The sequence below is a fragment of the Thermobia domestica genome, chromosome 12 (genome assembly GCF_964235325.1).
Source record: "Thermobia domestica chromosome 12, izTheDome1.hap1.1, whole genome shotgun sequence".
NCBI classification, from domain to species: Eukaryota; Metazoa; Arthropoda; class Insecta; order Zygentoma; family Lepismatidae; genus Thermobia; species Thermobia domestica.
In genome coordinates this window covers 48,381,506-48,453,594 of record NC_137465.1, presented here as the reverse complement: position 1 = coordinate 48,453,594, position 72,089 = coordinate 48,381,506, and the positions used below count along the sequence as shown (strand labels likewise).

The 72,089-nt window shown below is 35.1% G+C and overlaps 2 protein-coding genes across 2 annotated transcripts; both read right to left on the bottom strand.

Annotated features, from left to right (window-relative positions):
- Positions 1 to 38,508: 38,508 nt before the first annotated feature.
- On the bottom strand, positions 38,509 to 40,116 carry LOC145665950 (uncharacterized). The gene has a single exon (XM_081733055.1). The coding sequence runs from the start codon at positions 40,114 to 40,116 to the stop codon at positions 38,509 to 38,511; it is 1,608 nt and encodes a 535-aa protein (XP_081589181.1).
- Positions 40,117 to 40,753: 637 nt separating this feature from the next.
- Positions 40,754 to 61,968, bottom strand: LOC145666448 (uncharacterized). The gene is made up of 6 exons (XM_081733680.1): positions 61,246 to 61,968; positions 53,910 to 54,042; positions 51,289 to 51,507; positions 46,075 to 46,704; positions 43,999 to 44,155; positions 40,754 to 41,242 (listed from the first exon to the last, which is right to left on the bottom strand). Exons 3-6 carry the CDS (start codon positions 51,385 to 51,387, stop codon positions 40,764 to 40,766), a joined length of 1,365 nt encoding a protein of 454 aa, XP_081589806.1. The 5' UTR covers positions 51,388 to 51,507; positions 53,910 to 54,042; positions 61,246 to 61,968; the 3' UTR covers positions 40,754 to 40,763.
- Between the last annotated feature and the right edge of the window lie 10,121 nt (positions 61,969 to 72,089).

Below are 72,089 nucleotides of genomic sequence, written 5' to 3'. Positions count from 1 at the left end.
TATTATTATTATTATTATTATTATTATTATTATTATTATTATTATTATTATTATTATTAAACAAATATTTACTTCGAGAAAAACACGCAATGTGTATTAATGTAATATTCCCATTCAGTTCTACTACAAATATTTTGAATCGCAGTTCATATTTTCTTCTGTCTGAGATTTGCAGGGGGTTGAGGGGGAATTTCATCCTCACTTGCTGTTTTCATTTCCTGCATATTTGAAATTGGGGAGGGAGAAAAAGTAAGTGCATTGTTACATTTCTGGATAAGCGTTTGTTACTTGCATCTCCCACTTTAAATTAAGTACAATATTACATTTAATTAATTCATTACCTGATAATGACTTCACTAGAAATGTTAATGATCAGAAGGAACTTCATTTGAATCAACGCAAGATATTTAAATATTGTATTCTATGCAGTAACATATTTATACGCATACAGTAACACTTTATAACAGTAACAGTAGTATACTTAAGGGGGTGATTTCGAGCTTAAGCACTCACCAAAATTTTATTGCAAATTTTTATTGTTTTATATATATTGCAAAAATTTCATATTTCCAGAAATAAAATTAGCAAAGCCTCTTCCAAAACAAGGAAAGTCCCACTAAACAAGATTGTAAATATCCCACTGATTCTATGAAAGGGAAAACTCAAATAAAATTACACAGAAATATTATTATTTTATCCTGTACTGTGGCGTTTGGTAAATCTATATATATGTTTAATGTATCAGACACATTCTACAAGCTATTATGGTCCAGGCTCCATGTAGGAGGAAAAAAAAAAACAGCTACTCTGAATAACTCCTGAATTAAACCAATTATCATTAATAGAAACATATAGTTGTGCACAGAAACTTCTTACTCTGTGTTAAGGAAATAATTTTGTAACATTTTAGCATTGAAATATGACTTCAACGCTGAAAATAAACTCCCAGAGGCGAGCCTTCGCAACTTCTCAACGATGCGTGCAATCCCCAGCGATAAAGCTTCTCTTCCTGAGTAGCATAGCCCATAGGCCTGTCTAGCAGGCTGCTAAGGCTCAGACGGAAGAACCTCCAAGTGTTTCCAACCTACTATTTTGTTACCGAAAAACCCGAAATGTTGAAGTATTGACTTTATCTTATAAGAAACCAAAGATAAAGAAAATATACGCTAGAAAACAGGGTAGGCCCGGCCTCAGAGCCTCATAGAACTCTTTGCCACTGTTGTCGAGACGAGACAACACCAACACTTATTTCGTAGGCAAGGATGTTAACGTAGGATCCTCAATTAGTAGTTGCATGAGTTTTATCAATGAATCGATCCTCAGCCTGCTATGCCCAAGACGCAAACACTAACAATGTAGCTATAAAGAAACTTTTCTTAAAGCTTGTGTATATAAGCAAAGCCATTCACAAAAAGAAATGAGAACGGAACCTCTATCCCCTTTTGAAATTAATAGGAGTTTCAGAAGTAACGTTAGAAGTAGCACACATATCAGGAGTTTGTCTTGCTAAGCTTTCATGTAAAGCGATGTAAATTTAACCAATTAATGGTGCTGTTATGCACTGAAGGACTGTAATGAGGAACGAAAAATAATATTGAGTTGAAACCAATATGACAATTATTCGGACACAGAAAGCGAGGAACCAAGTGACAGTCAGTGTCTGTGAAAGCGACAAAACGCCTCAGCGGAAAATTCGATCTCATTATTCGGCCAATCCTTCAAGATGAAAGTGTCAAGAAAAATATTGCTGTTCTTCCTTTTCCTTTTCTATTCCCTTCTCTCTTTCTCTCTAATCCTTCACTTTTTTTTTTTTTGAAAATGAAGACTGAAACTGTTTTTCTAAGAGCAAACAGATAAAACCTTTCTCGTTTGTTTCTCTCTCTCTCTCTCTCTTCCTGTCAGGCAGAAGGAAGTAAAGATAGGATACAAATTCTAATTTGTTTGAGTGTTTTCTGGAAATAAGATGTTTTATACGCAAATTTCACTTTTATTTCATTTACTTTCAATGTTTCGTTTTATAATATATATATATACCACTTTCACTTCTCTTGATGTTTTCGTTAACTGTCTCTGTCAGCTGTGATACGTAGCTGACATTGTAGGAACAGTGATGCCAGTTCATTTAGGCAAAATCTTCGTTATAAGTGGGTAAACATTTTTAGTTAATTTTATATAAGAACTATTTTTTGTTTCAAACTCCGCTGTGCCACCAGAGCACAACCATGTGCAATGACGAAACGGGACAATAGAAAATTGCTCATCTCTCATATTGATAAAGAGACTGTCTTTCAATTAATGTGGATTAGAAACGAGCTTCAGAACATGTCGAATGTAATCCAAGCGCATACCAAATATAATTCGATTTCGACAGGTGCTGATCTTCAAATTTCAGGGAACTCAGCAGACAGTTCAGAAATCGTACCCTACGCCTTTCACAAACCCACACCATTCATGCATTCACAAGGTCACCATAGTTTTCTGCCCTTTACCACCCTCGTCGTGTACATCGGTAAGACATTCTTTCAACTCTCTGCATCAATCGTGCAGACAGTCATCACGTATAAAGTTCCTTCGTTTAAACTCTCTGCAGAAATCGTGCACTCAGCGATCACTTGTAAAATTCCCTTCTTTAAACTCTCTGCAGCAGTCGTGTATACTAGGGGGGTTCGAAAAAATCATTTTTCTATTTCCGGAACGCTAGAGTGCGCAAAAGTTGCCATTTGTATAGACAAGAAAAAAAAATATTTATATATTTTCCGGTCCCGCATCGCCGTTGAAATTTACAAAATACGGTAACAACAATAAATTTTCAATATTTTTTAAACAACTAAAGAATATAGGATGAGGACCCTATATGGCCTAAATGTCCCTTCAAGTATGTAAAAACAATGTTAAGATAAATAAACTATGTTTCTATTATATCTTTTGGTTGCGCATCGCTCCCAAAAATTTGCAAAAGTTGCAAATTTAGGAAAATTTGAGAGTTTAACATTTTTTTCTTAAAACAAGTAAGATAAAGACGCTACTCATTAACAGGGGATGGCTGCACTTGGCGTTTCACTACCCAACCAACCCATCCAATGATTAGGTGTATTATTTACTACTGTATTAATAAGTTTATAATTTTACATAGTTAGTCCCCTACACATTTCCATTTTCCTTTTTATTTTTGTCCATTACTAATGACTTTAGACTCTGATTTCTGCGGAGGCCCAGGAATAAAGTGTTCATTTCTGGTGCATGGGGTTCTTGGTTCGATCGCAGTTCGTGCCAAGTGAGCTTTGTGGTGGACAAACACACCGTGTGTGGGGTTTTCCTTGAGATTCCCCCATTTACTCAAACTTTCATCATTCCACCATTTCACTCTTTTTTCATCATCACCATCTTCTTTAGCCTAGCCGGAATAACTGTGGGACGTAAAACTTAGATTCATTTTTCATTTTTTTCTGATTTACGCAAAAATGTAGGTATGGATGATCTTGACAATAGTGTAGCTCTGAGGAAGCCGTTTCTAGGACTGTGTCCACACACTCTGACAGTTATTGGATTTGAACCTATCAATTGTGTGATTCTTGAAGTAGACAGGCAGATACTCAGCAAAAACCAATTGTATTTACTGGACATATCAAAAGTCATTCAGTTAGGGCATTGCTCTGAAGACATTTCAGTTCGTGACTCTGGCCCTTTGTCACATTGAAGATGGCTCATTACAGCCAATAGATTTCTGCGGCTATACATTAGTGTGGAAAGTCCTTCAGATGATGAGGAAAATTGTTACCTTTATCTTAAAGTTATACTGTATATGCCTATGTGGTTTATCATTAAGTTGAGCAGCAATTTGACCGAAAGTACACAACATGTTTACAAGAACATTCAGAAAACGCGATATTTTGCCAGAAGAGGTGAAATCAGTTGTAGACCCTGTTATAGAACGGAATGATTACTATCCAAGAACCTCATGCACAGGAGTTTAACGCTCTATCACTGTGCCACCGCTGCCTCGCATAAGGGGAAAATGGAAATTTGTAGGGGACGAATTATGTAAAATTATAAACTTGTTAATACAATAGTAAATAATACATCCTAATAATTGAATGGATGGTTGGGTAATGGAACGCCAAGTGCAGCCACCCCCTCGTGGTGAGTAGAATAAAAAAGCGCGTTAAACTCTCAAATTTTGCTAAATTCCCAAGTTTTGCAAATTTTTTACAGCGACGTGCGACCAAAGGGTACTACATAAATATAGTTTATTTATTTTAAAGTTGTTTTTACATACTTGAAGAAACCTTTATTCCATATAGGATCATTATTCTACATTATTCAGTCCTTTTAGAAAAATATTGAAAATTGGTTGTTTTTACCGGATTTTTCAAATTTCTACTGCGATGCGGGACCGGAAGATAGTTTCTCTTTTTGTTTATTTCTTGTTTATACTAACGGCAACTTTTGCGCACTATAGCGTTCCGGAAATACAAAAATGATTTTTTTTCGAACCACCCTAGTGTACACAGCCGTCACTTCTAACGTTCTGTTCTTTAAACTCTCTGCAGCAGTCGTACACAGCTATCACTTATAAAATTCCTTTTTTAAAACTCTATGCAGCAGTCATGCACACAACCATCACTTTTAAAGTTCCCTTATTTAAATTCTCTGCAGCAATTGTGCACTCAGCGATCACTTAATAAAGATTCTTTCTTTAAACTCTCTGCAGCAATAGTGCACCCAGCCAGTACGTACAAAGTTCCCTTCTTTAAACTGTCTGCAATGGTCGTGCACACAGATGCCTCTTATAAGATTCTCGTGGTAAACCTTACTCATTCGACTATGAATTGTGTCTGTATTATGCCCTTCTGTCCGGAATAATCGAATAACGTGATGTACTTTATTATTAGTAGACGCTTTGATTGCACTTGACATGTTTTCAAACTTAACATTCTACAATGATTACACGGAAAAGTGTCTTTATCGGGTGGACACGACAAAATATGATAAAAAGTTGCACTCACATGGTTAAACAATCTCAGGTTAGGTGAGACACATACGAAAATCTCGGGATAACTGATACCGTAGGAACCATTTGAGGTATTAATACCAATCAAACAAAAATTAGATAAAATCATAACCATATAATCTATTAGTGTTAAAAATGTTGACAAATGGACATTGCCTAAGAATTCTCCAAAGAACTTAAAGGACTACCCAATATCCTCGAACGAAAGATCAGTCGAAATGAAGCTAAATATTATGACAACATCGCAGGAACAATGAAATCAACAGAAGGTCGATATCTCCAGCAAATGCCACCTGGTGTCAAGTAATAAAAGCAGAATATGCTGATGTCAGAAACAGAAGCTACTGCAAACTAGTAGAAGCAGAATATACTGATGTCAAAACAGAAACTAGGGTGAACTAATAAAAGACAGTGATTGTGAATTACATGTCCTGCAAGGAGATTTTTAAACATACAACTAGGGATTTTTAAAAACTAGGGAGTCAAAGTTTTCAGTAAAATACTGCTAAAAGGTAACAAATATTCATCTAATATACTTGGTTGTTTGAATATTTATGTAAACAGTATATATATATATATATATATATATATATATATATATATATATATATATATATATATATATATATATATATATATATATATATATATATATATATGTGTGTGTGTGTGTGTGTGTGTGTGTGTGTGTTATATATAAGTTCTGAGTGTCACATGTCTTCCTTTTATTCTACGTCCAAATATTTCATGGCACTTTATGTGTCAACCAGAAGAAAGAGACTGCCGCCGCTCCTGCTTTCAATAGGTACGAAGTACTACAAAAATTTCCGAGAATTACATCTTAAAAATCAGAAAGCTTAATTTAAATTTCCAATGTCACTTGATTTTGCCTGTAGTGATTTCACTGATTTGCTAATTATTTGAAGCACCCAAATTTACTTTCTATATAAGCTGAACAAGCTATAGTTTAGGGTCTTTCTCCCTTTCAGGTACCCCCAAAAATACTTAGAGGAAAGAAAACTGGATATGCATTTCGAAAATATAAAAGGAAAACAATTAAAATAAAACCTACCTAGACTTACAGCAACAGTGTTTTGTGTTCTGTAAGCTCCTATGATGTAAGTAATTGGGCCCCTCATGATATCCTTCTAAAAATTCACTAGTTTGCTCATTTATGGATATACGGTACCTACGTTGTGCAAGAATTCGTTACACATGGCAGCATGTAGTATATAACTGAAGATTGCAGTGCAGACAATTTGTCATAGAGAAGATCACCTGGACATAATAAAGGACCCCCATTAACTTTCAATAGTTTAGGGCCACACCAAATCTGGCTCTGCTTCTGACAGTTCACTGGCTATTGAGTGTTTAAAAACTGTTGCGATTCCGTTTAGATTTATTTAATGAAGCTATGACAATGAACTATCATTTCTTGGAAGTTCACTGGCTGTAGCGTACTCATGAATTGTTGTGATTCTTCTTTTCTTTGATGGAGTTAAAGTGCCACCATTTTAACTGGAATTTTATTTTTTGGAGAAATAAATAGAAACCGCAAGGGCAAGGGCTTGGGGTGATTTTTTTTTTTTTTTTTTTTTTTTTTACCAGAACCCGATGGCCCCATAGATCATGGTTCAAAACATGAGGTGCAAATTTCGCTGCAATTGAATTCAAATTCGTTTCAGATGGCAGTTCAACTCTATTACAAACATAATAAATTGTTCGTCTTTTATTCTTAAAGGTAACTACACTCACTTTCACGATCATTTCTATAGTTGTGCTATAAAGCAGCCATCTAAAGAAGATCTCTGACAGCTCGCAGCGCCGTTGCTACTACTCACCTGTCAAGGCTTTTTTTGATGTATCCATAATCACAATTTAATTAATGGTATAAGACAGAGTGCCTGTGGTTAGCAATACTAGCATGAAAGTAGAGGCTGCATTTTCCCACCATATGTGGTAAGAAACTTCAAGGACCATCTCCTGTTGGCCCTGCTATAGGGGAAAAGGGGGTAATGAAACGCGTGTTTTTTTAATTGTTCAGAACAGCAATGAGAGAGCACCATGGAATCTAATGAATAGTGCTGTACATTCATACGCATGTTTACTATGAAATATTTGTAAACGAGCAAGTTGACATTGACAAGGTAATGGAACTGAATCTTGCTGACGCCACTGGAATGCGCTTACATTTAAACAATGCAGAAAGTTGTAACATAATAGCTATATATCGCACTCCAAGTGGTGATGAGAAAGCATTTCTACAATCACTAAATGATGAGCTTAAAAATTCATCAACTTGCTCTTTGCTTTTAGGTGATGTCAATCTAGATATATTAAGTGACAAATACTGTGAAAATACAGACACGTATTTAAACTTACTATATAGTCATGGTTATGTTTCATGCATAAACAAACACACTAGAGTTACAGAATATAGTGAGACTTGTATAGATCATATATTTTTAAAGTACCAAAGTCCACTGAATATCACATCAGCTGTGTTGCAAACAAGTATAACTGACCACTTTCTCACTAGTATAAATGTTCCCATTACAATGCAAAAGAGGGAAAGAATATCATATGAAACAACAATTATAGATTATACTTTATTAAATGAAGAATTGAAAAAATGTAACTGGAATCTGGTAATACACAGTAATTGTGTTAATACTGCAACTTCGAATCTCATCCAAATAATGAAAAATTGTATAAGTAATTCACTTATTAACAATAAAAATAAAAAAGTAAGTAGTAAATATCGCAAAATAAAACCATAGATAACAAAAGGATTAGTCAACTCTATAAGAGAAAGAGATAGATTAAGTCGTTTAGTAATAAAAAACCAAAACGATTTAGAATTTAAGGAATATTACAGAAGGTATAGAAATAAACTTACACAATTATTAAAAGAAGTTAAAAATGACTACTATAGAAAACAAAGTACATTATGTAATAACAAGTTAGTAAATTATGGATGGTAATAACAGATATTAGAGATAAAAATGACAAAAAGTATGTAGAAATAAATGAACTAAACACTAAAAATGGTCTAGTAACGTTTGAACGTGATCCAATGTTAATAGTTGAAAGTTTTAATGAGCATTTTTCCAGTGTTGGCAAAAAAAAAAAAAAAAAAGTTAACAAAGAGATTGATGATAAAATAAATTTGAATTTGAATTCCCAAACTAAAGTAGTAAACTCTATATTCTTCACTCGAATCACTGAACAGGAAATTGAACGCTTCATAAATGAATTATCACCAAAAACAACATCTGGTATGGACGGATTATCAGCAAGTGTATTGAAACATACGAAATCAAATATATTAAAACCTTTGCAGTATATCTTTAACCTAAGCTTAGAAACAGGTGTATTTCCTGATGATTTCAAGATTGCTGTAATAAAACCTATATATATAAAAAACTCAAAGGCTGATCCTAATAACTATAGACCTATATCAATCCTCTGTAACTGTGCTAAACTGTTAGAAAATGTATGAAGAAAAGATTAGTTAATTTTCTTGAACAAAATAATTTTTTTCCTCAAATCAATATGGATTTCAAAAAGGTAAAAGTACATCAGATGCGGTATACAATTTAACAGAGATTGTTTGTAAAAATGTTGATAAAGCTGAAAAAGTAATTGCAGTTTTCCTAGACCTTGCTAAAGCATTCGACACAAAATCACACAAAATTCTCTTAAACAAACTAGAAAGAAGTGGAATAAGGGGTATATCGCTATCTTGGTTTAACAGTTATTTGAAAGACAGAAAACAGGCCGTCCAAATAGGTAATTTTCAAAGCAATTATTAATATGTTAAACAAGGAGTCCCTCATGCAACTGTATTAGTCCCAATATTATTTTTAATTTATATAAATGATTTGTGTAATTTAACAATGGACGGGCATATACAATCATTTGCTGAAGACACCTCACCTATATTTACTGGTAAAACGTGGACAGATGTATTAAAAAAACTGAAGCAGAAATGAAGAAAGTAAAACAATGGCTGGATAATCATCAGTTAGTATTAAATACTAAAAGAAAAACAGGTATATAACGTTTTAACCAACTTCAACAGGACAGCCAGAAAACATGTCACTAAAATTGCATTATTGTCAAAATACTGAAAAATGTAACTGTAGTCCTCTTATAAGTGAAAATAAAGTAAAATACTTAAGTAGTGTATTTATTGATAAGCATCTAAAATGGTCTTCTCACATTACACATATCGCCACAATACTAAGAAAATTATTATATAAATTTGTTCAATTACGAAACATTGTAAGCATAAAAATATTACGAACTGTATATTATGCTCTTGTAAATAGTATACTTACATATGGTATATTAATTTGGGGTGCTGCTTACCCTACTCATTCAAAACCTCTGATTGTTCAGCAAAATAATATTGTAAGAATATGTTTTAAAAAAAAGGGACTTGAAAGTAGACTAGACAGACTCTATGACCAATTCTCAGTATTACCACTTTCTAAATTATATTTGCAGAAGGTATTAATATATGTTAAAAAGAACAGAAACAAATGGGAAGAAATAAACATATGTATATAACCAGAAATGTAACAAACAAAAATTTAGAAATTAGAGCAACGAGTAAATCTATAACTCAATACCAAACATATTACAGAGCTCCGAAGATCTATAATGAACTCCCACTCCGAATCAAAGATGAAAGTAATTTCAAAACATATAAAAGGTTTAATGGTTAAAAGAATTAAAAAGTGTTTAAAAAAACTACTTTTAGCTAAAAGTAAGAATAAACCTCATATGTTACGATAAGAAAATAAATAAAACACGAGAATCAGGCTCACACACAAGCATTTGCTTATGTGAGCCATTTTCTATCTTTTTTATTCTTTGCATAAAAAATACAAAAAATTCGCAATATAGAAATAAGTGCATTGAATTAAGTTACCCGACACTGGGAGATAGACATGAGTTCTGGAAGTCCGAAGTCCTGTCATCTCTGAATACCAGGTACGTTAAACTCTACTAATAAAGGTAATCTAGGAAGTCCGATTTCCTTTAGAGAAGTAATAGCACTTATAAGTAGAAAATTTACTTGTTAATTTCTGTAGCAGTTATTTCTCTCATTCGTTTATTTTATTTTCATTAATATTTTGTATGTTGTTATTTTATAATTTAATATGTTTATGTATTTTCATGCATATTATTTAATATATTGGATACATCCAATATATTAATTTTCTTCTTTAATAAATAAATAAAACAACAAATAACTCGAAACTATTGCGTAATTACTTTCCGTTATAAGATAGCAGACGGAAATTTAAAACCTTACACTGCGTGCAGTTACCCTGCAGTCATTACCGCCCAGTAGGGGGGCAAGGTGGGGCGCTTGCCCCCCCCCCTAGAGAAGATTGTACTTCAGAATATCGAAAACCCAATAGAATTTTTACATTAGTTACAGCAAAATTTGAAACTATGTTTAAAACGTCGCTTATACTTGCCCCCCCCCCTCCCTGGAAACCACAACAAGGGTACCCTTGCCTGCAGTTGAGGGTAATAGCACGCAACAGTTGAGCTGCTAGTTAAATTCTTTTCTAAACTTTCATATGATGATATTCTATAAACTTATTTACTTTCTTCGCTCTTTTTATTGCAGAAGAACCTTACGATTCATTGCTGTTAGAATTTCTGAGCTTTGGTGCTTTCCCTCCTGCTTCACTGACGATGGTTTTTGCCTAGGAATTGGAGAAATTGCTGTTAACTGGACTATTGCGGAGAATTTTTCGGAATTGGTGACTTCCCTTGATGGTCCAGCAACTGACAGTTCAGAAACGTCAGTAAATTTTTGTTTCGTCGAGTCCATTGCATCATGAGAAAGGTCTGCTTCCATATTCTCCTCAGTCTGACTACAGCACTGATCACTTGCAGCAAAATCAGCATCTATAAAAACTTCTGGATTCATGAACGTACCACACTTTTCAAAGCCTGATGAGGCATTTTTAATCACACGCACTCTTGTGTTCACGCCCCATGAGGCCATCTTGAAATTTTTGTTCTTGACTGGCATGCGTAAATATTATAACAAAAATACTAACCCTGTATTTATTCTAAATTGACTATTCATACATATTGACTACAAGAATACCGTACCCCAGAAGTAAGTTTGAACTTAAACACTAAAGAATACTGGAGAATTTTTTGAAGAAAAATAAAGATTTTCAATATACGGTCATACTCCGCAATACATTCTCTGGGCGCTCTCTCACTCAAGTGAGGTTCGTTGGACACGTTGTTGGTGGGGTCGAACACCATGCAGGCCTTCTACGTCTTCTGCTTCTTTGTAAACAGGGATGGTTGCAATTATACACAACGTGCCATTACCCCGTTTTCTTCTAATAAAAGTCATCCCAAACATTAGTCGTCCTCCACAGATTTACATGAGATTTACATTCTCCACAGATGTTAAAATTTATATGAATGTTAGTGAATTACAACAAGTAAAACGAGTAAGTCTCAAAAGTAAGAAAAATGTTCTCAAGAGAGAAACTAAAGTCAATTAAGTGAGAAATAAAAATAAATCTAGAGAGAAAAAAGGAATGAAATCTTTAGTTTTACGTCCCACGGTTATGCCAGTTAAGCTAAAAGAGATGGTGATGATGAATAATGAATATAATGGTGGAATGAAGAAAGTGAGAGGAAACGGGAGAACCCGAGAAAACCGATCCCACACGTTGTTTGTCCAACACAAAGTTCACTTGGCGCGAGCTGGGCATCGAACCAGGGACCCAAAGAAACCAAAATTAATCAAGGGGTAAAGGAAACAAATCAAAAGATACAGTAATCAAAATTATTTCAAAAAATAACCACAACTTAAAATAACTACTAATCAATAATTTTAAAAAGGTAAATATAAATTATTTAGATAAAAATAAATTACATTTTCAAAGCCTGTTTTGAATTGTAAGACGCATGATTATAATAAAAGATTAGTATTAATATATATTTTTTTTTTAAATAATAACTTTTGTACAGATTACCAGCTACTTTTGAAACGTTTTAAACTATTAAAATGTTCTTGGTTGCTTTAAAGCTTATTGAGCTAAAGTCTTCAATATACCACTTTGAATACTTGTACACTAACATATAAATCTCCTATAATGCTTTCCTTTAATAAAGAATAAATAGGTTCTTTGTACTTTTACCAAATTGTTTCCCCAAAAATTTTCTCGTTGAGCTGTTACGAATTTTTCCCACTCTGTGTGGGGTTTCCCTGACTCTAGCAACACTGCAGTGAAAACATATTAGTTGCCTCTATTTTCTTCCAGTTTAGTTGGAAGCTTGGTGAATTGGAAACCGTAGTCTTATGCAAGGAAGTCTGGGATATTATGGGAGGGTCGCGAATGACTGCAAGAGAGACAGAATAATAAGGAGAAGCGGAAGGAGGGATAGAATTATGCTTAGAGGATGGAGGTCGGTGGCAGCAAAGTTTTATTAAATTCTGTCCTTGGTGACAGCTGTCAAATTATGACGCTCGTCCTACGACGGCTGCAGACTCTAGTGGCTACACTGCGCGACATTTCCTAGTTCCGTTCCTTCTCTTCTGGAACGCTTGAAGAGGGAGGGGGGGAGATTTAGGCTGTTTCCTCATTCCCCCAACCCTTGCTTCTGTCAGTCGTCGTGAGAATTAACTCCCGACTGTAGAAAACCTAACATAACAGCAAACCAATTCCGCGACGTATAGCACAACGGAAATGACGTGTCTTTGGGTACATGAGACAAACCCCCGTCATCTTTACGACAAAACTACCTTTTGGAAAACGGTGGAAAATTGCTCCAAGTTTTTTCTTCTCGTTATTCCACTTTTATTTTCTCATCTCTTGTTCTGTTTCCTATCCCCCCCCCTCCCAGCATCGTACACTTTTATAAGTTAGCGTGTTGTTCGTAAGTACTTTTCCACCACTACCAACCCGCTGTGCCAACGAGAAAGCATCAGTGCGGCAAATAAAATGTCATGTATGACACGATCTATTGCAAGATTAAAAGGAAGCAAAAGAGGGAGGGAAATTGTATATATATGATGTCATACTTGACATAGACGAATTACTAGACTCATCTTACATCCCCTTCTAATTGAGTTGTAGTTTCAAACCTTCTCTCTTGGAGAAACGTATATGTATGCCGCTACTAATCTGCCGCATAAGAAATTGAAATAATAGCTCGCTCTTTTTTGCCTAATTCATTCAATAGCTGACAGCAGTCAACGTCGTGTTGCAAGTGGCTTTATGTTCGACTAATTAATAGTGGAATCAAGTTGGAAAATAACATTGGTTTAGTATTATTTAATGGAATTTTAAGGGTATCAATATAACAAATCATATTATGTAAACACAAAACTTACCAAGTTTCAAGAAGTACCCCATAGTAAAAATTAAAAAAAAAAAAACTAATAAATTTATTAATAATTAGACGAATATTCGAACGCGAATGGAATGAAAATGATGAATGACGGAAACTTCTACTATGGTCTACTTAATTTATATCGTTTACCAAATGATATTAGGGATATCCAATCTAGGAGGCTGTTCTGTTAGTTTATGGGATCAGCTTTCTTGTAGCCTAAGTGGCAGAACACATGTCACACACAAAGAAATCTCCATCTTCATCAACACCAGCACACTGATCGTGGGCCCATTCTTGGAACTGCTAACACAATATCACACACTCATATCCAGCAGACTTTGAATAGAAGTCATGACAATAGATACACTCGGTATCTGTCATGTATTTGTCGTCAAAAGCAGATGATACTTGATATTTCTTTTCTACTCCTTGCAACTTCTTCGTTTTAAAAATCATTGCATTATTATTTTTTTTGTATTTCTTTAATTTTTGGAACAGTAGCTTCGCGAACAGCAGGTCTAGAATAGATCGATTGGTTTTGTTGGACATCACTGAAAGTAGGCCTATCTCCAAGAATTTCATAATCATGCTAATTTGGATTACCTTGAGTCAAATAAACATAAACGGCAAAATGATCCCTAAGGAAATGGAATAATAATAAGGTAAAACGATCCCGGGATCGTTTAACCTTTCCATATGACTTCCATAAAATACATACTTGTGTGACAAAACATGGAGAAGAATTCCACCTGTATTGCTAAATCTATAGAATTGAGCACTGACTTTTCAACAAATAGTATCTCATTCATATTAGCGTTAGTACAAATGTAGCAAAACTAGCACTTGCCTTATAAACAATGTTATGAAAATGCTATTTTTTCGTCTGGAAGACTAACAAATTGTTTCTGATCCGAAGGGAACTGATGAAAAAGGACAGCTTATTTTGTGTGACGTAGCAGCGCACTAGTTTCCGCTTTAGGAGTAGGGGATCATTTTACCCACCTGTTCCCTATATATATATATATATATATATATATATATATATATATATATATATATATATATATATATATATAGGGCGTTTCAAAACAAAACCGACAACGTATGGGAGATGATTCTTGACACCAAGATGAGACAAAAAGTATAGACCAACTTGGGCGCACAAATGCTTCCTTTCGAAGTTATAGGCTGCCGAAAGCATGAAAAAATAAACTTTAAAGCCCCATTGCTCAATAATATGGCTACCGTAGTCGGGTCAAGACTTCACTTAGAAACTAATATATGCCCTATCCAAAAATACATATTTCAGAATCCTGCAGTACTCACGCAACAAAATTTATAAAGGTAGTTTGGCTAAGGGCATATAATTTGAAGTACTCACCAACTACCTCCGTAAAAACTGTTGCAGAAGTACTGCAGGATTCTGAAACATGGATATTTGGATAGGGCACATACTAGTTCTAAAGCGAAGTCTTGGCTCGACTAGGGTAGATCCCATAGTATTGGAGCTATATATCTTTAAAGTTCATTTTTTTATGTTTTCGGCAGCCTTTAACTCCGAAAGGAAGCATTTGTGCACCCAGGTTGGTCTATATTTTTTGTCTTATCTTGGTGTCAGGAATCACCTCCCAAACGTTGTCGGTGTTGTTTTCAAAACAACGCCCAAATAAATAAATTCCGCCGTTTTAGAATAAGGAAAAGTTATTTAGCTTTCACGCTTTCACACTTCTCTATAGTTCTGAATTTTAATAACAATTACGTAATTCGTGGGTATGACTTTACTAAAGATGTTGTTCCAATATATAGTTGATAATTCGTTTCAGTGTTAAAAATATTTTTTCCTTAATTTCTCGCAAACGTCATTACCCACTTTCCATTCATATGAATAGATCTCGACCTGACCCAGAGGTGGCAATCCAATCAGCAAAATTTTATTGTTCTTCCCAGGGGGCGCTTTTTAGTTGTTCTCTCATGTAGTTTGTGTGCAGGCATTGTTGCAGTTAGACGTCTTGCGTGTTAGTTGTGAAAATGGATAAACTTGAATATCGTGCGGTAATCAAATTTTTCGTTTTGGATGGATTAAATCCTACGGAAATTCATCCGAAGTTGACAAAAATATACGGGAACTCTGCTCCTTCCACATCAACCGTTAAAAAGTGGGCAGCTGAATAATTTAAACGTGGTTGGACATCCCTCAAAGATGATCCACGTGAAGGCGCCGGAAACCGCAACCACACCGGAAACAATCGAAAAAGTGCATGATATCGTGTTGTACGACATGCGAGTGAAGTTGAGTAAGATAGTTGAGAGTGTGGGGATATCGGAGGAACGGGTGCGAAACATCTTGTATATACAAAGAACTAGGGATGAGAAACCTCTGCGCAAGATGGGTGCGGCATTTGTTGACCAAAGGCAAATGCGGAAACGAATTTCGCAGCCATCTTTTAACTGATTCAAAAGGGATCCGAGCGATTTTGTGCGGCGATTTGTGACAATAGATGAGACATGAATTCTCCACTACAGGTCAGAAATGAAACAGCAGTCCAAGCAGTGGGTGGAAGCAGGTGGTGCAGATCCGAAGAAAGCGAAGACGATCGTATCGGCCGGAAATGTCATGGCCAGTGTGTTCTGGGATGCGAAAGGAATCCTGTTAATTGATTACCTTGCAAAAAGGAGAATAATTACAGGCGAATATTACTCCAATCTTCTTGACCAGCTGGAAGCCGAAATTCGCGAGAAGAGGCCTAGCTTGAAGAAAAAAGAAAATCATGTTTCACTAGGACAACGCACCTGTGCACAAGGGTGCGTTGGCGATGGGAAAACTGAGGGATTTGGGGCACAATTTGCTCGGTTATCCCTATACTCTCCTGATTTGGCACCATTGGACTTCTATCTGTTCCCAAAATTGAAGAAATTTCTTTCTAGGAAGCTCTGCACATCGAATGAAGAAGTTGAGAGGATCGTGGATGAATATTTTACAACCTTCCAGACTCTCACTTTCGGAGAGGAATACTGATGTTGGAGAAACGCTGGACCAAGTGTATTGAAGTTAAGGGAGATCAAGTTGAAAAATAAAATCATTTTTGAACTGACATTCGCAGTCTTTCACTGTCTGGTCGAGAACTTTTCAGCCCGCCCTCGTATCTATTACATGATACATAAATTATTGTTGTTTCGAAGTTTAAGATCCTTTCAGTAACGGACCTATATGAGTCGTTGACAGTTTAAGGTAGGATCCAAACCACATGTGATCCCACTGAAAACCGTCTTTCGTGCTAACGGCGTGTATCCTATCCGTTGTCGAACTCCTATAGAAGTAGCTTATTATTTAAAATATGACACATATAAATCATCTAAAGTGGTTTCTATTAGCAAAGCAATTGTTAATCCAGATCGTACTATATTGCTGTAAAAGAGCCTGCCGAGAGAATGTTAATATTTACGTTAAATTTTAGAAGTGTCATATTACATCCGAAACAAATACAATCACAAACATAACGAAAATTTCAAAGGCAAAACATTTAATAATAAATTGGTCTCACAAAAACAGAAAAAAAAACATTTTTAAACTTGAGTAATAGTATATTGAACTTCCTTATTTCATAGTGGTTTAATAAACTTGCCTAAATGCAGGGTGTCAAATATACAATGCAACCCGGAGTTTGGGATAGTAGAATTTTTCAACCGGAAGCGGTACATAAGTAATGGTTATACCAAAATAAAGCCTTGTTCATGCATATAATGTTAAACTAGGAAGCAACGATTGAAGTACATTAGGAACAACACAGTGTTGCCAGATGTAACCGAAGGTGTAAATCAATTTTTTTTTTTTTTTTTTTTTTTTACAAGACACGTAAATTAACTCATAACTCATACGTATAGTCGTTCTGTCGTTAATTTTCGGTTTGTATAGTTGGAGTAGCTTGGAAACTATGGAATGGAAAAAATAATTTTTCATTTCCAACGATAACTAATCGGATAAGGTCTCTGTAAGGGGTTACTAGGAAAAACGTGGTTTTCATAAGTTAACATTCTGAATTGGCAACAGTGCTGATGTTTCAGTGCATCAAAAGGTGTGTTACGGATCTGTCTACATTATACAATTCCTGAAAACAATGAAAAACAAACTTTGAAATTATCGTGATAAACTTTTACTTACATGCAACCAGCAACATTGCAACATTGCATTGATTTATGTTCATTTCTTCTCTTACGCATCAACTGGACTTCTAGAGTGTTACGCATTTTATACAAACGTTACTATTTCTTCTCCTTTGTAGTAAGCGTTTGGACTCTTTATACATCTACTTATTATTATTTTCTAATTAATTCTTAATTTTGTTTTATTCATTGTAGGAAACAATAATTGAAGATTTCATGTGGGTGGATATAGGTTTTTCTTCAAGAAGTGATTTCCAAATATATCTGTAGGGACTTACTCTCTACTTTGTAGTAAACCCTCGAAAGATGCACCGACTATAAGTAAAGAAGGGTTTCTTAATTCTTATTAATGACAGTGAGCAGAGAGGTGATGACCTGCACCAAGAGCTATCTAAATATACTTCTGTGGCGTTACATATTGAGTGTCTCAACAATACACTTGACATACATCTATCATTTCTGATCTAAAGTGGAGTTCTAGTTATAACATAGATATTATAACACTGGGACCGATAACTCGTTCTCAGTTCACTCACTTTTACTTGTATCTTTTGTGGTGAAGTAGCAGATGCAGAAGCAGAAAGGAAACTCTCATTTAAACGACAATGTATCTCTTGTGGTAAAGTAGCAAAAGCAGAGGCAGAAAGGAAACTCCCATGACAATATCGAATAAGCATCAATACACTAACTCTCTTATAGGTAAAGGAAACTATCAATAAGTGGACTAGTGTTCATGGAAACAAGTAGGAAGCAGAGTGCAGTCACGCATTAATAGTATCATCGATCATGTTGCAACTGACGAATGATAACACAACAATGTTACAAGACATTCTGTAATCCTAGATCATTACCTCCACCATTTTTTCGAGATCGGCTGAGTCTTTGCTAAACTTTGGAAGACCAGTAATGTCGGTAAAGCAAGTAACTTTTGAGAAATTGTGTCAGTTTATGAAAATTAAGGATGAATGTCAATATTCTATGGATGAGTTAATGGAGAAAATGTTTGAATTTGGGGGTGATGATTTGACGTTCAGTGAGAAGCAGCTGAAAATGAAACTTTTGGATTACTTTGGATATCGCGTAATCATTACGAATATTACAAGGTGCAGTGACTCTGAAAGATGCAGCAGCTAATATTCTGAACGATGCTTGATATTGTGAACATAAATCAGACCTGACGAAAAGAAAAAGGCGCTTTATACTTACTGCGGCACAACTTATTAGACAAGATACAGCAATATATTTACATAGTCAGTGAATAAATACCCAACAACTGACAATATGGAGAAAGGAGGTGCTTCATCCATCCCAGCACTCTCTTCACATTTTTCTTCAAGAAATTATAATGAAATATGTAGTAAGCCAACGTCTGTCTTCAAATTTCAACCTTGCCACGTTTCCACCGACCACAGATGCAAGTAAACTCTACTTCTTGCTCGTCTATCTTCAAATGCACGCTTGGTTAGGAAACAATTTAAATCCAAATGAATAAGGAAGGAAATCTGTCAATGGACAACTTCTTTGAGTTCTGTGCCTTCAGCCCGTTAACTCCAAACTTTCTTTTTACATTAATTTCTTGTGTATGCAAAACCGCTGAATGTATGCGTTGTTCATGTCGACGTGCAGGTCTTTTATGTACAATATTTTAAGTGGAATATTTTAAATAACTCCTTTGTTGAGTTGCTTTTAAGTACAATTTTGGGAGGTACTTTTTGTTTAAAATAATATCCCAAAATAATGTAAATGTCTGAGCGGTCTAGGTGGCCAGGCTATTATTGATAAGGTTCGGGGTTCGAGTCCAGACATGAGGTGTTTGTGAACTCTAAATAAAAATGTTGTAAAACGGCAAAAGAGCCCATAAGTTACATACAGAATTTCTAGTAACTAGAATGACCCGTAAATATACTTGTTAATAGATCAATGTAATCTATGAACACATTTACACGTTACCTTATTTCGACTTTTTCATTATTTTGAGACAACTTATAACCAAGGTGTACTTTAATAATATATTTCACTTCACAATAATCTTTAGTGTATTTGCTGAGAGATACACCACTATAAATGTAACAAGTAGTCAGAAAAACACAAAATTGTACGTCCCGTAAATGTAATTGGCAGCCATGTTGGATTGACCGCCATATTGGATGAAGCAAGAGTAGGAGAGGAACAATATATTAATATGTTGTTATAAACATGTATCTTGGGGACTCTGTGTGCAAGGTTTCATAAACTTAACAATTATATTCGGGTTCACCTCTCAGCTAAACTGGGTTTTAAGTGTGGTTGGCAGCCATGTTAGATTATTCGCCGAATTGGTAGAAGCAAGCGTCGTAGAGGCGGGGACTTTCAGTATGTTGTTATGCACACCTTAGGGACTCTGTGTGGAAAGTTGCAGAAATTCAACAATTGAGGCCTATTCCGGAAGAAGGGCACATAGGCCTATGTTCCCTTTTTCCGGAAATCATTGAAAACGAACCGCCATGTCATACTGTAAGTGGTGTGAAAATTTTATCTCGATATCTTTAATTTTTTCCAGACTGGCGATATTGTTTTTGTAAGCCTTTGCACTACTGTTTTGGCGCACAGCTGACTTCAGACCCTAGCAGCGGTAGCTTCTTTCTTATTTGACTTTAAAAGAGAACCTCAGCAAGTTTCAGAACTAAGAACAGTAGTATTGTTGTTAGATGCTACAAGTGGTCAAAACAAACACTACAATAACAAAATTTTGTTCTTGGTTCGCTAACATTCATAAAGTGGAAATAATTTGTTTATATCCTGTCCGTGGACACTCGTTTAGCCAGTGCGACCGCAACTTCGGGTTTGTTCGAAACAAAATAAAAAACTTGAAGCGAATCGGATCTGCTAAGCCATGATTAGAAGCCATCATTACCTGTCGACAGAATCCATCTCCTTTTGAACTGACAATGGATAAAGTTTTGATCAAGGATTGGGACTCAGCTCTTGATCCTTTCTTTCATTCCAACCCATCATCAAAAACTTCAAACTACACCATTATGTAATATGTAATGATAAAGTACACTGTATCAAGCGTTCTGCTGTGTTCTATTACGAACATGTCAACATGCCAACATCTTATCTTTCAAAAACTAATATCGAAAAATTGAGTGATATTGACCCTAAGCCTGTCGCTTTTGTTGGAGTGAGCGAACAGAAATAGAAAAATGTTCGGTCTTTAATGAAGTTCTTGTCAGCTGAAGACAGCACCTGGATTGAATATATATTGAATGAGTATGAACAGGACTAAATCCATAACACATCTATTGCCATGGGTAATAGCTTATATTTGCTTTATTTAGAATAAAGACATTATTGTGATGCATTAATAGTGTTCTATTTCTTCAACCAACAAGGATTTTCGAAAAAAAAAAATAGGGCACATAACATTTTATACAAATACGTTTAAAAATATATAAAATAGTATATATTTTTCATTTAATACAAGCTATTTAATAGTCAAATAGATCTTTTATATTAAGAAAGCCTGTAATAAATATATGCAAGCTTATGTTATTGTTATAAACTCTGATAAAATTTTTAAGACTCTTTTTCTCCATTCACGAAAACGGTCTATGTGCCCTTCTTCCGGAATAGACCTCAATTATGTCCAGGTTCTCTCCTAGGTATACTGGGCTATATAGACTGCAATGAGCACTCGGCTGTGAACAGAACTTTAAGCCACGTGAATGGTAGTTTGATTGAGTTATGAACTACGAAAGAAAAGTAAGCTAAATCACAAAGAATGCTTACATGAGTGCACAACATACAAAAAGCCATGATTAATAAGTATTTCACTTTCTGAGTGTTAAATTTTACAATTATATTTGGTTAATAAAACTACTACTTAAAAGTCTATTTTTTCATTTTTGAAAATATATTATGTGAAATATGTACTTAAAGTGTAATATAACTTTCATATGTTGCTTTCTGTACAATTTGTTGGCTACCTTCGAAGCGTAGTAAACTCAGAACATACGTTCCTGCTTGAAACTGTATATCCCAGGGAAAGTCGAACCTTATTCATTACGAAATTCCTTGATTAGTTATCCTCTGGAGACTACATTCATTTATTATGGATAACCATTGATATGAACTTAGAATGTAATTTTAAATTGCTTTAATAGTTTAAGATCTCTTGACAACAGTAAGACAATATGAAACGTAGACAGGTAGTTTAACATAGAACACGAAACAAATGATTTGCCACCTGGACTTGCATGTTGTGTGTATGAAATGAAACGAAATGCAATGAAATGAAAATCAAGTGAAATCATTCAGTCTAACGTTCTACGATTATGCCTGTTAGGCTAAGAATGACTGATGATTAAGGTAAGTGAATAATGATGGGAGAATTAGTGTAATGAGAATGTGGGAGGAAACGGGAGTACCCACCCCCAAAGAAAACCACGGGAACAATGTTGTGTGTATACGTAAGTACTTACAATTAGATATTAATAACATTTCATTTGTAAAAATCCTGGTAAAATAATTGAAATATCGATTAAATAACCTTCCACCTAACAAACGAAATTAAATGTATGTGCTTTTTTTTTAAAAAAAAAAAAAACAAACGAAAATGCAGGATTTCTTCCACAAACAGTGCTCAAGCTCCATTCTTCTACCTCCAATTTACGATAAGACAAGAGAATTCAGGTGAACTGAAAGTTAATATAGTGTGAAGTATGCCATGAAGCATATGCATAATTTTGGAACCAAGAAGTAGTTGAACAACTAGAGAAAAATAAAATTAGGGAAGAAGAAAAGAAAAGAAAGCAAAGAAAAGAAAAGAGCAGAGCAAGAATAATGCAATTTATGAGAAAACCCGTGACGTGTACAAACGTACCCAGCTGAAGGGAAGACTTAAATCCCTGCAAAATCTGCAGGGGGTTCTATAATGAGTTCCACTACCATCCAAAAACTTTTCGTATAGTCAAACATGAAAAAGAACAAAGGAAGAGAGAAGAGGGGAGAAAAACTTTGTGTAAGGTAGAGAGAAGACTGAGGAGATGTTGTTCCTCTCAACTTTCTTACGCCAGTGCTAAGCACTCCAAGTAGCACAAACTCAGAGATTAAATCTCCCTCTGGTAGAAAAAAGAAAAGATCACTTAAAATAAGAATTATAGTTGTAGGTATGTCACACCTAGTAGTAAATGTGTCACAATTAAAGGAAGCTAAAGAACATCAAATACATTAAGCTAACAAATACATGTATTGTTTTAGCATATATGGTTATAAATAGATAAAAAATCACTTCCACCACAGTAAAAAAAAAAAAAAAAACTATCATTACTAGGATACCCATTCTTTACACGGATGTTTCATTTTGGACATAAAGGGCACCCAATGGAGACTGAATTTGTAGTTAAACGGCATCGAAAATGTCACTGTTTATCTCAACGACCCCATGAAAACTATGGATTCAACACTAATATCGGTCATTCTCGATCATTTCTGAGTGTATCCTCCCTCCCCTAAGTTCTATCCTCAAAGTAAAATGATAAGAACTATCCCAGATCCGAATCTCATTTATGTTGAAAATTTTATCGAAATTGGTCGGGTGGATCAAGAGTTATTAAGTTTTATTTATTTTAATATATCCTCCCCCTCTTCTTTCCCTCTCATAAATTCTACCGTCAAAGTAAAATGATAAAAACAAATTCTTCCCAGGCTTGAACCTCTCTATGTTGAAAATTTGATTGAGATCGATCTTGTGTTCAACGGTTATTACGGTAAGTCTCATAGTCATTTTATTTATATATACATTGGTTTTATTTTCCCCTCCCTCGACCTTTCGTTGCTCCGTCAATATGAAATCATAAAGCCATCCCAAGCCCGAACCTCATCTATTGAAAATTTTATCGAGATCGGTCAGGTGGTTCAAGAGATTAAGAGTCACAAATACAGTCACTTTTTTCAATTTTACAGGTATAATACAGTACAGATTAGGCTTCCAAACTATGCTACGTATAAGTGTCGAAAGTTTTATGTTGAATTGCTTTGTCCGTCTATCTCTTGACAGATAACAGAGCAAAAGCGGTAAGGTATATAGAGATGTGGTTCCTAGCAATCGGTACAGCCTCCTAAGAATAGGTTCCATCTCCTTCGTTAACTCGCTATTCAAACCGGAAATGTTCAAAATTAGTCATTTACTGTTTCAATATTCATTGCTATAGAACAAAATCAATAACAGATAGCAAGAAGCGGTCTTTAGCAAACGATTCAATATTTAAAGACAACATAACCGTCCTAAACACTCTTCCAAAACCGGAAGCTTCAAATTTAATATTACTTCCGGTTTCAATATTGATTTCCGCATAGCAGAAACGGTAAGAGATATCAAGACGCGGTTTTCTGTAATTAAGTTATTGTTCCAAGAAAAGGTTCCATCTTTTTTCAATTATTCCTGTATTCAAGCCGGAAGTGGTTAAAATTATTTATTTCCTGTTTTAAGGCTTATCGGCATAGGACACAAATGGTAATGGATAACGCAAAGCAGTTTTTTTTTTTAACCACTTCATTGTCTTAAGGGAGCATATCATCATAAAAACCCGGAAGACTCTACCAAAACCGAAAGTAGTTGGAATTTATTATTACTTTCGGTTTCAATACTGATTTTCTTAGAGCGAAAAAGTATGAAATATCAAGATGCGTTTCTATGCGAATGAATCAGCGCCCCAAGAACAGATTCCATTTCGTTCATTATTCTTCTATTAAAACCGGAAGTGGTTTACAATGAGTTATTTCCGGTTTCGTCGTTCATACTTATGGAACAAAACAATGATATTAGATAGCAGGAAATGGTTTTCTTCAAATGACTCAGGGTCTCAACATATCATCACAAGCCGCAACACTACCAAAACCGGAAGTAGTTAAATTTACCATTACCTCCAGTTTTAATCAGGCGTCATTTCAGATTTGGCTTTGGGGCGCGAAAACCTAAATGTCTGTAGATTTTCAGATTTTTCATTGTTTTAGTATTATCTTATCGATTTAATTTCTACCAACATCTAACTTAGGGTGGGATAATTGTTTCCTCTGGGGTGGGGTTCGAGAGTTGTATTATTATTTCCAATTGATTCACCTTTCCAAAACTATTTTTTTTTTAATTTTTCCATTAATCCTCTATTCAAACCGGAAGTGGTTCAAATAAACGATTTCCAGTTTCAACCTTTATCGCCATAGATCAAAATCAATAAGGCATAGCGAGTAATGGCTTTTTGACGGATTCAGCGTCCGAGTAACAAAAATCTGTTGCCAGATTAACCCATCTGTAGGTTCAGGAGTAGAAAAAGTGTGTGGCCTCTACTGATTTCGCTCAATACATTTCGTGACTTAATTTTTCTGCCGGACTTAATATTCAATAATTACATGAGATGGCAGAACAATTTTATTCAACGAGAAAATATGAATGCGGATAAATATTTCTATATTATCTATGGATTATGTGTGGATAAGTATGTCACATTATCCATACGACCAAGTCATACCTACTTCTGTAGTCATTTAGCGCAGTCAACATCATAAGCACACCAAATAAACAACTTATATTAAGTGCAGGTCAAAATTAAATGCGCCAAGATAAACGAAATCATACCTAACAATAAGCATATTTAAGATTGATTTCAATCATACGATTTGCTTTTACCAAAAGCAAGTCGTAACAATATATATATATATATATATATATATATATATATATATATATATATATATATATATATATATATATATATATATATATATATATATATATATATCAGATGCATTGGAAATTTTATCATCGTGAGGTGAGAAGCAGTAACTGGGGGAACCCGGAACTTGTTTATTCACACATATTCTTTTTATGATTCATTTCACCATAAACACACTGCAAATACATCAGGAAATTAACTAACAGGAATAAGCTAGATTCTGAGATTTACTACTCAGCGAACTATATTAACTTAACAAAGTTTTCTTAACTATTTCCTGTTCGTCGTTCCATCATTAGATTTTATATATTATGCACTTTCTAAAATCAATAACAGTATATATATATATATATATATATATATATATATATATATATATATATATATATATATATATATATATCTATATATATATATATATATATATATATATATATATATATATATATATATATATATATATATATATATATCCTTTTCTTCTCTTCTAATATGTAGGATTATAATCCTAACATCATAAATATATTAACAACAGTCGGAAAAGAACATAATTATATTGTACTCTATTACAATAATCAAATATATATAGATATTCATAATTTTAATGAAAGAGATTCAGTAATAGGTATAATTTTAAATGTTAAAATAACCAAACTCTGTAGTAACATTATATAGATTCATGTCCTTTCTGGATATAAAGCATGTTTTTAAAATAAACAAATAATATTCCAAATTCATTTTTTTCTCTTCACCGAATTAATTATTTTAGATCACAAAGACATTATTTATTGAAGTGGTAAAATGTCTGTAAGGGAGCGAAGCCAAAATTGGTCCATTACAACAATAATATCCATTTTCAACTTGACCCCTCCGCGTTTCCTCCACACAAAGCTCCTCATAAGAAGGAGTAACCAAACGCTTGCTGTAGCTTTATATATTTGACGCTGATTCATCTTTTGCTCCTTTGTTTTTGTTTCATCCTTCCTCAATATTTTTCATTTTTGGATCCGAAAGGGGGATCCGGACCCCCAGACCAACCTCTTGGCTACGTGCCTGGGGCACTTGGAACACATTTTGTGACCTGGGATAACGATAATATCCAGATGTTTCTTGACTGTTTTTGCAAATTCTAGTGTCATTGTCCGCAAATCACTTCGCACTGTTTTCTTGTGCTTTATAAAATGATCACATTTCTTGTGGGCTAATCCATAGTGATGCAAATACCACTGTGATGAAAACAAATAGTCAGGTTCTCATTGGTGCTTTATAATTTAGACCGCCACAAATCAGTTCAATTTCACTGTGAAAGTATCATTATTACAGACAGAATTTCTTTAGTAGAACCATATGTAGTCTGATGGCATTTTTAGTCTGGATGTGCTTAACCTATGCTGCAAGTAGGTAGATCAGTCTCAGTAAATTCAGATGACATTAATTAATTAATTTATAAATGTTAGTGATTACAAATCTCAATATTTCAGATAATGCAGCCACTGGTGCTATTTTGTAATTAAAAATGTGCCACAAACTATGAAACTTTTGCTTTCCAAATTCTCTCCTTTGTTATACCTCAAACTTTGTTCACCAAGGGTACTTGTAATTGCTGCCACATAGTAACAGCCATTTTAACTAAAATAGCCAAGAGGGAAACTTTGACAATTCGTTTCATGCATCTTGATATTTTTGAATCAGTACATTACATGCTCAAATATCCAACACAATATTAACTTCATTTTATAGGAAATTTCATCTTCTTTCAAAATATCTAGGAATTATTTCTGTGAATTTGGTACTTTTGAAATAAAACCATTTTTGTACTTCTAGTGGAGGCTCGTTTTTGAATCATACTTTTTACTAGTTTCTTGTACAAAAGTGCACTTTAGGTTGAGGCTATGTCAAATCTGATCACAAATTTGAAATCTACAGGCAATTCTGCATCAGGATGGATAGGTCTGTCGCCTCAAAGGATTAATGTCAGCATGCTATTATTGCAATTTTAAATCTCGATGTACCTTTTCCGCTATCGCGAGTAAAATTTTTTGCCTACCATGTCCAAATTTCGATGGATCATAACAGGGAAACGGGTTAAGAGCTCTGAACTTTGGCACAAGTTAGCTTTGGTGGTTGTTGATCAAGTGTAGCAAATAAAAATTAAAATCTGAGTCAGTGAGTGACCTTTATGTTTTTCGTTGGATGAACTGATATGGAATGCCCCTTATATTAAAGGAAGTACCAACTACATTTGTTTCGTACATTTGATTTCTATTTTTGTCTTGGCTTTTTCGTTTTTTACAAAAAAAAAAAAAAAAAAAAAAAAAAAAACATAAATACACCCAGTCAACAATGAGTGAAAATTATGCTACTTAGAAAAGACACAAACACACTCATTGTTGCTATTATGTTGGTTTGTTACTGAAGAACAAAGAAAAAATTAAGCATTTATATTGGTCAGTTAGTGAGCGCCAGAGTTTCCCTAGATTTCCCCATTTAATCTAAGAAATTTCAGTTAAACTACGAACAATATCCTAGAGTATTGATATTAAATTGGAGTAATATACTTCAAGATCTAATATGCTTCAGTCATTATAAGAGAAGATACTCTTCTTTCATTTACAGGCCTTTTTACGTTTTGCGCCTGGTCAGGATTTCTGACGATTTGTTTTAATCGTACTTTGGTCTGTCCATAATCTTCTTTAAAGCTATTTTCCTTTAGATCTATAGTTATATTCACACTATCTATAATTTTCATTTTGGCCTTCTTCCTTTGTTTGTGCTTTTCAGTGCCATCTACATTACTCTTTTACGTACGTCTAAATCTAATTTGCTATCGATGTACTGATATCACACTAATACTTTTTTCCTTTACTTTCTTCGAGATCTCAGTTAACACTTCCACTTTTCCTTTCAATCCTGATCTTATTCATCCACGTGTCATCACATATCCTTCTTAACATTTTCATTTCAGTCACATATAGTTTCTTCTTTTGTATTCTCTTGATTCCACTCGTTTGTGATAATGCGACTATCTCTATATAACATTTTCTAGGCTCTGGTCCTTTTACTCTGGTGCTTAACCTTGAATCGCAAACAGCACCTGACATCTTCCTCCAACTGATCTATTTCGTTTTAATTCTATTACCTACTTTAGTATGTAAGTTCTCATGCTTGATCAGAGTCGAACCGAGATATTTAAAAGTTTTTTTAAGTTCTATTCCTACATCCGTACTTTACTTTTTCCTCAAATTGCATATCATCTATTTTGTTTCTACTGATTTCTAATTTTCTGTATTTTAAGGCTCTTCTCTGCTCTTGTACAATATTTTATGTTTCATTTCCTTTCAGACTATGTTACAGAATACGATCATAAGTGCCACTAATGTATGTCACTAATTAAGTTTAAACAGTTATGGCTTTAGAAATTTTAGAAAAAAAATCAGATATTTTATTTTCTTACTTCACTCCTTGCATTTCGTGAGACTTTGAGCGAAGAGTTGAGAAAAAGACCCATAAAATGCTTAATGTGAAATATTGTACCGTATGGAGCAGAAATATGGACATTACGTAAATGTGATTGAAGAGACTGGAAGCTTTCGAAATGTGGGTCTAAAGAAGAATCAAGAGGTTTTAGAAATAATGGAGTAGGCAAGAACAATTTCAGATATTGTTAAGAAAAATAACAGAAACTGATTGGGATATCGGCTAAGAAAGAATTCTATCATGAGGGACGTGTTAGAGGATATGGTGGCAGGAAAGAGAAGGAGGAGACTACAATTGAACGATATTAAAACAGAAAAACCGTACGTGAAGACGAAGAGGTTGACTAAAGACATTGCAGAATGGAAGCTTCTCAGTTGCGGCAACTGAGATGTCAATAATGATAAAAGACTTAAAATGATGATTATGATGATGCTTCACTGCAATGAAAAATGGATTAAAGCCATTCATGAGAACAATAGAAAACAAAATATAAAGATTAAATCATAATAATGTCTGTTTGTCTGAAAGTTTTGTCCGAAACGAAAGTTCTAGCATATTTACCTAACGTAGGTAAGTGGACTTATTAAGCCAAAGTAATTGGAAGTTTTTTCTCACCACATTAAATATTGGAAAATAAGGAACGAGTGTAGAGGAATAGAATGAAACTTAGACTTGTGGTGGAAATAGTAATGTTGGCAGAAAATAAGAAAAAAATAAATAAAAAGCAGATGTAAACGGAAGTTAACAAATATTTAGCAGTAAATTCAACATGAAGGTCAACGAGAGAAAACAAAATTTATGACACACATTATAAAAGAAAAGCAAAGGAGAAAAACGAATATCAAAATCACGCGGCTGGTAGTAGAGGTGCAGTGATTTTGTTATTTAGGGAGTAATATAACGAGTGATAATAGGTACAAACAAGATGTACAATTCAGAATAGCTCAAAACAAGGCTCTTGAAGAAAACCAGAAGCATGTAATCTAACGCATGAGCATAGAATTGAAGAAAAGGCTGATAAATCATATATGTGGAGTGTGACATTGACAAATTCGAAAAGAAAAAACTTTCTTTCTTGTAATCCTAAAAATTGACGCTGTACGATGAGGATAGAGTCTCTGTAAATAGAACTGATCCTTCAGTATATTCTCATGAAATTCCTTGCAGGTGGGAACACTAAGTCGAAAAAGTCTAAAAGCTTTTGCAGGACAGCAATCCTGAATGAGGTTTCCCTGGGATTTCCTCATTCACACCAGTCAAATGTCGGGATGGTACCTAACATACATATTCCCAGGCCGCTTCATTCCTTCCTCAATTCTTTCCTCCTTGCCTTTCCTTGGATAGTGTGATCGCCGAGGGACATCATCCCTCATACGTTACGGGCTAATATTGCAATAGATGCCGAAAACCTAGAACTCTAATTACTAATGCTAATTCTAATCATCGAGCTCTTTCTTACAACATTAGTAAAACGACCAAATACACAATATGTTTACGAGACATATTCAACATTATAAGTAACGTTTAAACTTTTAACTTTTGTGTAACTATAATATTGCACGAAGATTACACATTTGTCAACCGATACATGATGTCAAGCTAAACAAAAGCACACGCTTAACAGTAAATTTTCATAGGTACTTTTCGAAAAAAAAAATATCATAAAAGAAAACTATATTTCTGGTACTAAGAAATACGTAGCCTACAATAATTAATAGTTTCTGTTTTTACAAGGTTATTTATTTATTTCCGTACTCGCGGATGTGAAGACTAAAATAACACTGTTTTATATCACATTGTATATACAGCGTGTTGCATGAATTTGTCACAATATTTTAGAAATAGATTCCTCACATAAAAATAAGAAAAAAAGTTTACAAGGATCTGTGCTCAAAAGTGGATATTTTCGGACTTACAGGTTGCTTAAAACGTGAAATAAATGAACTTTAAAAGTTCATAATTCCACTACTATGGGACCTATTGTAGTCGGGTCAAGACATCACTGAGGAAATGGTATGTGAACTATCCAAATAACCTTCGATACTTGCACACCAATTTTTTAGGGAGTTAGGTGGAGATCAAGTACTCCCAAACAGCCTGTGTACAAATGATTGTGCAAGTAGCAGATATTCTAAAACATGAATATTTGGATAGTTCACATACCAGTTCCTCAGTGATATCTTGACCCGAATATGATAGGTCCCATAGTAGTGGATATATGAACTTTTAAAGTTCCCTTGTTTAACGTTTTCGGCACTTTACAAACTCCCAAACTATCCAATTTTGACCACAGGTCCATTTGAACTTTTTTCTTATTTTGATATGAGGAATTTCTTCCGAAAATATTCTCGCACATTTATGCAATGCCCTGTATATTCTTGATTATCCTCTTCTGACGGTGACACACATACTTTTAACAATGACACAGATTATTCTAACAATTACGCTTGTACTACTTGTAACGTATATTTCCTTCTTATAATTTGACATATAAATAATTATACCATAAGAAAGAAATCGGTCATAAAACAATTTCGCATTGTTAAATCAAGTGCTTTATGAGGTTTTTTTCTCTTTGGCCTTTTATATACTTTTCGTTATTTTTTCGTGAACTAGTTAGTAAACTCCAAGATTCCTCATAACATACAATAAAGATATAAAAAGTAAAATATACAATATTTACCACATATTCTGACTATGTCAGCAATATGTTTATAACCCTTGTACTTTTTGAAGTAAACAAGAAACTTTGACTGCATTTATTAACTAGTAAGTATTATGTGGAAAGATTTACATATCGCTGCCAAAAATGGCCACTTTTATCCGTACTTTTCTTTGTTCCTTTGGAGTTCAAAATGAGAAAAACAAAGGACGAAGGGATTGATGTATGATTTTTAGCACGAGAAAGGAGCATTCGGGGGTTGGGGTATTGCATAAAGGCGTTCATGGCGAAGAAAATATCACTGTAATATAATTGGCAAGACGCATAGCGCATACTGAATACTTACATATATATGATATTTCTCCCCTCATACTTACGCTGTAGCACAGACTGCGGTGGGTAAGTTTTTAATAACAGCAACGAAAGAGGTTGTGGTACGACGCTAAGCCTCAAATGGGAGACGCTGGGAGTTGATGAAGTCGTTTGTCACCGACGACTCCCTTCATTGGTAGAGCTCCTTGCTGATTCCCGTCCCCACTTCTTTCTTAGCCCTGCATTTCGCTGCCTAAGTTAGTAGTATCTCAAAACACTTGAATATCCAACAGCTTTTGGTCTTTTGCTTCTTTCTTTCTTTCTTTTTCCTTCTATGGTCTTTCTTTCTTCTTGCTTTGTTTTGATGAGTGGTATCAACTTTTGATATTAAGATGATCGTGAAACAAGGAGAAACAAAGAAGAGAAACCATTCTTTCTTAGTGTTCCCAACTCAATATTTTTTTAAAAAATAAAAGTTAGCACTATATTCTTACTTCAACAAAGTCTTTTAACAGATTATTTTCAGCACAGTTGTATTTTGTTCATATTAACCTCTCCTTAAATTTAACGACAAAATACAATTGAAAACGTTTATAATAATAATAATAATAATAATAATAATAATAATAATAATAATAATAATAATAATAATAACTATTGTCCATTCAAAAGAATGGAAAACAAATCTGTGCTATCCAGAGGTGGCGACCGGGCCGGGAAGACTACGCCCAGATGTTTTTTATTTTATTTTATTTTTTTTTTATCAATACGTTGTATGTCTTCGTCAAATTTTCAATATTCTTGAAGAATCTGAGTGGTAATCGGAAAACTATTAAGATAGGCCTGCTGAAACTAAGGTCTGTCATTAAAAAAAAAATAAAAATTTTCTTTAAATGTCGAAAACTACTACATTTAAAATCAGTGATTTCGAAAGAAAATTATAGACTTTCGCTTATGAAGCTACTGTTTCTGACCTAATTATCTCAGGTTCATCGTTTGTATGTCATTATATTTGGAATGAACAGACGTTTGAATTGTTCCAAATACTTGTCTCTCCAATGCAAACATTCGGGAATTTTCCGGGAATTTTTGAGAAAATGAAAGTCAGTATATTTATTATATTTCTCGGTCAGTATATTTCGGATTATTATTTATTTAGTATATTTCTCATCTCAGTTGGTTGAGCGAGTAGGCATTGCGTGCATCAAGCCCTATCCAGATTTTTTTAACGTTTGTGTAACAGCATTTCTTTAACATTGTAGCTTTTCAACATTAATTGGATGTTAATTTTTGCCATGTTATGAAATTTATATCGATGTGGGTGGGGCCAGATTCGCGTATATTTAGCTACTATCTTCAGCGTGCAAGCACCACTCAATGAAGTTTCCCTCTAACTTGATTTGATAGCTGACATAAGGTTCTAATCAAAGTAGGAATGCAGAAACTTTGATTTTTTTTAAAGTTGTGCAATAGTGATAGAGTCATGTCCAAACCGTATGGGAACGTTATCTTCTAAAAGTAACCCTTATGTCATGTTGATCGTGTGAATGCTAAACATCGGATTAGCACGCTTGACTGAAATGACGTAAGTACTAGCCCGTTCTATGATACAGGTGTTCCCGTGACTGCGATAATACGAAGGACAACTTCAGGTGGAAAAACACATAATCAGTGAGTTGTGGCTTTCGGAGTGTTCCAAACTTATAGGTCATGGTGAAGATGTCCTGGAAATACACGATGACTCAGAGAATACATGTGAATCATATGATGCATGGTCGAATCATCTGTAAATTATAAATAGGTTAACATTAACAAAGTGTGGTTTAGGACTTGAATCTTCCCCAAAGCGTTATATCGCGTCTGTGGAATCGTTTCCAGGCTGGTAGAAAAATTGAAAATTAGTATAGTGGATGTCGTTGACGTGCAACAATGCCCCGTAAGTATCGTTAATTAGTCTTAAGTGTTCGATGAAAACCAACTAGCACAGGAAGTACAGTAGTTAGAGACCTTACAGCTGCTTTTGGGACTCACATATCATTGGTTAAACGGATGCATATTGTTTGCACGCCGAACCTGAAATGTATTCTTCTCACACAACAGCAGCGCTAGGTCCGCCTACAGTGATGTATAGCCCACAGTGAGTGAAACCTAAAACAGTGGAGTTAGTTTACTCTTCAGCGACGAGTCGCGATTTAGTTTGGACAATGATTCGTATTGTCTCTTTGTTCGGAGGGCAATACCAACACATTCCCTCCACCAATTGTTATTGAAGAGGCAGATATGAAGAATTTGATACAATGGTATTGGGCATTATCATGCTATGGCCCCGTACACCATTTTATGTGTTACAGCAGCGGATGGAAACAAAAACGTTATTCTTGAATAGTATGTCCGACTGTTTCATAATGCACACGGTCCTTGATTTCGTTTTATGGATGTTAATGAACGTTCACAAAGGTCACAGTTGGTGAAGAAATACCTGCGGCATGAAGACATCATACGTCTCGAGCGTTCACCGGATCTCAATCGCACTGAGCGTACATTGGTTACCCTCTAACTAGGGATTGCAGCCATAACACCTCCCCATGCTCAATTGCTGAACTCTTCAAGATTGAGATGCTTTACTACATGGGATACTTGATTCGTAATCCACACACTGAGAAAATTTTTGGGGTTAAATTAGCCAAAATTCGGTTGCCAGTAACCAAGTTGCTTTGTCAATATAGAGCATGCCCAGAGCTCGGTTACTGCAACCGAGTGCTACTCGGTTAATTAACTGTCGTGCATTTAACCGAGTAGTTGGCTAATTCAACCGAGGGGGTAATCAACCAAGTAGTACAGGGTAAAAATAACCGAGCAAAATTCGTTAATGTAGCAAATGTACTTGGTAAAAATAACCCCCTGTACTCGGCTGCCTTAACCGGGTATTATTTATTCTTGCCAAGGTACTTGGTAAAAATAACCGTCTATGCTCGGCTGATTTAACTGAGTATGTTGGTTACTGTTGCCAAGATAGTTGGTAAAAATGACCTTCTAACTCGGCTGATTTAACTGAGCATGTTGGTTACTGTTACCAAGGTAGTTGGTAAAAATAACCTTCTAACTCGGCTGATTTAACTGAGCATGTTGGTTACTGTTACCAAGGTAGTTGGTAAAAATAACCTTCTAACTCGGCTGATTTAACTGAGTATGTTAGTTACTGTTACCAAGGTAGTTGGTAAAAATAACCTTCTAACTCGGCTGATTTAACTGAGTATGTTAGTTACTGTTACCAAGGTAGTTGGTAAAAATAACCTTCTAACTCGGCTGATTTAACTGAGCATGTTGGTTACTGTTACCAAGGTAGTTGGTAAAAATAACCTTCTAACTCGGCTGATTTAACTGAGTATGTTGGTTACTGTTACCAAGGTAGTTGGTAGAAATAACCTTCTAACTCGGCTGATTTAACTGAGCATGTTGGTTACTGTTATTAAGGTAGTTGGTAAAAATACCCTCTGCACTAAGATAATTCCCAAAATATTTTCCAGATCTATAGCTCTTGTCCGCGCCATTCTAATCTCCAAAAGACACGTTTCTTAGCATAAATCTGTTGACAGAAGATAGGTACATAAATTATTGTGAATTCAAGTTTTGATTGTTTCGTTAAGGAGATTTATGTCGAGAAACGCGTCTTTTTGCGATTAGAATGGTGCGGATAAGAGTTATAGTTCTGAAAAATATTTTACGAATTATCGTAGCAGAGATAATAATTTTACCAACTACCTTATAAACAGTTATCAACTAGCAGAGATGTTTTAAATACCAACTACCTTAGCAACGCTAACCAAAGAAAAAAAAAAAAAGCTCTGGATCGGCCACTGTGTTGTCAGAAGTTCCTGTCAATAGCAATACGCATTTACGTAAGGCGACGTAAGAAATAAAATATGAAAACAAATATGAAATAAAATATGGAATCAAAATATGAAAACATTTAATTTGAACTGAAATAAACAAGATTACGGTTCTATTTTCAGTTCAGAAAATGACAAAAACGCAAAAGGGTAGAAAAATTTCTTCCTGATATTTACGGAACATAACCGTAGCTTACTCTAGGAATTTCTGACACTCAGATATTGCAAGAGGGAAATACGTATTACTTATTGAAAGAAAATCAATTATTTATGCTACATAATACACTTTATTTCATGAATTCTAGTAAGTAGAGAAGAAAGAAAACAAAGGGAAGCACATTTATGACATAGATAAGATTCAACAAAACAAATCTCTCTTCGTAAGAGAAATACAGATAATTCAAAGTTTACTTTGTTATTTTTAGGTAGTCAATACTCTCTTTCAAAACAAGTACCTGATTATTTACATTGGTACCCTTATAACTTTTAACAGAAAAAGAAAATATTTGAACATACACATATATCTTATATAGGCCGAATTTGTAAGTGCAAGTAAATAATTTTGCAGACCAACTATGCTCACTTATAGCTTATTCTCTTTTTGTGCCGCATTGATTCGAGATTGGTTGTAGTTTGACGTCCTACGTTTGTACTTTGATGGCTAAAAGAGGCGTGAACTTATTGATTATAATGAATCCGAACCACTTTTTCGTTCAACTGTACTCCACCGGTAATCGAATCAGGAACCACGCACACAGAGGGCAAGGATTCTAGCCACTGGACCAAGTAGGGTGTGTATTGGTTCTAGACTCAAGATTAAAACGACGCTCAATGGCATAGGAGAGCACTGAACTAGTTACTTTCCTTTAGCATAGTTTTTTTAATGCGAGTACAAATTGGGTGGCATTGGCTAAGTGGTAGAGCGTGAGGTCCATGGTTCGATCCATACTCGCGCCAAGTGAGCTTTCTGGTGGACAAACACCAAGTTTGTGAGTTCTTTCAGGGTTATCCCTTTCCTCTCCTTTTCTTCATTATATCATTTCATTCATTGCTCATTATCACCGTCTCCCTTAGCATCAATGCAGAAACGTGGGACGTTAAACTAGATATGTCATCATTTCAAGCGATTACAAAGAGTTGGAAAAGTTATTTACTTACACCTAAAATTCCGGAGTACAATCATAATTAACATGTTTACCAAATATGAAAACTTACTAATAAAAAAAATCAATATAACATTCATAACATTTACATAGACTTGAAGGTCTTCCTAAAGAATATAAAGGTAAAACAAAACAACTGTCTAATAATGAACATTAATTCTCAAACGCACTATTGAACACGTTCAATGAAAAGTCACTCGAGAAAAATCTTCTGACATGTGTCTGCCGTGACTACCCACACATAAAACTGATAAATGTTAACTTTTAAAATATGGACAGTTTCGTCTTTATGAACTTCACATTTTAACATAATGTTATTGTAAGTACAACGTTTCCCCTTCATTTTCAAAATTACATTTCAAAAGGGCTGGGGAATTTGTTTTGAAAGCCTTACTGAGAACACCATTTTCCTGAAATGTCGCATATGATAATTTTGAATAGATCTTGATTTGATTTTATTTGGAGGTTCCAGCAACAAGACTACATGCGACGCGGACCTACAGCTTAATCTGGGATCCGAACAACATGAGCTCCCATCGGTAGTAGTACTCGGGTCTCCCACTCAAAAGGCGTATATGCCACCCGCTTAGCCATGGAGGGAACTCAATTACATTAATAATGTTTGATATATTTAACTTCAAAATTAAATTTCTCATATATTTCATATTTTTATATACAGTAGGACGTCGATAATACGGACGCCAAAAATCAGAACGTGGTCCCTAGAAGCTAGTGACAGTACACTAATTGAGTTTTCTTTGTGTGAAGTCAATGTTTTTACAAAAGCTCATTCATATGTAATTATTTGGCATACATATTTTTATTTTCCCTTAGGCCTATAAAAGATAATTTTAAGAGTGTTACAAGAACAGTGTAATTTAGTATACGAGCAGGTTCTTCAGAAACATTAAATGTAAATAGTCTTACGTACGGTATTGTAATGTACTGTATGTACTGTATAACACTGTATCGATAAAAGTGCATACCGTACAGTATATTTAAGTCTAATGGCTATCTTCTGGTCATTTTCGAAAATCCGAACTACCTGTGGCCCCAAATAGTTCGAATTTTCGACGCCATACTGTAATTTAGTATTTTTCATAACAAACACTGAAGGCCGCACTTTGAGATCGTGGCTAAGTAAATAGTATATGAGCCTTTGGCGCGGGACACCCGGGTTCGATTTCCATCGGGATGCTACGATAAGCTGTAGGTCCACGTCTCATAGAGCCTTGTTGCTGAAGGGGAGTGAAAACTCAAAGGAGAATTTATTAGCTTCTTATTTCTCTCAGCCCAGGGGCGGAGGTCGCATGTTTTCCATCCCTGGGCTAGGAGAAATAAGAAGACAATTATAAGTGACAGCGAAGTATCACATATTGCTTACCGTTCATATGAGCGACTTTCGCGTTTGGTATTGGGGATAGAAGGTGATCATAAAAAAGATACACACGTTCGCTATGTATGCAAAGGGATATCCACTTCATAAGCATAATAATGTTCGTCAAAGCACACAGTATTTATCCTTACACCGGATAAAATTACATGAGCAGAATCATATAAATATATTGTATCAACAATAAAGAAGTTAATTAAATATCCGTTGTCACCTGTGTTTAATACAAGAATTGTTCCATTTTCGTAACGCTGAGATGACATTTCTACCCAACTTAACTTTGACAATTTCTTTTTAGTATTTAATTGTAAACAGACTTGAACGGACCTTCTTTCAGAAGATAATAATTCCATGCTTGGTCCTGTGGAAAGTATGTCTCTGCTTACCCCTAAGGAACAGATCATTTAGCTGTAGTTGATGTCTTATTGTCAATGTTTTAGTAATATTTTGTCTATTCATTGAGGCTCTAGCAGCTATTTTCGAGTGCTTTGCTTCATATCTCATTGACCATATATTAACGAGGGGACCATATTTCAAAAGAGCTGTGTGGTAGTGAACAAGATTGTGGAATTTAGGTTTGAGTTTTTCGTTTGTTAGTGTCATGTACAGTTCATTTAGTTCGGCCACCAACGTCTGTAGTAATTTCTCTGTGCCAGGAATAATAATTCGTCGCAGTAATATATCAAGGATCTTCATCAAAGTTGTGTACAAACACCAGAGCTCATTGTCTCTAGGAACAAAGTCTCCAACAAGCAATCCAAAATAACGTAAACATGTCAACATCTCTGATGCTGTGTAACGGATATTGCAATTTAATAAGTGCTCCATACTAACAGAACATGGTTTGTTCCTATTATCAGGTCCATAATTAAAAGCCTCTATTCTATTATTCAACGTGGAAAGCGTAAATAGTTCATATGTTCGAATATACGCAAGCAATAGGAAACTAAGGACATATTTTGATACGCCTTCTAGCACGTCATGCATAACATCTACTCCTATCTGATCAAATAAACAAAAACCATCTATATTCATCCACACACACTTTTCTTTAATGCCTGTCAATGAGGAATCTTTCTTTTGTAAATCATCTTCATAACTTGTAGCGTCTCGTAACAAAGATTTATTCTCGTAACATTGAACCTGTAAAATTTCTTTTCTCACTTTGCATACTCTACACGCAAAATTGGCTGAGAAACTTTCAACAAATCCTGCAATTGAGTGTAGACCGAGATTATCCCCAAGAATAAGAGCAAGTTCGAAATAAATATTACCTGTAAATTCTGGAATATCAATGAATATTCCAACATTTCTAAGATAATTCAGTTCATCTATTAACGGTTGAAAAACTACACTATTTCCGAACGCTCTTCTATCTTCAGAATGAAAGAGCAATACCAAGAAAATGTTTGAAAGAATTGAAGTTCTCGAAGGAGGAAGACACGGAACAGAAACATATACGGCACCTAATTTATGTACACTACTACGACTGCCAAGAGGATTTCCAGTTTCATAATCATCGTACGATAGGAACAATGGAATGACAATGCGACCTTCATGATGATTTCGTCGTTCTTTCCAAAACGTTCCCTGAATGAAGTTTTCCACTACATTAGACTGGTGGACGAGATTGTCCATGCACTGTAACGTTTCTGAAAGCACGTTGCGTAGGGTAAAAAAGCGCTTCAACACATGTCTGAGAGATATAAAGTGTTCCACACAATTTATGGTTGCCATACTCCCAACATTACCTTTTGTGACATACTCCAATCTCTCACCGATTACAACAGACTTAGGTGGAATATAGCATCCTAATTTTTGAAAATATTGTAACCTCTTACTTTCTGTAGAGAAATCTGTTACAGGAGAAGTAATTAACGAAGAAAGTGTTTCAGCTATAGGTCCTGAAGATTCTGGAGCGATAAGGCCATTCTTTGACATTTCTTCTATACAGTTTTTCACACTAGGGGCAAGTGAATTAGAGAGCAAGTCTTGTAAACCATTAAATATCTTATGTATCGCATTACGGGGTAGCAGTACATTTGCATACAATGATGATACAAAAGTTGCAAGTGAATCGTTTACACTTAATAGATGTGATACTTTCCCACCAGTATTTGAGAAACTCTCTACTTTTGTGGTATGTTGGTCAGTCAACTGAATTGCATTTCCGACACTGAAGCACTTATCCTCTGTTATACTTGTCGAAATTGCACAATCATTTGACTTCATAGTACAGGTATGTTCCTTAAAGTAATGCCTTTTGAATGAATTGAACAAATTGAAAGAGCGTCTACAATTTCCTTCAACGCACTTATAAACTTCAAAAGAGAACTCGCTATGTTTGAACATGAAATGAAACTTGAGAGCTTTTAGATTTGGAACGCTAATGTGACATAGAAAGCACAGAACCATTTTAATGTATGAGACGTGCGGTATGAAAGAGTAAAAAGTTAATGACTGTTACATTCAAGTTACACTTTTATACATATTATTACAAAAGCTATGAAACTAAATATACTTGGGTGATAATTATTTAAGAATTGTTGTTTCGTAAAAGATAAAAGTCAGAATATAGAACATGTATATTACGCTACTCCAATGTCACTAAGGAGAGTGTTGATGGCTGTTGATTCCTTGTCGTAAGTTGACGATAAATGGTAACATGATCTTTGAAGGAATGCCCACACATCATGAGATTCTACCGAATAACTAGCATTTAAGGACCATATAATCTTAAAACAGCAGTCCACGGCACTCATTATATTTGGTAACGTATATACCACATCATCGACTATTACGTGAAAGCCACTTACTTCATTCAGTTCTCTTCCTACAACCATGACGTATGGCTGTACTGTTAAATGCAGATCTTTGAACTTCGCCTGCCTTGCACTTATGCTGTCTTTTAGTTCTGCACACGTTTGTATTCTTGAGATGAAGCCCTCTTGTACTTCGGCCTTAGTTGGTCTCCAAATCTTCTGCGAAGTTTTCACATGAACGCTATTTACGTTCATAAGATAGGGTATGAGTAGAAAAGCTGCTAATGTTGATACTTCTTCCGAATCTGGAATAAAGTTGAAAAGTACTAGTAAATAAATTGATAAATGAATTTCTTACAAAAAAGATTTAGTTCCATTGCAGAAATATAATATTCTTTGATGACGACAATGACAATGGTGGAATGAAACGAGAGAAATAACAGGAAACCTTCACACACAGTATTTGTCCCCTACAGGTTTCACTTAGCATAAGTGGGATCAAACTAGTGACTCCACGCACCAATGTGAGCGCTGTAACACTCAGCTACTGAAACTGTACGAATTCTCTGCATAACTCGGCTTTATTATTGCCGTGTCACGAATGAAACTTTCTCAGTTGCTACTAATTATAATAATAATAAAAAAACTAATGCAATTTCCATAATATTTCAAGCGCTTTTAACCGGAAAGACATTTTTAAAACAAAAAATCAGCGAGATGTGAACATGCTACACTTTGTGAAATGTGCAACGTTTTCCCTCCATCCATGTCCTTTACCCGCATCCCAGCTCACCGTAGAAATGATTGTTTTGGATTGAATGTGTAAAGGCCTTTAACAACATGAAAGTAGGTAGCAAGTTAGAATCAAATTGTTCTTTTTGGGAGGGCTCTAGCTATGTTCAGGGTTGAGGTTTAAATCAGATGGATTAAAAAAAAAAGTTTTTTTTAAGGACTTTGTTTGAGAAAGTACAACTATATAATAATTATTTATCCAGTTAAGAGTTAAAATCCCAATGACTAAAAGGTCTGCCCTGCAGAGGCAAAGTAGGGCTGGGAAGTATCGTTCTGAACCATCTTTGCTGGTATTGTCCCATAATTTGTTTGGTAGATCTATAGACAAACCTTATTTCTGAAGATCTTACCAAGGGATTGAACAGTGACCCTGTCGACACAAATAAAGATAGCATAATAGCTATTGAAGAAATATGTTTCTCATGCAGGAACTAGATGCCTTGATCTAGTTTAATTTCCTGCTGTTGTGACTGTATGTTGAGTGAAAAGAATAACAGACTTGCTGGAAGGAGAGTAAGAGGAAATTGAAGTACCATGAAGAAACCTATACACACCATTAATAAACAATTGGTTACTCAGCAAAACCAGATATACACAAAATACTTGTCCGATACAAAGCATATGGAACTGCTGGAATTTGAACCAGAGAAGTAAACGATTATCCAGCAGATCTACTATTGCCGTACCGCGACTGAAGAACAATACTCTTTCCCATGTCTTCCAGTCAACTTGTTCCCAAAGTTAAAAGCGAAAAAATCTTACTGGACAGGGATTTCAATCAGCTAATGATCGGATAACCACAGTAGATTCCTGCTTTTCGGGACTTTCTAGAAACGTATGTTCTGGATATTATATAAGCATTGAGATCCAACTGAATTGTGTTTATTGTAGCTAAAGAAGACCACATTACTTGATATGTAAAATTATTTTTTTTTTTTATTTATTTAAGGAAAGGACATAAGGAGGGGTTCGGGCATCCAACTACTAAGTCTCATCAGCCCTTAAAGTGAGGCTAAGACGGAGGAACGAAGTTCGCCTGCCCTCAGATAAGGTACTACCCAGGCATTTATCTGGAATAGCTGAGGGCGATCAGAGCAGGCTAGGGTTCGTTCCCACGCTCGACCTACCCAAATGCCGCATGGGTGGCAGATGCGTTGAGAAATAAAAGTACTTCAAAGACGCAATTACATTCTTTCATTTTACGCCTCGAAATGTTCAGCTGACCCTCGTAGATCACGTTACATGAAAATGAAGTTGCACCAATGAAGCTTCTAAATTCTTATATCAACGTTATCTATAGCCATATTTTTCAAGCCGAGACAGAAGTGACGAATTACATAATGTAAACAAGTAAGTATTATTCCAGAATTTAAAGGTACAGTATACTTCAAATATACAAATGCAATAGTAAAACCCTGAATCAATTTGCGAAAACTGTTTGAGCTACCTATTACCGTTTTTGAGTTATAGTCCTTACTGTTGAAACAGGAGGTAGTAGATTTCTACCACTTCCGGTTCAAGGAAATGGGATCTAACCTTGCGATGCTAAATCAATTCCCAAAAGCCGCTTGTCGATACCACTGACCATTTCTTATTTATGGCCATTAATGTTGAAACCGGAAGTAGTAGTGAATTTCTACCGTTTTCGGATTTAGTATAAACGCAAGAGTAGAGATGGTTTATTTTCTTGAAATCGTTAATCGATTTCCGGAAACCGTTTGTCGCTAGGCATTACCATTTTTGAGTTATGACCATTAGTGTTGAAACCAAAAGTGGTCAATTTCCGGTATAAGTGAATGGTTGTTGAAGGAGATGCAACCAATTCTTTGGATGCTGAATCGATTTCCGAAAACCGTTTGTCAATAATTCTTACAGTTTTTGCTGTGACAGACAGAAAAATGAAAAAAAAACTTTAAAACTCTATATATATATAAAAAAACTTACTTCAACCCTAAAAACCTGGTTTAAACCATAGAACTTGCTTTCTAGTTAGTACAGATATTTTTCTAAACTTTTTTTCATATTTTCCTAAATGATATGTAACAAAGAAAGTTCATGTTTACCGTAGAAACTTTTCTTTCCTTAAGCAATTCGTTTCAGGATTTTCATGAACTTACTTCAATAGAATTAATGAAACAATTTCATCAGTTAATTTTACTCTGGATGCACACTTACGTTAATTGTCAAAGCATAGTAATACCCTTTTTTGGGGTCACTGTTTAAAGGTTCTGTTTTGTTACATACTTTTACACAGAGAAAAGTTACGTACCGTTCCTGTACTGTAGGAAATGAAACAGTCGACCATCAGAGTTTCGTGGTTTCTTCTTTTTCGTGGCAACGTCAAAAAGTTTTGACTTTAATACTGGGAAAGTTTCAAATAAGCTGATTGTGTTGTCTGAGTACATGTACTCATAGTCCTTAAGGAGCTGGAAAGAAAAAAAGTAATTATTTTCATTATTGTAGTAGCTAATTGGAATATAAATTAATATTACTTACAAAGACATTAAGATATATTATCATTACGGTGTTTCGCTACCAGTACCTGAGCTAGTTAAAGAAACGTGCCTGAAGAAATTACGCCTACTTGGTTAAAATACAGAATACTAGTATGTTTGATCCTTTCTTGCTTACAACAAAAGGTCTGCCATTGAGTGAATATTGTATATCTTTCCACATTTACTAGTTCGACAATAAGAAACATTAAATAAATGATGTTAGTAAGCATGCATCCAAAATCTAAATGAGATAGATATGAAATTTATTCCAATGAGCAATCCTGCGAGAAATACTGATAGCGAACAACAGAAAGTAGATGTTATAACACGACAAGAATTCCTTGATATATTTCCAAGACCAAATGAAAAGTGTATGGTTACTTCTGTTAACAAATATTCTTTTATGCATCATTTTCTATTACATTTTTAAAATTAAGATCTTAAGGCATTAAATACATTCAATATTAAATATAAGTCCAAAAACCTCAAGATATTCTAATATCAACTTATCCCATTTGTCGTGGATGTCAAATAGAAGGAAGACGTGGGGTCATTTATGCTTCCCAGTGAGTGATCATTTATGCTATTATTTTCTGTTGTGCTTACTGTATACTGTGATCGGCAGAGAAGCGGGAGGTATCATAGTTGAATTTTATGCAACTCTATTTCAAAGTAACTGTTTATATAAGGAGCCTGTTTGATTTCTGCTGTTACGACTAAAAGGAACAGTTATTCGCCAATGGGAATGTCTCGTCTAGCAATCATTAACGGAGAAATGAGAACATCTTTAGGGTAGCACGTATGCTCCTTGCTCTCTGGTACTATATTTTATTCGGTTTACAATAATAATTTCTAAACCTATATTTAGTCACAAACACCTTTGTTGGAATTTAATATCCCAAAATGCCATTATGTAAAAGTTATTATGACAAAAATAGCCCATGTGCGCAGGTCATCACTACTGGAACATATGTATTAGGTAATTTATCACAAATGGAATAGTATTGTGCAATCAGAGTTATTAGTTAACTATATTTCAAATCAGAAGTAATTAAAGGTATAAAACACATTCTAAATTTAACATACTAACCTTATATGTTCCAGCAGTGGTGAACTTTACTGCTCTAAAACATCTCAATAGCTCAGGTGTAAATTTTGAACGCCTTTCATCGCAACGTCTTTAAAGCAAAATAATGAAGACATTTCCTATTTACATTTTATATATATCATTGCAGTGGCATTCATTAATTACAAAGTCATTCTATTCCAGTTTTTTGACCGGTAATAATATACATTATGTAAATGTAATATATTTATTCCCCTATATGTGAATCTAAAGTGCATTAAAACCATTTACATAGAATTAATCTTTGTTACTGTAGGAGAACAGAAGTTCATAGACAATTTCTTAGTTCCCTTCGAAATACGTGTCTTCTTATATACTCTTTCAGCACCAGAAACCTCCTAGGTTCATGTATGCAGGAATAGGTATAATACATTAACGTAGTGTGTATTGTTGTCGGTTGAAAAGCTCTGGTAGGGTGAATTTGTAATTAGTGAATACCACTAAAGTCTATAAATACGCGTAAAATGTAAAAAATAAACATCTCATAGTATAGCTTAGACATTTCGACGAAAGGCGATCTAGATTTACGAGTGAAATATTGACGACCACGTTTCGAGTAAAAATACTCATTACTAATGGAACACAAAGTTATTATATTACAATTCAAATGGTTTGTAACATGGTTTTCGTTTCTGCTTACAAAAATGGCGTTTGGTACTAGCAAATTGATATAATACCCATTCAATTTACCCAGGATGTCAATAAGAAACAATGTGTAGCTTACCAGACAATACCCCAGAGGCTTCCTCAATACTTTAAACTCCTGCATGTATTCTTGTATTGTCGGTCCGTCAGCAGATAATATACGTGATAATCGTGCACATGTAGTCAATTGCCATTTCTTCTCAACTGTCTGCCACGGTTCGGTAGAGTGTCGCAACCACTGCAAGCAGTCTTCAAGATCTATATCATTGATCTCAATTCCAGTTGATAAATTTAATTCTGTGCAACGTTTTCCCGGAGTACGCTGTATTTGATCGGTTGTAGTTGATGAGGATGAAGCTGTTGAAGACCTACTAGAGTGAATTAAACCATTAGCTCTAGCTTTTCTCTTTAAGTTATGAATCATATCAGGAAGCTTTCCTATGACTCTGTTCACCATACCTCGTGAACTTTCTGCACACACTTTGTTGAAATAGACTGATGTCAGCTCTTTAGGAAATACCTTCTTTATTTCCTGTGTCCAATACACGTAAGTGGAAGTCGTAATATGTTTGGATGGATCGTCCCTTAAAATATGACTACAAATTAGTTTAGTCAAGGTTCGCCGTGCTGACACATCCAATGGAACTGTTCTGTCTCTTCTAAGTAGACACTTTCCATCAAAGGCATCTTTGAGAATGTCTACAAGTTTCTGCAATAAACAGAAGTACACCGTGACCTTAGTGAATTAGATTTTTTTATAATGTGTTATGCTATCCCCATTCATGTTCACTCTACAGTGTTCAGTGCTGTACAAAACTATCTTTCGTTGTAATCAAAAGTATCGGGACAGGCCAGTAATAACGAAATAGGTGGACGGAAGAAAATTCAATGTTGCTAGTGAGTATTAATAGAAAAACTGCATTAAAGGGCTTACTGCCATTACAACAGCCATCTTTGATTCCTCCATTTTAGACACCACGTAATATTTTTCAAATGGAAAAGTTGTGTGACATTAATTTAGACTAAAAAGACTTTCAAACGAGAATCTGAACTCAAATTTGACCAATCACCATTCGTTTAGTATAAAATCACGCGTAACCCATTCCTTTAAATATATATCGTCGTATGAAAACCAGAGGAACGTAACTCTATTTTTGTAGGTTTTGAGGAGAGAGGGGAAAAAAGTTGTTTTTCCCAAACAATTGAATCGTTGAGCTCGAAAACCGGTCATCTCCATCCAAGCAAATTTCAAAGGAGTGGCAAACAAAACTAAATTAGTCAATATTCATCCGACATATAGGGCTGTTTTAATTTTCGGACCGTAGAACGGACATTTTTCTACTTTCCAAAATGAAAATAAAACTGTATGTCACATACATATTGATTAATTTAGTTTTGTTTGTCACTCCTCTCAAATTATCTTCGATGGAGATGACCTGTTTTCGAACTCAACGATTCAATTGTCCTTTTATTAAGATGGTAAACACATTATTGCATAACAAACAAGTCAATGACAAAGTCAACTTCAATAACACTTTAATAACAGCAAGTGGGGCTTTCAGAATTATGTTCATAATCTAAGCAAACAAAAATTCCATTCTTAGAGTTACGTTCCTCTGGTTCTCATACGACGTTATGTGATATCAAAATAGAGGAATTCAATATGGCTGTCATAATGGCAACACTCCCATTTAATGCAGCTTTTCTATTAATACTCACTTGCAACATTGGATTTTCCTCCGTCAACGTATTTCGTTAATACTGGTCTGTCCCGGTACTTTTGATTAACCCTATATAAATATGGGCCCCAAAATGTCTCCGTTCAGTCACATGCTACACAAAATTCGAAAAATTATGTTTCAAAACTGTCTTGCTTGAAAACTATTGAATCTACTGCAAGTTCAAGCAAGAACCAACGAGCGAGAAGTAAATGTATAGTGATACCCAAGAAACTATATACAGGGTGCGGCAGCGTTCGTAGCGTAATTTGACTTGAATTGCACAATGACGTCCTGCATGAATGCGCGCCAGCTCGTGCCGCATTCGTGTACTAATGAGCTGCCATTTCGAGTGTGACAGTGATACGGAGCGGTGGAGTGCACAGCATCGTGCCTTTGCTGTTGAAAGTTATTTCAAGAATAACGACTCTGTTATTGCTACCCAGCGTCTATTTCGGCAACATTTCAACTTGGGACGTCATGGGAAAGTTCCAGGTGGACGGACCATTGTGAGGTGGGTACGTGCATTTCGAACAACAGGTACTGTTTGCAGTGGCAAACCGGGAAGAAATGAAAGAACTGTGCGGACACCAGAAGCCGCGGAAAATGTTCGTGCTGCAATATTGCGTTGGCCAAAAAGATCTGCTTGTCGTCATTCGCAAACTGTGCATATGTCCGATCGCTCATTCAGGAGAATATTGCACGAAGATCTCCATTTTCACCCATATAAGTTGCAGATTGTTCAGGAAATTAGGCCTTGCGATTGGATTTCACGAGAAATATTCTGCTTAACCATGTGTGATCTCCTTCGCCAAAGTCCACAAATGTTGCACACCATCCTGATGTCAGAGGAAGCTCATTTCGAGTTATGTGGTTCAGTGAATAAACAGCATATGCGTTATTGGTGTGATGTAAACCCGCATGAACTGCACATCAAGCCCTTGCACAGTTCTCGTGTCACAGTGTGGTGTGGAGTTGCTTCCTTTGGAATTATTGGCCCTTACTTCTTTGAGGATGACAGTGGTGTGGCTGTAACTCTCACCAGTGAACGCTACCTAAAGATGCTGCAAGACTTCGTTCTTGCCCAATTAGATATAGTCGATGTGGATGTGGAACAATTATGGTTTCAACAAGATGCAGCGCCCTCGCATACAGCCAAAATTTGCATGAATTTCTTGCGACAGACATTTCCAGGTAGAGTAATTTCCCGTTTTGGTGACATTTCCTGGCCGCCTCGCTCACCTGATCTTTCATGTGCAGACTTTTTTTTGGGGGGCTACCGTGCCACCATTCCTGAGTTGAAGGATCGCATCAGAACTGCCATCGGCAATGTCCCAGGGAACACATTACCCCGAGTTATGGAAAGCTTCCAACGCTGCCTAGATGAATGTGTTGTGCAGAGGGGTCATCAATTGACAGGAGTCATATTCAAAAAGTAATCCACGCAATGGACAATGACTTACACATTAGTAAATTGCATACCTTTAACTATTAATTGACATCAGAGGTAATACATAAATCACAATTACTGCCTGATGGTATGTTGTTAATATCCTACTATGAACGCTGCCGCACCCTGTATAATTACATGATTTAACATTACAGATGTACTGTACCTAATCACGTTACCGATTATTGTTTTCATAAATACTTTGGTTTAATTATCAGAATGCCTACAAAGAGAAATGTATCTCTACAACCAGCAACTTCAATACATTCTCTAAAGGAATCAACATTTGCGAGCGTTTCATAACTCTATAAATTGGAACTTCAGGCACTAAGGCCTACGAGCACTCTATTTAAGGCTCCCATACGTCCCAGTTTTACCAGGACACGTCCCTGTGTCCTGAAGTTTTTCGCCTTGTCCCGGTTTATCATTAATTGAAAATCAAAAGCTTTCACAAGATAATGAAACCGACTTATACTTTTTACATTGCAAAACCACGCTGAGGAATTGTAACTATCATTCTACTTGCAGGTTTCTGTAATTCTTCAATCTTCATATTTCCAAGCTTTCAACTCTTCTTTAGAGTCTTGGTCACGGTGCTTAAAAACAGGAAGAAAAAGAACAAAACCGTCAAGGAATAAAAAGGAACAGACTTACCAAGGGGAAGAGCTGTGTAGAAAACACGTTGTCAAATGCATCAGCGATCTGCAGATGTTCTTGAAGCAAACTAAAATATGGCGGAGTCAGTTTATGCGTCTTTACTGTTTCTGTTGGAAGGTTGCCAACTCATTATATTTGTATTATCATGCTAATGCTGGGAAACTTTTGTGATACCCTCCTCCCATTCGTCACTCACCATCCCTTGTCTAGATTTAATTTTGTTTTTGTTTTCAAAAGAATAAATAAATTTTCAACAACCGGTCTCTCTACTTCATTTCTAGCTCCAAATAAAATTTTTCAATCTCCTACCCTGTGTTGCGTTTCTTTTAAATGTTTCGATAAACCTGACACCGGATTTTCCGCTTTCGAATTCGTAATGTGTTCTTTTACTCGGACTTCTAAATTTCTTTTCGTTTTGCCTATGTAACTCTTGGCAACTGCATTTTTTTTTTCGTAAATACCTGCTTTCTCATTGGAATCTGTGCAATAAGTCTTAAATTGGACGACATTTTTTTCTAGAGTTTTAGGTGGTTTAAAGACTGTACGTAAATCGTATTACGTGTTGATTCTATTTAGTGCAGTTGTCAGTCTAGGAAAAATAGGCAATCATACCCATCCCTTATCCTTCATGTCGGTTTCAGGTTAATCGGAACTAACATTCTGACTCCACCATTCTGACTCCGCCATATTTTAGTTTGCTTCAAGAACATATGCAGATCGCTGACGCACTTGACAACGTGGTTTCCACAAGCTCTTCCCCTTGATAAGTCAGTTTCTTTTCATTCCTTGATGATTCTGTTCTTTTTCTTTCTGTTTTTAACCACCGTGATCAAGACTCCAGGGGAAATTCGAAAGCTTGAGAATTTAAAGATTCAGGAATTACAAAAGCCTGTAAGTAGAATTATTCTTTTTGCTTTATATTCGGACAATGCTATAGGAGCACAGGTTCAATCTTAATTTTATAATTATTCTAATCGTTGCTTCACCGGATGTGACATCATGTTAAAAATGATGGGGAAATTTACCAAACGACGACTGATATTCAGTTGGGGCCCGCAGTGTTTAAATCCCCCGAACTGTCACTCTTATTACGAGAGTTTAGAATGGATACCCCGTTTTCCAATCAGAACACTTGTAACTTGTGTGAGAGAGGAAAGAGGGGAAAACATCGCGAATATTTACTAGTTTGTAAGATGTAATTTTTTTTTTCAAAATATGATATCCTTAACTCTATTATGAAAATTGCTTTTTAAAGCTGCATTCCTGTCATTTTATTTTATCATGTAAATAAATAACAGTAATTAAAAACCATATTTAAACTTTGTTTCATATCTCTGAAGTTTCAAACATATTTATTACCATCTGTACTTATTTTAAATTATATAACCTTTCCAAGTTTTTAACCTAACGTATCAATAGTAACAACGATTCTTATATTTAAATCAGTATATGCAGGTAAAACAATTACCAAGTTTTCTTTCGTATTCAGTTGTTCATCCATATCACCCTGTATATGTTTATTAAGGCTACAATCTGTTGCTGAATCAGAAATGCTATTCCCTGGCATACAACTGGTGTCTCCCTGTGATTTTGTAGATACATCTGGAGCGGGTATTACAACTATATCAGCACTGTCAAACTCGAGTACGTCTTCTAATGATGGTTCAATATCAGTAATCTCCACTTCCTGTAATATGTAATTTGGTTGAAATTGTACATAAGTCATATTTCTTCACTAACACGAAAACTTTATTTTGACATCGCGCTAAAAGATACTATTTAGAACACGTGTAATTATATAACACTACAATATAAGTAGGTAAAACCTGGTATGTTTTTATTGTATTCAAACAATTATATGAAGCATGCATTAAATCAAAATCAACAATATGTCATTCATTTAACAATTATTGAATTACAAAGTATTGAAAATGAAATTTTTGAGTTTTACGTCTCATGGTTATGCCGGTTAGGCTAAAGGAGACGGTGATGATGAGTAATGAATGAAATGGTGTAATGAAGAAAGTGGGAGGAAACGTGAAAACCCCGAGAAAACCCACGCACACGGTGTTTGTCCACCACAAAGTTCACTTCGCGGGAGGAGGGTTTGAACCAGGACCCCATGCACCAGAGGTGAACGCTCTACCACTGAGCCACCGCGGCCCTACAAAGTATTGAATTTCACTTTAGACACTTAGAAAGAAACTATAAATATCGCAAAACTAAAGAATACAAAGGCTTTTGTGAATTGTTAGAGTCGTCAAGTCCAGGAGGCTTAGGTGGGCGGGTCATGTAGCTAGAATGGAAGAAAGTAGAAACGCTTTCAAAGTCTCGACTGGAAGACCAATCGGAAAACGGCCATTACGAAGACCTAGGCGCAGATGGGAGAACAATATTAAGATGGATCTCGCAGAGATTGGAATACAAAGTAGAAACTGGATGCAGTTAGCTAAGGATAGAAGTCAGTGGAGAGCTTTTGTGAACGCGGCATTGAACCTCCGGGTTTTATAGGCCATAGAGTTAGTTAAAGAATACAAAGCACATAAAGGTGTGTAAAAAAAAAAAAAAAAAACTTATGAGCAGTGCTTGTTTACAATTTTGTGCGCATTGAATTATCTCTTCTTGTGCCGACGAAACCTACAGTAGACGAAAGCTTCAAAATTCTACGATAGTTTTGCAATACTTTTCTTTCCTTGATTTTTTCATTTTAAAAAGCCGCTGTATCTTTTAAAGATTATATATAGATCTGGTGGAAAGGTTAGGTTAGGTTTACATTTAAGCGTCACACAGTTATGCCATGTCGGCTAAAGGAGACAGACCTACTGATTATAGTGGAATCCGAACTACTTTTTCGTTTAACAGTACCTCACTGGAAATCGTACCAGGGTCCACGCGCATCAAATGCAAGTGTGCTAGCCACTAGACCCAGCGGAGGTCCAACTGGAGGAAAGAAACGACCTGCCATATGTTTTACAGGAACATGCATTGACTTATCCATAATCTTTAGTTGTGTACTACTTAACGTACAAATATTTATGTAGCTAATTTCGTTGGGATGGGGATGAGACGTTTATGGTTGCAAGACTTCCAACATTGTAAAGGAGAACACATTCGGTTGGCAACAATGTTAGTTTGGTGATGTTAGCTATTATGCCAAACAATATCCTGCCGATATTTCAATGGTGTAACATTTCGGAGTTTAGTTGTCTATTAGTTCAAAAGTTACGACGTCGTAACAAGATAAAGGGCCCATCCTGTATAACTATTATCTCTATGAACGTAATTGTATATATACAAGAGAGTGTCGTTCCACAGAATGAAACTACAGTACACTTCCAAACTACGCAAGTTCATAAAATCCCGAATCGATTTTCGGAAACCGCCTGTAGCTAGCTATGACCGCTTCAGAGTTATGACTTACTGTTGAAACCGGAAATGATCGACTTCTACCACTTTCGGTTTAACTTGGAGGTTCTTCAAGAAGGGGGAACGAATTCTTGGGGTGCTGAATCGATTGACAAAAACCGCTTCTCGATAGCTCTTATCGTTTTAGCTGTGATACCTTGATAGACAGACAGCCGTTCTATAACACTTCTTCAGAGTTTCTACAGATCTTGAAAAATCTATTTCCCTGACTTCTCGCTGACTTTTACTGACCTGACCTTTCATGACTGGTGTCAGAAAACGCTGGCATATAAATAAGGAATAAATAACATTGAATATTTATATATAAGAAGAGACAAATAGTAATCAATTGCTCATCAGTACAACAAAAAATAGAAATAAAAACCAAATAGGTATTATAATGGTTGGCTAAGCTGAAATTGGTGTACAATTAATGTTAGAAAACTATATTTTATAAAATTTCCCTGGCTTTCCCTGATTTCCAGTCTTTTTCCTTGACCTGCAATATTTTCTCTCAGTTCTCTCTGAGAAGTAGGAACCCTGTTCTTACACTTATGCATAGCATCGTTTGGAAGTGTAATATAACTATACGATACCTTTAAATACTTTGGAAGCTTTGTCATTTATATACTTCAGATATGCTAGTAATGATAAAACTACGAATAAGTAAAATATACAACTAACCGCAGAATCACAGTCTACTAGTTCCACATGTTCCAATGTTTCCTGAACAATGCTCTGTGTCCCACTTTTGGAAACAGAGAATTTATGTCTTCGCCTTGGAGCATGGCCATTATGTTGCTAGTAATTTCATTCTCTGGAAAATATATTAAATAATTACACTTCTGTAGGACAAAATAAGACTGCAAGGTGTGATGTGATCACGGGGGCAGACTACTAAAAATGATACAAAAGCTAACATATTTTCTTCTGCCTGTTTCTCGTAAGTGGAAAGAGATAATGAAATGTAACTTACCACAATAATAGATAATGTTATTCTACACCCGAAATATGAATCGGAAGAATTTTCAGTGTTGCCATCCATAGAAATTAAAGTGTGGCCAGAATATGAATTACCCAAAAATCTAGGTTAAGGCAGAACTAGAAGAAAGAACTCAAGGATATTTGATGACTTATCATGTATTGGTTCCTTGTTAACTACTTTCTAAATAATATTTGTAATTATTTTGTAATAAGCTTTCTGTATTTGTATTTATTATAAATTTTCTGTATTTGTGTTTACTATAAAGTTTATTAATCATCTCTGCCGATGTTTGAATGGTGCAAAATTTCAACGTTTTTTGTATTAGTTTTTCAGATATTTCCAGATAGAGTTTTAAATGCCTCACCCTATATATAATAGTAGCTTCACATACCCGCTTCGCTGCGTCTGACCAACAATTCCACCCTAATAAACAGAATTTTCGAAATTCCCATTTTTACTAAGATATCAAAAACCACTGAAACACGAGTCAAATTATTTAAAATCAGAAGTCCAAATACACAACTTCAAAATTTCTAACTTAATGGCCCAAAAGGGTATTCCGAAGAATGCTAATGATTAGGAGATATGCCCATCTTATTAAAATACTTTCCCCTCTTCCTCGTCGAATTTCCATAAATCATTCCTTAGAGATACTCTATGTCACGAATCCTACGTCCCTTCAAGTTTCTAAGTTAAGCAATTTCCATCTTATTAAAATATTTCCCACCCCCTTTTCCCCTTCCATCCTTTTATTTTCTTCTAGGCAATATGTCAAAAAACTCTGAAGCACGTGTCTAATTATTTTAAATGAGAAGTCCAAACCCCAAATTCCATGTTTTTAACCTTCAATGTTTCGACATATCGATATTTTACTGTAATAATTACAAACACACACCTTTCTTCATTTTCCTTTTTTTTTCTTCCCATTTTTTATAAAATATAATAAAAGACTGAAACACGTGTCAAACTGTTTAAATCAGAAGTCCAAATACAATTCGTCAAGTTTCTAACCTTAAAGAATTAGGAGATACGGACATCTTTACAATATTTTCCACCCTCTTTCCCTCATACCCGCCGAATTTCCAGAAATCCTTCCTTATTGCTACCCTACGTCACAAACCCTATGTACTGACCAAATTTCAAGTTTCTAGCCTAAGCGGTTTGGCTTGTGCGAGGGTCAGTCATTCATTCAATCAGTCACTCAAGACTTTGCATTTTATACATAAAGATCTGATATTGTCCCACTGCACGATGGCACCATACTTCAAAAGAGGTTGGTTTTAATCCAAATTATTATTAGCTTTCGTATAAAGTAATTGTATCACCATATAGTATAAGGGAATAGTTTAAAAAAATCACTCACCATTATGAAGAACATTGTATGTACACAGCCTTAAAATTTGTAATTATTTCAAAATCGAATAAACTAAGTTGAAGGCTATGAATTTGTACTACTTCCGTTGGTAATGAATGCTGCGTCTCAAGCACTTACAGCAAAAGCCAATAACTACCATTATCGAGCATCGAACAAATGAACCACAGTGGGGACTTGTGGTCTTGCACTATTAACTTTGTCCTCTGGTTATTATTTTGACTAAGACACAGCCACAACAAGATTTTAATAAAATCTATTTAAACTTTCACTTATTAAAATTTAACTTTTTTAAATACCGGAAATCAAATACGGAGTAAGTTCAATATCTGAAAGGAGCATGAAGCACTGAACACTTTGACCTTAGTAGAAAACAAAAATATCTTTTTTTTAAGATACTTTCAATATTCACACCCTAAAACTATAGTATGACTTACTGAAACACTTTATGCCTAATTTCTACCATCTTAAGACGTATAGTACGTATAATCGTTAAATAACAATAAAATACATTGTATTAACACATTTAACATTACTAGATCCTTAAAAACAACTTTCAACTTCATGTCGTTTAGCATTTATTAAAAATTCAAATTGTGATAAAATTTAGTTGTGATTAAATTTACACTTGTTGGTCTTCCAATTAAGATTTAAGAAAAGCAATATTAAATTATTAGAAGACTAACATTGCCCTGCAGACAAGTAGGACAAATTCAAAGAAACAAATTTTATCACATGATCTCGCCCCACTCCCTTCTTCTTTGCTTCTCCGAGTGCGAGTTATTCGTTAGAAAATCTTGTTTTTGAACAACCATTCTTTAAACTATCAGAAAACATTTGAAGAAATCGGTGTACAAACTGAATTTGTTACATGAAACCTTTTATCTAAATTTTTCTAAATGATTATTGTAAGCATTACAAAAGTTTTTTTTTTTTCGCAGCGATTTGACTCTTCATTATACATGTAAGTAAAAGCTCTGTTATTACAATTTTGCGGCTATTTACTGATTCCTTTAGTTTTAATATTAATAAAAGGAAACAGCTACTATGGAGGCTAGTCGTGAATGTATCATATCCAATTAAAAATCTGCGGAGAACACATAAGAACATATTCAATTTCTACAATATTTATTATTTTTATATGTATACCGTTGGAGAAGGTAACTTATATTATTTATTTTCATTACTTTTACTTTCGCATTCTCTGTTTGTTTATATTTCTTTTCAACACCCACATTATACCTAAGCAAATAGACTATTGACAGAAAGCTTCAGACACTCCGCGCTCTCGGTCCAGTCGTAGCGTTTTAGCATCTTGGAACCTGAGAGGATGCAACTTTATTCTTTTGATAACATATACACTGGTTAACCCATTGTAGATTTACTACCGGTATTTTATATTTAAGTCACAACAACTTTTCACTTGCACTTACTAGAATCTCATAAAGATGCATAAGCTATTGAACATTTCATGGACACGGTTAATTAACAGAGCTGCAACATCGTACACTAACACTAATTTTTAATTAATAAACACGGAAGAGAGGAAAGGACTCAAAGCAAAAGGGGAGAAAATACAAAAACTGAGACTTTCTATCATAAACGAACAGATTCACATTATGGGCCTCTTCTATATTCCCTTTCTTTTCATATTAAAAGCAAGAATAAAACAACTCCTAACCAAAATTGACACTTTACAACACAAAGATATATATATTAGCTGAACGTACTCGATTCGCTGCGTCAAACAAAAGAGCCCCTTCCACCATCAGTGTTGCTAACAACCTCTGAAGAAAAAAGGCTAGATGGCCCTAACAAATAAGCTTTTTTATGCAAAACAAATATATATATAACTAGATTTTGAGCTGCTAACCTAAATTATAGATTTTAAATGCCTTTTTGTGTGTGGGATTAAAAGTAAGTTATAGTAAAATTTGAAATGTTGAATTTTATTCAGTGAAGACTAACAGGTAACATATATGACTCTCAATAACAAATTACTTTGTGAAAGTAAACAGCCAGAATTATCAGTCGAATATAAATAAATAATAGATGACGTCGCAGCTAGCTGAGGTGTGGAACTGGATGCACCGTCGTTGGATTGCGTATTGGTTGTGTAGACTGGAGGGCGCCATGGTTTAGTGGTAGAGCATTCGCGTAGCCTCTGGTTTGATCTTAGCTCGTACCAAGTAGGGTTTGTGGTGGACAAACACCGTGTGCGTGGGTTTTCTCGGTATCCTCCCACTTTCTAGATTCCACCATTTCATTCACTTCTCATCACCAGTTGTTTTAACCTATGCTGCGCGGCATATTTGTGCGTCGTAAAACTCAAAGATTTTTTTTTCTTTGTGTAGGCTGCCATTCTCCCAATTTTCAGTAGTATTTCTTTCGACAGATATAGCCCTTACAAAAGTATAATTTCTCCGCAGACCCACACGAATCATCATGGTTGCATTGAGTGTTTTCAAGCTGATTAGAAGTCCTATTTGTTTTCTTTAATAAACTAACACAATCTCCGTAGCATGAAGAACCGAAAAAGTTAATAAATTTGTATGAGAAAACTCTCATTCTTGCAATGAAATGCGAAATTTAAAATAATTTAAAAGCACTTGACCGTTACGGGAGCGACATTAAAATTATTTCTCAGTCGACAATTATTGTTAAGTAGCTGTAAAGCTGTAGGTAGGAAGAGAGAAGAAGAAAAATTAAGAATTTGTTGCGTAATAAAACACCCTTTCATGGGAAATCAATTAATACGATTGTATATAATGACAAATATTCTTCTCTTTTTATGTTTACACTTTATTTTCAAAGAAACAAAATGAAATGAAATCTTTGAGTTTTATGTCCCACGGTTATGCCGGTTAGGCTAAAGGAGACGGTGATGATGAGTAATGAATGAAATGGTGGAATGAAGAAAGTGGGAGGAAACGGGAGAACCCCGAGAAAACCCACGCACACGGTGTTTGTCCACCACGAAGTTCACTTGGCGGGGGCTGGGATCGAACCCGGTACCCCAAGCACCAGAATTTCAAAGAAACAGTATTGCGTAATAAAACACCCTTTCATGGGAAATCAATTAATACGATTGTATATAATGACAAATATTCTTCTCTTTTTATGTTTACACTTTATTTTCAAAGAAACAGTATTTTTAGAATTAATTTAAGGGCTAATAAAAAAGGGAAAAAATGGCAAAAGAGCTTCATCAAATCAGCTATATTTAAGGTTTTCGTAAATTTGCATAGCTAAATGCCTCTTCAAATAGGCTAATTTTTTCTTTCCGCCTCTTTTCTCCTCCTTTTCACTAAAATATCAAAACAATTAAACACGTGTCAACTTATTTTAAATAAGAAGTCGAAACATAGAACTTTCTAAGCTTAAGGGATTCAGAGATATGGATAACTTATTAAAATAATTTCCACCCTCTTTTCCACACCTAAGCCGTCAAATTTCCAAAAATTCTTCCTTAGTGGTATCCTACGTCACAAATCATATGTACTGTCAAAATTTGAAGTTTTAAATTCAAGGGTCACTCAATAATAATGCCAGAAAGGATCGCTAGTATTTACGAACAGCCTCAATTGTGCTGATACATTTCATTTTTCAACACTATGATACCTCCCTTGCATTGCTTTTGCAAATTACAAATCTTGTCATTCAGTTACACCAACTATTTCTCAATTAATAGTTATTCTGGTCAAATTCATTCATTCACTTTCTTTCGTCTTTATAATCATGCATATTGTACGAATTTGTGCTTGTGAACAAGACTCGTCAGGGTAAAAGATACATAAACATACATAAGTCTAATATACATACAAATTAAATTGAAATACTAAGCTACGTCTACTATATAAAAGAAACACAAAAATAGGCATTGCAAATACTATCAGTAATCAAATTCATTTACACATCGTATATAAAAGAAATGAAATAGATATCAAAGGGAAATTCAGTTTGTAACATGCCGTGACTTTCGGCATTACATACTGCATTAAATACCATATTTGCCGTCACTGTCATGAAGCCAACAAAATAAGCCACAATTCGGTGCTGCAGTAGTTTTGGCGCACCACACTTTGGAAGATTTACAGGCAAATTTTTAATACTTTCCATGAAAAGACACATTTATCAGGATGAAATTTCTGCAGGCTACAGAATAAAACAAAATAATACAACTATATTTTAGGTTTACAAGTGTAATATCGTTACAAGTTCTTTACGACCAATAAAATAATTGGAGTTTCTATTTTCCACCGGCTGCATATTTCTCCAGTGTACAGATCCTGTATTTTATGTTTAAAAGTGGAGCATTATACTAGTATGAAACCATGACAAGTGTTAATGAAACTTGTATCCTGGCTTAAACCCACTTTCTACTACCCTAGCCTTCGCGTATACTCACCATCGCCGACGCGCCGTCCCTTCGGATTCAACCCGCGCTAATGCGACGGCGAGTTAGCTCCGCCCTTCCGTCAATCGGTTAGATACGATTCGTGCTTTTAGTGGCCACCTATCATAGGTTGGTTTGTGTTTTGTGCACTATAGTTTTTACGTTACACATCCGAAAGCCGTATTTATGCACAACTTGTAAAATAATTGTAATTTTTTAAGGTAATAGTTAAGAACAGCTACTTCTCATCTCCCGTGCACGAGGACACATCTTACTGTTGCACTACCTAAACACCCTAAGTACAAGGGCAAGAACTCAGTCTATTACCTACTTTTTAACATTCTAGATAGTCAATGAATAATTCCTGAAAGTATGGCGTTTCTCGTCCTTCCCTAAATGGGAAGTACGGCTCCTTAACTATAACCTTTTTTAAGAACTCTTTTGTTTGCCTCCTTGAATTGTATCTATGTCACGTGAAATATTTTTATGCTGCCCAGTAGAATCCTTTTAGGACACAATAAGAAGAAAACTAGTGAAAGAATTTTAATTTTCCAACAATTCTTTCGGCTTACGTCCAGTTTCAAACCTTCAAAAATGCAGTTAAACCATTAATGATTGTTCGATTAGGTTAGTTTAGTGTTCCCGGTAATACTTTACTTACACGAACTGGGATTTTAGCCGCTTTTCATAGAAGTTGGTTTTCATTTCATAATATATTCTATTTTCTTGTGTAATTCTGTAAAAGTCAAAGCGGAAATATGGTATTCAACGTACCGATTCACCATCCTATACGACTATCATGCTCCTCGATCATCGGAACATTCATCGTATTGCAAATAGTATCAACTTCTACATGCATTTTCTCTGTGTTAATGAAATTCGTACCCTTGCCAAAACCCACTTTCTAATACTCTAGCCTATTAAACATAACTTTACTGCCAAGATTACACACATAAATATCACCTAAGAACTCCAAATCATTTCTTACTTAATTTCTCTCCTGTACTTTTTTTTTTTTTTTTTTTTTTTTTTAACGGAGGAGAACCTTTAAACTTAACCCATCCTTCCTAGTGGTGCGCCAAAAGTAAACCTGTACGCACAATTCAACAGCATTATCACATCAAATTTATGTGTGAGGTGTTTCGTACAGACGTAAAGTGAAAGCTACGTTTCAGTTTATGTTAACAACTAGCAAGACACTGCTATTTTTCGAAGGTCTATGAGCCGGGTGTAACGATACATACATACATGATCAACACAAACTTACCTTCGAATAATGGTATATATTGTTCCAATTTCCATGTTGTTAATAATGTTCTTGTTTCCTGCATCTTAATCGATTTAACGGAAATATTACACCACTTTCCTCTGTGATTACACTATTGCATACACATATGCCGCCTTACAGATAACCGCGACAGAACAGCGATGTTATTTTTTCTTTATCATAAAGCAGAGCGCCAATTTCCCTGCAACGGCAATTTCATTGTCTAAAATACCACACGTACTCGGTAATTATCAAATGCGTTGCGTGTTTACCGATCTCTCCTTATTTGAAGTAGCCGAGTAAATTAGTTAGATATAATTTTTCAAAATTAGTAGCCTAGAATTAGGTTAAAACAGCAAAGTATGATTTAACCGAACACTGCTAGGTTACAATAACCCAGAGAATTTCTTCAATGAGAGTATTTTTAACAGAAATTCGGCTACTGTCAAACGAGTTTTCATTTAACCCTGGCTTAGCAAACCCTCCATTTTCTCAGTGCAGTATGGGTGAACGTTGTGAAGCCTGCAAAGCTGTTCGTGGTAATCACACTCTATATTGAGCATTTCTGCCAACTGAAATCCGAACTTGTGACGGTCAAGAGATGATAACCCACATGACATAAATAGGCTATATCCAGTCAGATTTTTTAAGTGTACACGTGTCATTGCAAGCGTTCGTTTCGCCCGAAGGTTCTGCTTCTGAGCGAGCAGAACAGTAATTGTTCGTAACTATAACTTTTCTCCGCACATTCCATTAAGTTTAGGACATCAGTGTACTATTTGACTAAAGAATTCTTCATACAAGGATACTGAAATCATTTCATTCCTCATATCCTCTATAATATTAGGACTTATTTTAACATAATTTGAAATAGCATAATTTAACGTAATATGGCGAGGTACGAGCTATGCAAATTCGCAACTGGGGTGAAATACGTTTCTCTGTAAACAAGATAACTTTTTACCTATAACAGCTAGGGATTCTAATTTGGCATATATGTACCTTACAGCAATACAGAGATCCAATAACCGAACCAGCCATCTAGGGTTACTCTCAAGGTTAAATGGTCAAATTGAAGACTTTGGGGCAAAAACCCGTCAAGTCCAGGCACTGAAAGTGTAAATTAGATAGCTTCACAAGTGTTTCTTGTCATCCGATTTTCTTCAAACTTGGCACGTATATACTAGACTGAAGACAAATTGACACGTATTTTTTTTGTTTCTTTCGGAAAAGAGGTTAAGGGGGTAAAGGGCCCCTTTTCAAAAAAGGGTCCTCGTGATTAAAAGGGCCACTTTAAAGAAACAAAACTCGGCCGATGCAAAAATGACTTCAAAATAGGAAATACAGGTTTTGTCGCTTTGGCGAGAAAAGGGTTGCAGGGGGCAATGGCCACCTTCGAAATGACAAATTACTCCGCACAATCCTTTCAGAAATTGGATTTAAATGGAATTGCTTCAAACCGTGATATGTTGCAGACATGATGTCCCAAGAAAAAGTATAACGGTCACAACCACATATCACTGACGTTTGGCCACTACGAGGCCAGTTTTTTGAAGCCAACCGAAGATAGTGATGTTCTGTATTTCGGTGAAAATGACTGAAACTGTGATATGTTGTAAATGTGATCCTGAGGAAAAGTGTTAATGGGCATAACCACCAATCACTGATCGTTTGGCCACTACGAGACCACTCTTCTGGAACCAGCCGAAGATAATGATATTCTGTATTTCGATTAAAATGACTGAAACTGTGATATGCTATAGATGCTGTGATCCTGAGAAAATGTCTCAATAGGCACAACCACCAATCACTGACCGTTTGGCCACTACAGTGTCGCTTTTTTGGAAACAGTAGCTAACGATATTCTGGTTTTAGGTGGAATTGCTTGAAACCGTGTTGTAAATATTGTGACCTTGAGGAGAAGTCTTAATGGGCACAACTACCACTCACTGACCGCTTGGCCACTACGATGCATTTTTTTAAAGCAACCGAAGATATTCATGTTCTGTATTTCGGTGAAAATGACTGAAACTGTGATATTGTAGATATTGTTATCCTGAGAAAAAGCATCTATGGACACATCCATCATATTATGATCCTTTGGCCATAGGACTGCCATCTATGGAAAATAATAATAATAATAATAATAATAATAATAATAATAATAATAATAATAATAATAATAATAATAATAATAATAATAATAATAATAATAATAATAATAATACATCTCCCCTTCAAAATTCCTTATGGTATAGGTCTGAGTGTGAAATATCTCTGTTCGGATATCTCTCTTCCATTCATGGGAAGGAAATGTACTATCGTGTACAAAAGTGCACTAACACCTGTATTCTGCATATTCTTAGTACAATCACTAATATGCTTAATAGATATATTATGCTATAAATGAGAAACTGAAATCGCATTGATCATTTTATTGTATTTAACAGTAACTACCACTTCTTTAAAGTCATTGAAACAGATGAACGAAAGTATGTTAATTTTTACGTGACAATTTTGCATTTGGAAAATGAAATTTATTCTTTAAACTTCTACTTCAACTACAGGAAATTGCTTTAAGAAATCCTTTTTCACTCTCAATAAATATATAAAATTCAAATTGAAGCAAATTTCAAAATTTCCCTGATACAGTCCCTGTCTTCTTTAAAATTATCTAAACACATGAACAAAATACAGTATATTAAGATGGGAAAAGGTGTCAATTTTGAATTTACATAATAAAAGTTACTTTTTAAATCTATACTTCGAACTAGATACAATGGCCACTACAGGTCCATTTAAAGAAAACAGCCGGGTATAACGATTTTTTGATCTCGGTGTAAATGAATGAAAGTGTGATTTGTTGTAGATGTCGTGATCCTGAGAAAAATTGTCTAGGGCTTTGTTTTATCCCGTGAGATGAGGATGTGAATATGGGCTATGCTTAAATGATGTTCGCCGTTACTCTCCCCATCCCTTTCCGGGTTATGGGATATGAATTTTCAGGGTTTCATTCAATTCTACCAAAATTCCAGAGTATCCTTACCTTCTGCTGTTTAAAAAAATGTAGGTCCGTAGTTGCCAAATGGTCACTGATTTGTGGTTGTGACCATGGAGACTTTTTCTCAGGATTACTGTATCTACAACATATCACGGTTTCAAGTAATTCCACTAAAATCCAGAATACCATTACCTTTAGCACTTTTTTTTAAAAGGTGGTCCAGTAGTGGCCAAATGGTCAGTGATGGATGGTTGTACAAATTGGGACTTTTTCTCAGGATCATAATATCTTCAACATAACACGGTTTCAAGCAATTCCATCGAAACCCAAAATAACGTTACCTTCTGCTGTTTTTAAAAATGTGACCCTGTAGTGGCCAAACGGTCAATGATTGGTGGTTGTACTTACTGACACTCTTTTTCAGGATCACATCTACAACATATCAGAGTTTTAGTCATTTTAATCGAAATACAGAATATCACTATTTTCGACTGCTTTGAAAAAAGTGGCCTCGTGGTGGCCAAACAATCAGTGATTGGTGGATACACCCATTAAGACTTTTCACAGGCTCACAATATCTACAACATATCAACGTTTCAGTCATTTTTACCGAAATTCAGAGAGTCGTTATCTTCGGCTGTTTTCAAAAATGTGCCCCTGTACCCTGTAGTGGCCAAACGGTCAGTGATTTGTGGTTGTGCCCATTCAGATTTTTCTTAGGAACACTATAACTACAACATATCACGGTTTGAAGCAGTAGCATTGAAATCCAATTTCCGTTAAGGTTTGTGCGGATTAATATGTCACTTCGAAGTGGCCATTGCCCCTGCAACCCTTTTCTCGCCAAAGCGACAAAACCTGTATTTCCTATTTTGAAGTCAATTCTGCATCGGAAAGAGTTTTGTTTCTTTAAAGTGGCTCTTTTAATCACGAGGACCCCTTTTTGAAAAGGTGCCCTTTGCCCCCTTAACCTATTTTCCGAAAGAAACAAAAAAATACGTGTCGATTTATTTTCAGTCAAGTATATATGTGCCAAGTTTGAAGAAAATCGGATGACGAGAAATCCTTGTGAAGCTATCTCATTTACACTTTCAGTGTCTGGACTTGATGGGCTTTTGCCCCAAAGTCTTCAATTATTGAAAAATTTTCTGAAACCTATAGACATAAACCTATACGTTACAGTGACTTTAAAAAGGAAAAGTGTAAGCAGATAACGCCCACTAAGCTAGACAAAATACAAACACTCATCAGTCACATTGAACAGAAGGGAAATTATTTTTTCTAGATCACTATTTGTGCTTGAAAAGTTTTTTTTTACTTAGTGACAAATATTAATAATGGTTTAGAATAACATAAAGGTAACGGATGACTTTCAAGTTAACAAATATCAATATATACATTCATTAAGGAATTTGAAAGCATCACGCTAACGGATAACAGTTGTATCGTACTACTACAAATTTGTGTCATTTGGTAACGATGCTGATACATCTGGTTATCATTTAGTGAGAAAGGTATTTCGCGACCAGTAGCTAAAATAGTTGCGAAAGGACAAAACTATATCCCACAATCTATTGCGTTATATTGCAATCTATGTTTGTATAAGAGCTCACTTAGTTGAGGGACAGGTACTCCAGGCAGGAGCGTCATTTCAGATTTTGCTTGGGGGGGCAAAACCCCCTGATATAAGTAGAATTTTGCGTTTTTCACTCATTTACTACTACTCTATTGATAAAATCTATATAAATCTCAAACTCAGGGGGGGCAAATGCCCCTCCCTGTCCCCCCTAAATGACGCCCCTGACTCTGTGATACAACTTGTGAATTAGTTGCTTGACTATCTATTTTAAAAACTACATTCATACCTGCTGCTATGACTTTAATTTGAATCTATCGTAGTGACCTCGCCATCCTCGTTCCACGAGTGCGTAGTATAGTTGTAAGCACGGAGTAACTTTACTCTTAGCACTATCTCTTGGTAACAGTGCTATTTCGTTCATAGTGAGAAGCAGCGTTTTGAGGAATAAAGAAGCTTATTATTTTCTTTTCCCTTGAGCTCTTGTTCCGCCTTCACGATAGACGGTTTAAAATTTTCTTGTTTTAATATGATGGACACATCGATATGAATATGAAGTTTTAATGAACTTCCTGAAACAAAGTAAGAAGAAAATAAAGTAATATGTGTTTCTATGCACATTTCCCTCAATAGAAAGTAAACAAAACCCAAAAATACAGTTGAATTACTTCTTTGCTGAACTAACTAATGTTAGAAAAAGGCAAATTTGATTGCTGCTGGAATAAATGTATACTTTATTAGGATATTTTATTTGTTAAGCTAGTCTGGCATGAGGATAATTGTTTTTCATCTCTGTAGAATTATATTTTAGCTTACTATCCCATTTTGTGCTTACTTTACCCAAATGTCTCTTTTATACAGGGTTCCCAATCAACCTGATCGAGTGATGGATGTTTACAGTCATCTGTTTCCATAACCAAATGTGGAGTAATTTCGAAAGTAGTACCGAAACCGGAGTCTGAACTGCTACATATATCCGAAGTAAGCTTTTTGCCAATAATCAAACGTAGGACCATAAGAATAAAACCCATGTATTAACCACCGGGACAGAGCGGGCATATTTCATAAATATCTGTTCCGCGTTTTGAACAACCGGAAACAAATCCACGTGTTGCACACGAGACAAGACTCGGAGGCTAGAATCATACACTGAGAAAAAAAGGATTAGGATTTCCGTCTGGATACATCGTATTTACGCGGATGCGGTCCTTAAGTAATGTAATTTCATGTATAAAAGTACAGCAAGTGGGAACACCATGCCAAGTCTGGAGTTAGGCGTCGAACTAGACTCTCTGTGATTGGATACTTTTATTCACATGGTTGATTTCGTGTTAAAAACTATTACTCTCGTAAGGTAGAGAGTCGCAGATTTAGAAAGAACCAAGAGGGGACACTCGTAGGAAGGTAGTAACAACATTATATACCTAAGTTACCACCGTCGGAATGGGTATGGCGTTAATTCTAGATTTGAAATGGTGGTTCCACAATACAAAATGTTCGCTGGACGTTGGTGTAGATCGTACTACTGATGAAACAACATTACTTAATGTGGTGACGCGCGTAACCTGGTAAAAACAGCATTTACATGCCGACTGGATTATGCATTTTTCTCCGTGTACTTTTCAATTCAAGACGAAACGAGAAACATGTTAATTCTCGAGTCTCTTGGGCGACATTAGTTAACAGTAGTCGTAGGTCTCAAACACTGTTTTAGTGTACAACAATAGTGTCTATTTTTGAATGTAGTTTCTAAGTATTGTTTATATTTACGGGCAAAAGTGCTATTTTAAAGGCACAAGCAATTAAGAAGAAGAAGAAAAAATATAAAGAAATAATTTAAATATTTGTATCATATAAAAATATTTCTTAATTTCGTTACTATGACGACTCTGTTATATGTTTGATGTCGTTGCAAAGGTAACTAAGAAAGATAGATAGAACGAAGAGCCATCTTAAAAAGAATGAATGTATAATATTTTAATGTGACAAATAAGGTACCGGTATATCTAGAAAAAATATATATATAATCTAAAAGTGAATAACTTTGTTATATGATTCATGATAATCTCTTGCACTTGCGCAAATCCCGAGGGGGATGAAGGGGACATGTCCCCTCCAATCTTGAAACTGAGGGGGACTATCCCCTGCAATAATCCGATTTGAAATGTGTTTTGGGGGAGAAATTTGATTATTTCTGTCCGATTGCCAGAAAGGATCGTGAGATGAAATTGATGTACCCCAGAATAAGCCTCAAATCTAACCGTCTCCCAACGTTGAAAACAACTCTGCTCCTCTGATTCTCCACAACATTGTTTTCGAACTTCATAAATATTTTGGACATTGCATATATATATATATATATATATATATATATATATATATATATATATATATATATATGGGGGAACGGTCTTACTACCCGTTTCCCCAATGTTGAAGACAGATTTGCGCCGTTGATCTCGTGAACTGTATAAATATTCAATATATATATTTGGAATCAGAGAATGTAACGAAGAATTAACGTTACATATTTATATGGTGCCGGAACCGTCAGAAACAGTGGCGTATTTACAATTTTGTTTCGGGAGGGGCTTTGCTAACTTTCGGGGGGGGGGCTTTGACTAAAAATGTGAAAATTCTGCAAGATATTCCATATACTTCACTATAGTAAGTAAGATTTGGGGTGGGGGGCTTAAGCCCGGAAGCCCCCCTAAATACGCCACTGGGCAGAAATATTAGTAAACTATCTTACTCAGCATCACGAATTATCTTTTACTACGCAATAAAAGAAAAATAAACCGAAGACCTAAAATGAATACGAAAACAGGAGTTGAAGATGCCGATATTCCAGAAATTGAGACTTCAACGGATGTAATTAATCTTTTACGACAGCTAGGACAGCAGATGTATTCCATGACACTACATATGGATTCCAAATTGGAACGAGTGGCACAATGAGTAGGGCAGAAGATGGATTCCAAAATGGAACAAGTAACACAAAACTTGGATTTCCCGATTGGAATAAGTAACACAAAACTTGGATTCCAGATTGGAACAAGTGTCACAACAAATAGGACAGCAGATGGATTCCAGATTGGAACAAGTAACGCAGTAGATAAATACCAGATTAGAAATAACCGTCAGTAGAATAGAGAAAATTATTCATAGCTTTGCAGTAGTGAGTAGTACTGTTGATGTAGTCGAAACGCAAGTCAACGGACATACAAACGAAATTCGAAGACTGGAAGAAGAGATTCAGGCCAGCAAATAGAAAATCACTTCGGCCAAGTGTAATCCTGAACCTGGCCTCAACGTTGTGTATGAAGAACATAGGAGAAATGAGTCAAGACCCTGTGTAGAAGACAACAACTCATCAGAAGTCTATTCCGAAAAGGAAGATACCATATCAAATATTGAGGACGAAGAAAGAAGACCACGTCGCAGGAATCATACACACGTAAAACCTCGATATATAAGGTATTTTAGTACTAATAATAGTCCCCTGAAATTCAGTGAAATAAGATCATTAATTAAACTCAGCGGTAGATGTGAGGACATCCCAACGAGTACCTTTTTAGAGAAATTTGAGGAAGAGTGTGACCTAATGGAATAGATAAGGCTAACTTCCTCAAAATCATACCGCATATTTTCTTACCACCTTGCTCGGTATAGTACAAAGCAGTCAGAGGTAATCTGTGTAATTATTCCGATTTTAAAAATGCGCTGTTAGCAAATTTCGAGAACGACTTTATGTTAGCAGACCGGGACGCCCAAATTAGAAACCGACGTTTTGATCCTAAAGTGAAAAAAAAACCTTACAGATTTTGTAATCTCTGCGTATAATGACTTGAAACAGATCAATCCATATCAGCAGGAATTCTGTATTATCGCATCTATACTCGTAAGAATATTTTACTGTTTAGACTACAGCAAGTATCGATCTCTTCGAAATGTATTAATTTTAATCACTTAATAATGATAGTTCAAAATTATGAAAGTCAGACTAGATTGCAAGGTAATAATAACAGAAATCAAGCTAACTATATTCCTGTTCGAATAATCAATGTTAGAGAAGATTGTAATTATAATACGAGATGTAATGTTAGATTTTCTCGTAATGGCAAGACGACGGAACCTAATTTCAGAAGAAACAGAAATAATAATCATACAGCTTTTAGAAATAATGTAAATAATCGAGCTAATTTTTCACGAACTCCCAGATTTCGTAATAATTACATAGATGGCAGAAATCTTTAAAATAGAAACCAAAGAACGGGTGAAGTAAATAACATACAGGACTGTACTCAAGATTGTGCCATTCTATGTAACCTAATCGAAATTTTGGTAATGTAACTTAAGCTAAAAGTTATTTCGTCAGACAAAACATATTCAATTAATTCTTGTTTTCTTTCATTTTGAATATTGTTATGATTTCATTTGTAATTCCTACTTCGTTTTTTCTATAGTTATATTGTTACAATATACCTAAGGATAATGTATCATGGTCCGTGATTTTTTGAACCACCTGTGTATGCATGTTCATGCTTAGTTTCAGAAAGACAATTGGAAATTATTTTAAATTATTATGTTTTAGGGTTCAGATTTAAATTGTAATATTTCGTCAAAATAATATAGAAGTAGTGTCTAAAAATAAATATAACGTGATATTTTATTATTATTGCATATGTTGTTCTTATTATTAAGTTATGTGGGTTTAAAGGTGTATATTTTGTAGCTTCTTAAAGAATTTGTACTATTTTCAAGGGAATTTAGATTTAGGGAACCTTCGGAAGAAAACTGAACATTTAAGTCTGTAATTTCTTCAAATATTTTCATTCTGAAAATTCGGCCATGATGTCTTTCTGGCACATCCCTTTGTTTGTTTAGAAATTACTTTTCATTGGAGCAGAGAAATCTCATTTTGGTTTGAGGCTCATTCCAGATTTTATCATTGGTTTGGCTTTTTTTATATGTCGAGATTTTAGGTGTTATCCTTTTGTTGCGTCACCAAAGAACCAATTAGCTATCTTCTTGTATTTCTTTGTCTCTTTACCGAAATCCGTGTTGAAGATCAGACATACAATCTAGTTCCTCGTCCATAAATTGTGCAGAAATTAAGAAAATTACCTCCAAGATTACTAAATTTAATGTGAACTGTAGTTTAGTGGTTGGATTTGGTTTGAAACGCTCAATGGACATTTGAGCAGGATATCAAAGCAAATTTTACTTGGGGAATCCGATTGGCAGTGGCAGCCATGATCAAAAATACCAGTAAACATAGCTTGGTGTTATGTATTTTTTTAGAGCACCACTGCCATTTTCAGGAAGAAAATCGATGCAATTTGTACAAAAAGTAATTAAGAATGATTATTATTATTCAGTCAGACTGAAGAGGTGCAACAAAAATTTGTGGTTTGGTGTGCTTAACCTCAAAATTTTGTTTGGACCAAAGTGATGGCTTACATGTGTTTAGTGTTCGTGTATGATATTATCATGCAGTTCTGAAACAAATATTCTGTTTCCCTGGAGATTGCGATCACATCCATCTATCATCTGAACAGTTTCCTACGCGGATAAACCGGGGGAACGGTTTTTAAAATGAAAAATTTGGTTGTTGCAATAGACAGACTCGTGAGTGCAAGTCTCGTGAGTGCTCCTCGTGAGTGCAAGTCTCCTCTATAACGAAATACTTTGGTTAGGTTAATAATTACCTGTACCTTGGGCAGAAAGTGCTCATACATGTGCACTATACTTCATAGTTAATTTAATAATAACAGAGGAAGAATGTTTTTAAGATATGTAAAGTAATATTATGGGATAGTTAGTTGCTATGTACATGTTTGTGGATACCTAGTCAGCAAGTTTGTGTGCTTGACAGTTTTAAGGAGAAGATATTATAAAGTATATCAACTAATAAACCATTTTTAGCACCGTTCATAGGCGTTATCATTCTTATTAAAAAGGTGAGATTAATAGTATATAATTATTGAAGCTAATTTTTACATGCAAAGAAATACTACCACTCGAAATTTGTATATCTTACTGAGCCGAACCAGGTTAACGACTATTCTTGATAAGTCGTTGTAAAAATTTTGGTTTACCTCACCCGGGATATACTGTAAATTCTCATCCCGAAGCATAGTAGAAGTGAATTTACTTTTTTAGTTAATGAATACAAATTTGACCGTATTGAGAAGTGGTAGAATAATTGTAAGAAAAATGGACAACGAAACAATGGAGAATGAATTCCATAATAGTGACAACGGT

Coding starts and splice junctions, on each gene's coding strand:
- LOC145665950 (XM_081733055.1), bottom strand. CDS start 40,116: ATGTCAAAGAATGGCCTTATCGCTCCAGAATCTTCAGGACCTATAGCT.
- LOC145666448 (XM_081733680.1), bottom strand. CDS start 51,387: ATGCCAGGGAATAGCATTTCTGATTCAGCAACAGATTGTAGCCTTAAT. Junction 46,705..51,288: donor TGAATACGAAAGAAAACTTG/GTAATTGTTTTA, acceptor TGTTTATTGCAG/AAACTTGTAGACATTCTCAA. Junction 44,156..46,074: donor AGCCTCTGGGGTATTGTCTG/GTAAGCTACACA, acceptor TTTTCTTTCCAG/CTCCTTAAGGACTATGAGTA.